This window comes from Harpia harpyja, chromosome 9 (genome assembly GCF_026419915.1).
Source record: "Harpia harpyja isolate bHarHar1 chromosome 9, bHarHar1 primary haplotype, whole genome shotgun sequence".
Classification (NCBI taxonomy): Eukaryota; Metazoa; Chordata; class Aves; order Accipitriformes; family Accipitridae; genus Harpia; species Harpia harpyja.
The window spans coordinates 8599671-8671759 of record NC_068948.1 but is presented as its reverse complement, the minus strand read 5'-3'; positions in this window follow the sequence as shown (position 1 = coordinate 8671759).

Sequence of the window (72089 nt, the reverse complement as noted above, 5' to 3'; positions counted from 1 at the left end):
ATTGGAATTTATTATTCAATATCCTTGTTGAGTCTTTTCACTTACAGTATACGGTATGCTGAACAACTTTGGCAATAATTTATAGCAAGACTTGTCTGTCATGATTGCAGCTATATTGCATGTTTTCCTTATGTGAACAATATGCAGGTTTTTTTTCTCTGTGGCGTGCAATAGATATTCAGCTTTAGCATGCTCAGACTAACACGTGGAAAAAGAAGTATTGTGGCATAAGCATACAGTCTAGTTTCTAGTCCTGGACAGGTGGGCAAAATCATAATTCCCTAGAGATTTAGCTTTGCGACTAGATCACTTGTCACAGTAAATATATTCAGTGTTCCATAACATTGGCACAGTCTAACATGAACAAGTATCAATGCAGAATAGTAATCCTACACAGAATTTTTCAAACACTTTCTTTATTGCAGTGCTATGTCAAACACATGAACAAATGTGAATTTTACATGGAATGGCAGGGGCAAAAATAAGGCTTATGAAAAAATTATGTATAAATATTGTCATAAGGTGAGAAGCACATGGAGTTCATCCTGCTCAAACCCATGTTTGGCATAGATCTACCAGATCGTCTGCCAGTGATTTTTTTTCTTTTTCTATGCTTCTCTGTTCAGTGCCAGTTGGAAAACATAAAAACTCTACTCATTTTCTCAAGAGAAAAGGAAATAATTTTGCCCATGTTTGTGTATATACATGCACCCACATATGTATGTGTGTATATATATATCTAAAAACCTGCATGCATATCTCTATGTATATTAAAAATACTTTTTCCATGTATCACATGGCAGCAATCTGAAAAAGTTATAGTAAAAATAGGAGACAAAAAAAGGTAGAAAAAGAAAATACAGACTTGGGGAACTGAGGCACAGTGTGCAAAATATGACTTTTTTATTATTTTTTACTTTCATGGTAATGTCTACATGCATAAAGTATCTTGTAAATAATAAAGCATGATGTTTATAAGATAATTCATAGATAAGTTAATTCCTGGAGTATTCAGGCAGGAGAAGAGATGAGTCATGTTGGAAATTCTTGTTGAATTTAATCCAGTATCCCTGTTTGTCTTTAAATATATGTGCTTGTAAATGCATAAAAATTGCAATGAATATTGAACTATAATGTGTACCTATGTTTTATTGCTAATAAGTTCAAATGATTCTACTGCAACAGGAACTCATTGTCCTTCATTCCCTGTTGGTTTGGGGGGTTTTGTTTCTTTTTTTCTTTTTGCTGATGTTACATTAAATCTGTGTTGGCTTTCAGTGTCTGCCTAATGACACACGAAGGAAGACGGGCAGCTCAAGCTGACTTGTCCTCATTTTTAGGGTAGCTGTGTTGGATGTTTAAGTGGAACTTGCTTTGCTATAGTGATCTTTATTTACTCTGGGATATTTTTTTACCATGGAGCAGTGAGAATGTTACAAAACCAAAACATTGTCACCAGCTCTTTAGATGCAGGAACCTTTAGTCTCTAATGAAGAATCAGAAGTTGTGAAGAGCATTACTAGCTTGCATGCAGTCACCCACTTTTGGTCACCCTCTTGCGGAGTCACTGTCCTTTTTTAAAGAGAAGTTGAGGAACTGCAAATGAAGATGAGCTTTCAGAAAGTACTAGTCATCTGATGGCCATGTGAATATACTTGCAATTATAATGCCTCTATGGCTTAAGTCTGAGAGACATATGATACAGTTTCTGATAAAGAGGACTTAATGGTGAGTGCAGGATGCATGATGCTGTGATGTAAATGGAAGAGAGTGCTACAGAATAGTGCATTTTCTGAATTAAAAAATATTTTGGGGCATCATTAACAAGCATATCCAACTAGGTTCCACTGGAGTTGCATCCAAGCAGGTTTAACAGCTGTGTCTGTGTTGATAAAAAGCAAACCTGGATTACAATGTAGAAAATGTTGAAATTGTATCTTCAATCTTCACTTTGTAGGATGGCTTCTTCTCATATTTTGGGTGTAAAAAGTGGGGGGTTACTTCAAGGTGATAATTCACTGCGCTCTATGAAGCTTTAGATTGGATCCTTATAACTAAGATGAGTGAGAGCAGTGAATCCATCTACCTAGGGACCAGTTTGACTCTCCTTCAAGCTGCATTTGTCTCAAGCTCTTGAAAATCTGAAAGGTTCTACAGGGAGGTTAGGCAAAAAGTCCTGAACAATGTATTAATCAGTCTGGCTCTGTTTACAGCAACTATTATTATATATGCACACACAAAACCGCATAATAACACTGCATTTTTTTATGTTCAGAAAATTAAAATCTTACCCCAAATATTTTTGTGCTCTCTGTTATCAGAGTACCATACATACAGATATAGTATTTATTGTTCCTATTTTACAAAAACCAGAATTGGGAACAGACATAATAAACATTAGAAACTTAAGGACAATTAGTTGTCTAACAAGTTTAGGTAGGCATGATATGTGATTTGCTGATTAGAGATCCCAGTGAATCCTATTGATTTCAGTGGAAGCTATGTGCTTCAGGTGCAGCTTTGCAATACAACTGGCTTGATTAGTGCCCTGTTTGCTGTCTAAAAGATGCTGGCTGCCTATCTCTTTGTGCCACCGTCTGTGCTCATCTGGCCTTGTGGTGAGCCACATGAAAGAGTTAAGATGATAGGGACTAAACTCAGTAGAAATATATAGTTAGGTGTTTTGCTAACTTATCTTGTGAACTGCTACACCCTGAAGTCAGAGAAGTATTGGTCCTGAGGCACAGGGTGTGATGGTAGAGTGCCGGTAGTGGTGGAGAATATATTTGCATCATTTGGAATCGAGTAATCATTGGCTTTGCTGTTACCTGAAGCTATATCCTGAGGTATGTTATCCATATGTTAAAGCATAAAAAGCCTTAAAGCAATGACAACCTAAAAAACATGGTGACAGGTTATTTCTGGAAAACTATGGAGAAAGCTTGTGCCGTGCCAGCGGAACTGAATGTAACGTTCTGAACTGTAGACTGATCAAGTGTATCTTGCAATATAGCAATTTCATCATACTTCTTAATAATGCTGTTCTTTACGTATTTTCACTGCTTTTTTGTATTAACTATCATCTGCCTGGTTTTGAGTAGGTGCTCTGCATCTTATGGCTATAAAGCTACTTGTGAATGAAAAACTTATCAGAATGCAATTTTTTCAATAAAAAAATGTGTTTTGCATGTTTTTTTTATTTGACTTTTTTTTGCAAAGGTAGCACTGTATTTAACAAGTATTTGACTACTTGTCTGTTTATTTTGTTGAAAGCTAGATGCTTTTTTCGTTTTTTAACATCTACATTTTAAACACATCTTGATATGAACATGTGAATAATACAAACCTGTATTTCACTTATCTGGTGGCACTATATCTTTTATTTGCAGAAAGATGTTTAGTTTTCCTTGAATTTCTAACCCTGTAAGAAAGGCAAATAGTGTTTGCCTTTGTTACAAGTCTGTTTAAGTTGCAAATTCCTGAATTCTGAAAATTGCTACCATTGCCTTGGTTTTGTATAGCTACAACTTTCTTTCTGGAAGTGCTTTTCTGTGAGTGAGCTGTAAAGGCGTATTTGTGAAGTGGTAAGTATATGGGGAGAACATCTACCCTTTGGTAGATGTTGTATTTCAGTCTTTTAAGGTCACTGGCTGATGACAGCCTTACACTTATTTTTTCCATACACTTAAAGATATTTTGTGTACACTTAAAACTTTCAGAACCTGGGGTTTAATTCTGGCAAATAGATGTGACCAAAATTTTCTTTTACTACAAAGGATAAGATTGCTTATAGTTCACCTCTCTCTGCTGATCCTAATGCAGCTGTGTGTAACAGGTTCCTGTCTCCTTGTGTGTTTTGAAAGAGAATTTACATTATGTGAGTCAATCATACATAAAGGACACTTAAAAAAAAAAAAAAAAAAGTGGTTACAAAGCCACAACTACTTTTTACTGGTGTTTCAGCAGCAAAATGCAAAATGTTTGAAAGAGTAAGAAGCATTTGTGTCAGCCATCTGAGGGTTTATTTATGCTCCTGAGTGCTGTCTTTGATTGTCTTAGACACAAGTGGGTGGGGTGCAGGGAAGGATCTTGTCTATAATTTCAAGATGATAGTTGCAAATCACATGCTATTCCTTAGAAGTAGATTCAGTGTCATACATCTTAATTGCCTTACAGGACAGAGAGCAACCATTGATTCTTAAGGTGAGTTCTCATCGAGCCTATGGCTCTGATGTTCTTGTGTCTGTGAATAGTAGTGCTTATTTACAGTTGAGATCAAGACTATAGACAAACTCTGTCTTATTGCTTTGCAGTGGCATCTGGGAAATCTCCAGTACTAAAGTCAGACTTTGCCTGAAGTTAATGTAACTTTGGTGGCTTGCACAGTCTGAAACCGTATGCAGTGTCCAAAGTTGCCTTTAAGTTTAGTTTAAAACCTGTTTGTTAGAATTGCTTATTGGCTTTGCCTTAAGTGTTTCACTGCTCTAAAACAGTGAACTAATTTAACTTAAAATTAAAGAAAAAAATGGATGCATTTCTATGTAAACAGGAGGTGCAAAACAAGTGATTTCACCTTCACAGAATGAGTTATAAATTTTGTAGTAGTCGACACAGAGCAATTCTGCAATAACTTATTAGTCTTCAGGCATCTCAGAAAGGTGCTCAGGATCTGATTATTCAAAAAATTGCTTGTTGCCAGAATAACATGTTGGGTTAAGTCTTTGAATTTATGTGCAGTGCCCAATAAAATACAACACTGATTTTGAAAGTATATTTGATATTCTCCTCAGAAGTTGCATTAGAATGATCTTGATTTCAATCATATGTACTAGACATGTATTTTATGGGTGTAATAGCTGATATTTGGACTTTCCTAGGGACATTATGCCTTGTTGCATTGTGGGATCCATTTGAAAAATATAATGCTCAAGATATCGTGGGGTTAGTGAAACCCATTGGGGTGAATACAAAGCATCTAATTAGTGTGTATTGCTAAATTCATATCATGAATTGATTTAGTGAAATTTCTTGTGACGTGCAAAAATAAGATTCTTCTCTGCAATAGGATTTTTGAAATATATTCTAAAATTAGTGATTAAATATTTGGTATTAAAACTCTTACGCAGATAACTTTAATGTATAGAATTCATAATGATAAAATTCTGTTCAAGTTTTAATGAAATTAAGAACCTGATCTTTAGAGGCTTTCATATACAGATTTCCCTTAAATTTCTTTGCAAGTGTGAAGATAAGTCAGTGGAATGCAGTACATAAAATGGTAATTAAGTCTATAGTGTTGAGACAGAGTCCCTCTGAATGCTGCTACTCAGTTAAGTTCACTGGAACTTGTATGTCAGGTACTAGTCAAGATACACAGTTGAATTCTTCAGACCCTGATGTACAGAGGTATAAGTTTTATTTATATCTGCACCTGAAGAGTTAAAGAAATATAAACAGCCTGAACCTCCAGGCTGCCGAATCTCAGTCCCATAATTTCCTCCTGTTTTTAATACTGAAAAGGGAGAGGTAATGGGCAAACAAACAAACACACAGTACTATATCCCTAAAGTAAAAGTTTGGCAAGTTCTGTTTTTAATAACAAAATTGAATTTAATTTGATTTTTGCACACTTAATGCAGTATGCTCTCATAATTCCAGAATTCTACCTGGATCCAATTACTACTTAAAAAATTAATTTATTTTAATATATTTACTTTAATTTTTCTCTTCATGAAAGGTGAAACTGGTTTCAGTATTTGTCTAAATGCATATCCAATACTTCTAGAATCTTTGGATAAAAAGCAGTCCCAAAGTTCCTGTTGTCAAGAATTAATAAGCATGTTATAAAATCTGTCAGCTAGCATAACAGGGCAGCTTAAAGCAATCTTTTCCATTATTTCAAACAACAGTCCTTTGTATTAAGCAATGAAGTGAATAGAGTGTTCCTGGAAATTAAGTGGTTTACATATACAAAGCCATTACACTTAATATTTCAAATGAAAAAGTGGGAAAAAAAGCAAAGAAAAAAATGAGGCAAAAAAAAGCATGTAAGAATACTGTGGCAGTAGTACCAGTCATCAGATGTGTTCCTGGTTACTCTAATTATGTAATTGTAACAGCTGTCTAGAAATACTAGTACTTAATATTGGCAAATATGTATCAAAAATTCCCTTTCTATTTTTTGGTTTTAGTAGAAGTTGGATAGAGGTTGATACTGGTTTCTGTAATATTAATAGTAATAATCAGCACTGTATCCCTTGGCTATTATAGAGCAATATTGCCTGATAGATCTTAAAGTGCTGTGATTATCCTCATTTCACAAAGAAGAGTAAGAAACAGAAGTGGAGTGATTTGTCAAAGTCATTGAGGTGATCTGTAAAGCCTGAAATTGAACTTTGGATTCCAAAGTCCTGTGTCTGTGTCTGTTAGCTTGTTCTGACATCAGTGGTATTTTAATCCTGGAAGAGTAGAAATGTTTATATTTTCAGGTTGTGGTTTCTACTGTAGCTATCAGTAGTGTCCCTTCCATGTATACAACAATTATTATCATAACTGCAGTATGTACAATGTGAAAAGCTCTCAAAATATGAAGGAATACAGACTATGGAAAGTTGGAAACATTTGTAGTATATCCAGTGTTACTACTGTTTCACTAAAGGATCACAGAAACCTCAGTCAGCTAAATCATCAGACTAAGGGATTGCAGCTTGATGGGCACAATCTTGGAATCAGATGTATTACAGGAGAAGAGGATAACATAGGACAATGCAAGTAGATTGAAATACTGAAGATTAAGATGATTAAACACGAAGATCAAGAGTGTCCAGAGTGAAGACAACATTTTGTGTGCCTGAGAAGCTAGGACCAAACTAAGCATTATCACTTACTTACATCACTAAGATAGAGTAAGCCAGAGTTTGGTCTGGAAGGAAGCTTTTGTATATTTTGTTGTTGTTGTTGTTGTTTGTGTGTTTACTTGTTTATTTTCTTTGTGATTTTTTGGTTGTGTTGTTTTGGTTTTTTTTTTTAAACTGGTTCTCAATATAGGATTATGTATTTTGGGGACACTGTGTTTATGAAGTTCTTCCAAATAAGGACAGGCTCTTCCCTGTGCTTAGAGAATGAGCATACATAACCGCTGCAATTCTCACAGCCAGCTGCTGAGCTCCTTGGAGTAGGAAAGGCTGGTGGATGTAATATCTTTGGTAGCTCTAGTTAGCTGTATGATGAGATTGGATGTTTAGTTAAATATTTTATTGTGCATTGCAAAGTGATATCTTACAAAGCCTTTTTTTTTTTTTAAAGACTTTTATTATGTTTCCATAACATGCAGTTAGTTTTTGATAGGTTGCCAGTTAGGATAAAATGATGCAGTGTAGTTAGAGGCCAATCTGTAATTACATAACAATATACAGAACTCCAGTTCTAGCTGCAGTGTGTATAGTACCTCAAAGGGTGTATGTAACAGTTTTTGTTTGTAGCACGCACTGATGATCTAGTCTCTAATTCTGAAATCAGCTCCCTGTGAATAGATTCTAGTGCTGGTGTGAAACTTGATTAAAACCAGTGGGGCTGACGCAAGGATCCTTACACATAAATCTGATTGCAGGCTATATCTGAAACAACGGTTGTGTCCAGGCTTGTCCTTTTATCATATTTCTTATTAATTTAATCCTTAAACTTTCCTCCTTTTCAAAATACATAAGCAAGGTAAAAACACTCAGCAATTTAAAAAATAATAGTTTTTTCTTTACAGAAATTGTATTAGTAGGAAAAAGAGATGTGAGGATTTATGTACGTATGACAATATAGTGTGTTAAGATAATTGAATAACACTTATGACGTACACTGGATTCAATGAGCAAATCCTTTGTTCAAAGAAAGAAGCATTATAGGAAACCCCAGAGAATACTTTTTGTTTTGCTGATTGAAAAGGTGGTGTTCCAATTTGGGAATTATGAGCCTTCAGATACCAACTTTTTTTTTTTTTTTTAATGTTGAATACCAGCATTGTAGTCACATGGTCTGTAAATTTTCTGGAACTCATTGGTGACCATTTGTTGATTAATACACTTGCATAGGAATTCTACTTCTGTGAAGACTAGATAGTGATAACATGCTGCAGTTCCTTCTAGCTACATGTTCCCAGCTGTAGTGAAAGCAACAACTGAATTTCTCAGCAAGGAATGATTAGCATTTTGATCTTGACAAGCACTTTACTGTCTGAATACCAATGTCTGAATGATTGTTTTCGCCAAGCAAGGCATAAACAGCTATTGCATATACACCTTTTAGTTAGCTTCTGCTTACTAGAAACATTTGATCAAATACTTGCCCGCTTGATTTTTTTTAAACTGTATTAGAAGTAATCATCTCCTCTGATTTATAGTTGTAGAAACAGTGTAGTTTTATGTGTCTAAGTATACTAAGTCAACTAATTCCAGTATGAAATGCTAGATATCTGAAAGAGCATTTAGTGTCAGGTGTCGTGATCTAATATGTTAGTGGTTCATGCCAGTGCTCCCAGCTACATGCAAATTAACAGTATTCAAGTGTAACCAGACAGCATTTATAGTCTACAGATTAGCATAGCCTGAGAAAAATCCAATTATCCTTTCCTTGGTTGTTTGCCTTCATTATGTTTTTGTTTCAGGGTACCTTTTTTGTTAAAATTTTAGAATTATTTATAGAACTAAAATAAGATTTATAAATAGGAAATGATAATTTGAACCACCAGGTAGAAGTATGAGAGAGTGTACTTTTTCCATCTTTTCAGTAAAGGAAACATCTCATGAATGAAGCCCAAGTACCAGGGACTAGGGGAATAGAAGTTAAGCTTTGCAATGTGTTTATGCTTTGCTGCAAAATAAGCTTAAATCAAGACTAACTTAAGCTCCTGGCCCCATTTTAGCTGTGACAGAAAAGCCTCCTGTCCTCCAGTCAGGGACAGAAGAACTATAGAAAGCTATCTTGTGGAGAGCTGAATATAATAGAGGGATGATAGCTACAGGTGCTTCTGCTTATGCCCTAATGTTCCCTCTGTATGTTCAGGAATGCTGCTGAAATGAATATGCTGCAGCACATGACTACAATGCATTATCAAAGCATGCATTATACTCAATTACACAGTTGTGAGAACTGTTCATAACAAGATCTTGTGCAAATGATCATACTTATTTATGGAATATGGGGTATAACTATATTTGTTTAGATAATACTAAAACTGCGTTCAATACGCTGACTAAAGACACAGGCAGACATAACTATGTCATGTTTAGTTAGGGTGTCCAATGTATACAGGTGGCTAACAGCTGCTGCTCAGAAACAGGTTTGGTAGAAGGCTGGAGGGAGTTTTTAGATCCAATTTATTGCAAAAATAAGAGTTTGGGCTGGTAGGCCTTCAGCTTTTGGGCAGGGGTTGCAGGTTGCCAGATGCTGATGAGCCAATCTGCCTCTCAAGCCAATTTCTGACTGGCCTGAAGGATTTGGAATGGTCCAAATACAGTAGGAACAGTGTGTTTAAGCACAGGAAATCATACTGCTTCATAGAAGTCTCTCTATATATAGCTGTAAACAAAACGTACCCTTCTGTTCAGGCACTTCGTTGTTTATGCGATTTTCATCTGTATCTGAGTCAATAGGAAATAAAAATGTTTGGAAATCACTTAACAGGGAATGATATTAATAGCAGTCATATGAAATGAATTAGTTTGCCAGTTCTTTAAGATATGACCCTGAACGGTGCCATCCAACTTTATTGGATCATCAAAGAGGTGGTTGTGACTGAGCTCCCCCATTCTCTGAGGGGGTGAAAAGGAGCCATGTCACGATAAAGAATCAGCTGAAAAAACCTCAGGTACAGATATCTATGAGGAGTTTAAAATATAGATAGGCATATCCATTAACAAAGAAGAGGTCTTAGGCTTTAGAAAACTGTGTAAAGGTTACAGAGCATGTTGATACCTGGTGGGAGAACACTGAGAGATATGGTAGCGGGAATCACAGGGGGATTATGAGAATATCTTGAAGTATGAAGAACAAAAGATGCTTTGAAGATTGCATGAAGAAATTGAAGACTGATGTGGAGTGCAGATAATGCACATTCACAGTTATCCATAGGCTGATTAATACCGTGAGGATAAAAATACAATACAAAAAATTGTATGTGTGGTTTAATAGAGAATGTGAAGCAGATCAGAAGTATAACTGAAGGGTTTTTGGGGGGGACCATCAAGAGAAGGTATGTTCCCCTTCACATTTGAACACACTTGAATTTTTTCGTGAAGTAGGAAGATCTTTACAAGGTATCAGACAGCATTAATGTTACCCTGTGGATACTCTGTAGAAATGTACTGGAGCATAAATGTTTTTGGAGTCCTTGTGAAATGGTGCATTTTCATGGGAGTGGATTCTGGTATTGTGATGAAATCTTTCACTGAAGTCAGACTAAGGTAAATGAGGGAGAAGTACTTAGCAAGAATATTCGAAATTAACAGGGTGTTAAATTGCTGTCAAAGGCCCTTGTGACATAAGTGGACAGGGAATGCATAATTTCCTTGCAGAAGAATGAAGTTCAGATGTTTTTCACTCTTTTGCAACTAGAGTTCTAAAGGTATAATATGCATGTAGCCAGGAACTCTTTGCACATCTTACATGCTTGGACTGTGCAACAGCACTGGAGCTTGTGGGCAAGCTATGTTCTCTACTTTCACATTCTTCCTCTTTGAAAAGATTATATCCATAATTTGTTTTTAGAATGGAATTTTACATGCTACCCTACAGATTATTAGATACACTTTAAAAAACAAAACAAAACCACTCTCCCCACCCTCAAACCCCCGCAAAAATACCCAAATGCAACCAAAAAACCCTGCCCCCAACCCCTTCTTTATTCCCGCCCCCCAAAGTGGTAGGCGTTTCCTTAGGTGACAATTCTGTTGTTTTACTGGACTGCTAGTAAATTGCTGCCGTATGGTGAATGAGTCAGATGCATAAAAAGAGAATCTTTCTCAGCTGGTAATTTTATGCACAAATTTAAGTCCCTTTACTACATTGAACCTTCTGTTTAGTTTCTACATGTTACTTAATAACTATACATAATACAAATGTAAGTGGTGTTAATAAAGCTGCTCTTTCTTTGAGAGGAGTATAAAACACTGGGATGATAATTGATTGTAGGACTGAATCCTTGAGTAACAGGTGAGGCAGAGGTATGAATGTGTGAAAGAGTAAACGAGCTGAGAATCCAAAATAGTTACCAAGAATGTAACTATAGGAAGTTTGAGGTAGTAGTGTAGTGGGAGTCTTAATGGTGAAATGAGTAGAGATAGACAGTTATTTTCTAGACTACTGAATTGTTCGTGAAGAACTAGAATGTGATGAAGTTCAGAAGACAGTCAGAACCCTCAGGAGTAACAAAGCACTGGGTGTTCATAATGTTCCAGTTGGGACTCAAAGAATTATCAGTCTGATTTTGTTAGTCTGGGGCAAAAAAGTCAAGGAATAGTAAGTAATGGTCATAATGAATAGAAGGTAAGATTTTGATTGTATAGAGAAGTGCTATTTATTCGCTAATACAGAAAGCAAGTGGCTGGAACTAGTATAGGCTAAGTACTATGTTCACCATCCTTGATGGAGTCACCCATGAGTAACTGCTGGCCAGGAAGTCATCAGTCAGATGGAAAGGTGTCAGCCTGTGTTGCTTGTTGGAATGTGGTGCTTCTTGATCTTTATGAGCTACTACCTTCCAACTCATTTTGTTTTCTCTCTCAAGGTGTTATGCCTCTTCATGTTTGTGTTTTTCTCTTAAGTGAATTATAAACTACTACCAACTCAAAAGTTTTTATTGTTTGTTTCTACTTACTAAAAAAATCTTTCAAATCTTTAGCTTGTATGCTTTCGTTGTGTCAATTCAGCAGTAGTCTTTCGCTTTGAAGCTGAGCCAGGGACATACAGCTGTGCTTTGCAGAATTTGGCCTTATATTAGAGACAGTTCATAGAATGGTTTGGGTTAGAAGGGACCTTAAAGATCATCTAGTTCCAGCCCCCTTACCATGGGCAGGGACACCTTCCACTAGACCAGGTTGCTCAAAGCCCCATCCAACCTGGCCTTGAACACTTCCAGGGAGGGAGCATCTACGACTTCTCTGGGCAACCTGTTCCAGTGCCTCACCACCTTTGCAGTAAAGAATTTTTTCCTAATCTCTAATCTAAATCTACCCTCTTTCAGTTTAAAACTGTTACCCCTTATCCTATCACTACAGTCCCTCCCCATCTTTCCTGTAGACCCCATTTGCATACTGGAAGGCTGCTATAAGGTCTCCCCAGAGCCTTCTCTTCTCCAGGCTAAACAAGCTCAACTCTCTCAGCCTATCCTCACAGAGGAGGTGCTCCAGCCCTCTGATCATCTTCATGGCTGTCCTGGTTTTAGCTAGGATAGAGTTAACTTTCTTCCTAGTAGCTGGTATAGTGGTATGTTTTGGGTTCAATATGAGAAGAACGTTGATAACACACTGACGTTTTCAGTTGTTGCTAAGTAGTGTTTATACCAAGTCAAGGATTTTCCAGCTTCCCATGCCCAGCCAGCAAGAAGGCTGGAGGGGCACAAGAAGTTGGGAGGGGACACAGCCAGGGCAGCTGACCCAAACTGCCCAACAGGGTATTCCATGCCATGTGACATCATGCCTAGTATATAAACTGGGGGAAGTGGGGTTGGGGAGTTTTGCTACTCAGGGACTAACTGGGTGTTGGTCGGCAGGTGGTGAACAATTACATTGTGCATCACTTCTTTTGTATATTCCAACTCTTTTATAATTATAATTGTCATTTTATTATTGTTATTATTATCATTATTAGTTTCTTCCTTTCTGTCCTATTAAACTGTCTTTATCTCAACCCACAAGTTTTACTTTTTTCCCAATTCTCTCCCCCATCCCACTCGGTGGGGGAGGAAGTGAGTGAGTGGCTACATTGTGCTGAGTTGCTGGCTGGGGTTAAACCACGACAGTGGCCCTCCTCTGGATCCACTCGAGCAGGTCTATGTCTTTCTTATGCTGGGGGCCCTAGAGCTGAACACAGTACTCCAGGTGGGATCTCACGAGAGCAGAGTAGAGGGGGAGAATCACCTCCCTCAACCTGCTAGCCACACTTCTTTTGATGCAGCCCAGAATGAGATTGGCTCTGTGGGCTGTGAGCACACATTGCTGTCTCATATTCAGTTTTTCATTCACTAATACCCCCAATTCTCCGCAGGGCTGCTCTCAATCCACTCATCACCCAGCCTGTATTTGTGCTTGGGATTGCCCTGACCCATGTGCAGGACCTTGCACTTGGCCTTGTTGAACTTCATGAGGTTCACACGGGCCCGCCCAATTCTCAAGCCTGTCAGGGTCCCTCTGGATAGTATCCCTTCCCTCCAGCATAGTGTGTTGACCACACCAAACAGCTTGATGTCACTGGCAAACTTGCTGAGGGTGCACTCAGTCCCACTGTCCATGTCGCTGACAAAGATGTTAAACAGTGCCAGTCCCAATACTGACCCCTGAGGAGCAACACTTGTCACTGGTCTCCGCTTGGACATTGAGCCATTGACCACAACTCTTTGAGTGTGACCATCCAGCCAATTCCTTGTCCACCGAGTGGTCCATCCTTCAAATCCATGTCTCTCCAATTTAGAGACAAGGATGTCATGTGGGACAGTGTCAAACGCTTTGCACAAGTCCAGGTAGATCATGTCCGTTGCTCTTCCCTTATCCACCAACGCTGTAACCCCATTGTAAAAGGCCACCAAATTTGTCAGGCATGATTTGCCCTTAGTGAAGCCATGTTGGCTGTCACCTTTCACTTCCTTATATTCCATGTGCCCTAGCATAGTTTCCAGGAGATCAGCTCCATAATCTTGCCGGGCAAAGAGATGAGACTGACTGGCCTGTAGTTCCCCAGGTCTTCCTTTTTTCCCTTTTTAAAAATGGGGGTTATGTTTCCCCTTTTCCAGTCAGTGGGAACTTCCCCAGACTGCCACAATTTCTCAAATATGATAGATGGTGGCTTAGCCACTTCATCTGCCAGTTCCCTCAGGACCCATGAATGCATCTCATCAGGTCCCATGGACTTGTGCACCTTCAGGTTCCTTAGATGGTCTCAAATCTGATCTCCTACAGTGGGCGGTTCTGCATTCTCTCAATCCCTGCCTTTGCCTTCTGCGGCTTGGGCGGTGTGGCTGGAGTACTTGCTGGTGAAGACTGAGACAAAAAAGTTGTTGAGTACCAGGTCTCCCATTGCCTTCTGGAGAGGGCCCACATTTTCCTTTTGTCACTAGTGTACCTATAGTAGCTTTTCCTGTTGCCCTTGATGACCCTGGCCAGATTTAATTTTTATCAGTTGATCCTGACCAGACTTGATCCTGGATTACAGTCCATCTACCTGCAGAACAAACACAATGATGCATTTATTATTTTGCCCTCCTCCTCCTCCCCAAAGATTTTGAGAATAGAGGAGCTTTGAGGTGTTTTGATGAAACATGATGGTTGAATTAAAAAATATGAAGGTAGGCTAAATATAATTGCTCAAGTCTATAAGAAATTCTGTACTAGTGCATCTAAGTAGCACAGAGTTAATTTAATAATTTATAGAAATTATAAAGGTTCAGTAAAACATACATCAAGTTAAGACCCTACTTGCTATTACATTTTCAGATATTATGAGTCAGCAGCTTTATACGCATAACCATCTGAATTTCAAATGTAAAATGTATCTTTAACACTGTTCTAGAATGCATAAGAAATTATAGCAGGTCACCCTTTTGAAAAATTTACCTGTGCATGTGTAATTTGATATATATAATATAATCTATTATGCACATCAGGTTTGTATTGTGCAATTTTATTATGTAAAATATAGCTAAAGCTTCATTTTTTTCACCTTTCTGCTAGCAAAGTCACTGACTGATAGTTGCATTTCAAAGGCAAAGATCTGGCTTTTCAAGAAACTTCAAACATAGAAATACAATTTTTCCTAGATGTGTACAAGGCCAGGCCTCACTTCTGACACAGCTTTAATTGGAACTGTGCATGATCTTTAACCAAAAGGCTTATTTGGTATCGGTTAAGGAGTATGATCACGAGTTTGGCCTCTCAGCCAGAAAGGCCAGTTGTTAGAAGGAAGCAGACTGCCTATAAAATCTGATTTTTATTTTATTTTGCCCAATGACCTGTCAATACTGATAGAATATATTTGTACACATTAGCATTAAGGTGTTTGCATTTACATATACAGTAATATGTCTATAAAGACTTTTGCATCCTGTTTAAGGAATAGGAAATTTAAACCAATAATCTTTTCTTAATGGAGAGGTCTGGTTTGTGTTTACTAAAGATGTTAAAACTAAAGGCAGATCATGTAATATTGTCTTTATATATGATTGTTTCAGTTTTAAAATAAAAAATAATCTTAAATTCCTTTCATATTATTTCTTTAAGCAACCATCTAACTTTTGAACTTTGTAATATTTGTGTATGATAGGTTTGGAGTTAAAATCTATTCTGAAATATTACTTCATGAAGTAACATGACCAAGTGCTATGCATGTAACTTGTATTCACATTGTATAAAAAGTTTCATAAGTGCTTCAAAACTGAACACTAATTCAGAGCTGGTGAAGTTAAAAATAATAGTGTATTGAAAAGGATGCTAGGAGGCCCATTTCTTTAGAGAGAAATTATTTGGGAATATTTATAGCGACCAAGTGAGCAGGTGAAAGGTACAGTATTAAAATGTATTCAGATATTGCACTTCTGAATGTGTGGTTTGACATAGGGCAACACAATCAATTTTCCCAGAAACAATGCAGAGGGAAGATGTCACATTTACTGTTGAAAAACATCACTGTACACTAAAAAAACTACATGACATTAAAAGCACTGCTTATATCGAGCCAGGTAAAATGCTTCTGCTGGTGATGAAGAACAGTAAGCTATGCTACCTATAATAAAAAACAAGTTAGTCTCCATAGGCAGAAAGTGACTTTATAAATCCATACAAAGTAGCATAGTGTTTCTCATGTTGTCAAACAGTATTGTCATAAGACTGGGCAGGGAAAGGCAAACAGCAAGACTCTCCAAATGAGGAAATCTTTGTGACCAACGGTAAATGGTAACACTGGGTTACAGCCAGCTGTTAAAAAGACATGCTCTCAAACACTAAACTGCATTATTTATGTTGACACTAACTACCAATGACAGCTTCAGAAATTGTGAAGATACTAAGGCAAAACTACAGAGCTGATTTTCTGTTCAGAGGGCTTCAATGAATAGTAAAGAGTGATGCAGTGTAGAAGATAATTAGGAGAGCTAAGTAGTCTTGCAACAGGAAAGAGACAACTCAGTTTTTTTCAAGTGCTGAGGTGATTTGGGGAGTACTAGAAGTGAAAAATTCAGGCAAAAATTGTAACTAAAAAAACTGGGAAATCCTATAAAGACAATGTGCAGTAAAAGCTGTGAAATTCAAAGATCTTATTGTACAGAGCATATACTTAGGTTGGTAGACCAGCTAAGTATCTCCTGGGAGGCCACTCGACCTCTTTGTTGATCTGAAAAAGATGAAGGGATAAGAGGCACCAAGACTTAAAGACTTTTACTGGGAATTGCTAGCAGCAGGGAAAAAATGTCTTTATCAGGAAGGAATTGGGGAAATTTGGAGTGGTAGGGTGTAAAAGAGTTTATAAGGATAGTAAGAGTATTACGCACAGCACAAAGCCATGAAGTATGGCTTAAGTCAGTTAATAAATACCTATGTACTTTCCAGTTGTCACTAGAATATTCTGTTGTATGAATTAGAAAACTGGGAGAATCCACATAAATTTTAATTGTAATCACAATCTGAGAAGTTATTAATTAATGTGGGGGGGAGGGATCCCCCTTCCCCATTATGGTTGCACGTCTGACTTCTGAAAAGAATCTCAACAACTTTTTCAGTAATTCAAGCATACCTCAGGTGCCTGTGAGTACCTCACTGTAACTAAATATTCACTGCGGATAGTGTTGACCTATGGTATTTGCCTGTCATTTTTCAGTCTGGTGGATGCTTAGGGGTTGATTTATGATTTCATTTGTAATCAATGCAAATATTAGGTAAAAAATTATAGAATGGAAGGTTTTCTTTAAACCTTGTGTATGCACTGTGGTGATTCTCTTCACAAGGTGTACACATAAACCGTTATTTTGTTGGAAAACTATGGCATTTACAGGCTTGTGATCAGTGTTTAGAACTGGGGATCAGCTACTTGGGAACAGAGCTAAGGGCCTCTTTATAAGCAGGTGAAAGTGATGTGGAGTTTACTTAACTTCAGAGCATTTCGAAGCTTTGATAATTTTTAGTTTTCTAATATTACTGTTGCTGTTTTTAGATGTGGGGGTTTTGTTTAGTTGCTGTAGTTACATAAATTACTGAGCTCAAGGGATGGTGATACTGCTTTTAATAAGTACAAAAAGCAATATTTAGGTAGCAGGTTAATATTATAACAATCATTGCTGATTCTATTGCTATTATTGCTGATTCACTATGGAAAATAAATTACTGTATCAGGATGGGTGAGGAGCGTTACTCTCCTCCTAGTTGTACTTTTTTTCTTGTCTAAGATGAAGAAAGTGTTCAAACTGGAACCCCCTCTACAATCTATAATGGAAAACTGACCCTAGCCACTAATTATGAAAAATAAAACTAGTTTATGCATCTTGAAATATTTTGTGTGCAGAGACTCCAACTGGTTCCACTTAAACTGGCAGATTGTGCATTGGCCCTATTTTCTTACATAGTTAGTGCTTAAAACCATATACCATGGTTATTTGGATTGCTTATCAAAGCAAACACATCTGGAGCAGAATAGTTACATAAGGATGAACTAAATGCCTTGGTGTTCCAAATTTTACTTTATTCTGTTTGGTGAAAGGAAGCATGTGAAAAAAACAGGAAGGGCCCAATTTAGACCAGAGGTGTCACTCGACTTTTAAAAATAAGTGATCATTATTCTGTTGAAGAGGTTGCCTACTTAAAAATATAGTAGTGCTAGTACTTCTCAGCAGCGAGTCCTAGCTTCTTGAGGTTTTTTAATGGGAATTCCCTCAAATACGTCCCAGAAAATCTTTGTGAAACTGTTCCTGTAAAATACTACAACAGTTTCTCCAAGGAAAATGTCATTCAGCTGGGTTGATTCTAAACTAAGATACCAGGCAACTGTTAGCAGACGATCTTTGTTCACACTCACGTGAAGCAACTCATTTGTGATGATGAGTAGTTTGCATGTGCAAAATAATTTTGTTTATACAGATGGAAACTCATCTTCTCATAAAAAATTTACAGATCCTACAAACCCAATAAATTCACATACTTTTGAAAATTTCCAGTAGCCAATGGTAACAAAACCATGATAATCATAATATGGTAAATAGTAAATATAGTAAGATGGTAATAAAGCTCACTGTTCAGAGAGTACAAAGTGAGAGGTTAGAACAGCAAAGGAAATACTCATGTAAATATTCACTCTGTGCCTGAGTGCTAACTGTCATTGCAAAGTGCTGAAGTTCTTTTCCTCTTATTGATATCAAATAATTATACAATGAAAGAAGGGATTAAGATCAGAGAAGATTAATCTCAAAAAAAACCCCTGGAGACACTTTTTAGTCTTGGGGGGAGGGGAAGAGAGAAAGAAAGAAGCCTTCCATTGGGCTCGTAAAAGGTATTTTCTGGACAAGGCAGGTGCTGTCTTATATTGTCTTCATCTCGATGGTGTTTGAGTGAAATTTCTGCTGTTCTCAGGTCTGATGTTAAAATGATCAGCTTATCTTACATTGGTCTGAATGGATAGCTCTACTCATTCATTTTGCCTGTCTTGCATCAGTGTCCATGATGAAGCTAGAGGCAAGGCTTACCTGGATCACAACACTGAGACTGCCTGATGCCAAAGATATTTTTAATATTTCATTGAATAGGTGGGACAAGGGCATATAAGGAAATGTATTCAGTTTAAATATGGCTACAGCTGACAGAGGTAGTTCAAAACTATGTCATACTTGTAGCACTCCTTAAGCATATAAAAGGTTCTGTAAGTGCTACCTATTAACTACTCATTTTGCCTGTTCTGTTTTTAGACTGCAGGATAGCCTTCCAAAGGAAATAGTACAAGATTTGTCACTTGAGATGGTTAAAAACAGAGTCTTACAATGCTAGAAAAATATAGCTTTGAGTTTTTTAAAGTCTTGGAAAGCCTTTCTGAAGGATGAAATCCAAAACTGACAGCCAGGAGGCTGCTTCTGTCTATTACTTCTATAGTGGCTGGCTGAGGAACATGCCCAGAAAGCTGTAGATGTTTTCATGTTTTCATTCTCTTACGATTATTTCCTTCACCTGTGTATTGGGTTTGCATTGGCAAGGTTTTCATAATGGGGGAAGCTACAGAGGTGGCTTCTGTGAGAAGCTGCCAGAAGCTTCCCCTGTGTCCGACAGAGTCAATGTCAGCTGGCTCCAAGATGGACCCGCTGCTGGCCAAGGCCGAGCCCATCAGTGACGGTGGTAGCACCTCTGGGATAAGATTTAAGAAGGGGAAAAAGTTGCTGTGCAACAGAAACTGCAGCCAGAAAGAGGAGTGAGAATATGTGAGAGAAACAACCCTGCAGACCCTCAGGTCAGTGAGGAAGGAGGGGAGGAGATGCTCCAGGTGCCGGAGCAGAGATTCCCCTGCAGCCCGTGGTGAAGACCATGGTGAGGCAGGCTGTCCCCCTGCAGCCCGTGGAGGTCCACGGTGGAGCAGATCTCCACCTGCAGCCCATGGAGGACCCCACGCCAGGGCAGGGGGATGCCCAAAGAAGGCTGTGACCCTGTGGGAAGCCCATGCTGGAGCAGGCTCCTGGCAGGACCTGTGGACCCATGGAGAGAGACAGGACCCCACGCTGGAGCAGGTTTTCTGGCAAGACTTGTGACCCTGTGGGGGACCCACACTGGAGCAGTGTGCTCCTGAAGGACTGCAGCCCGTGGGAGGGACCCACGCTGGAGCAGTTCGAAGAACTGCAGCCTGTGGGAAGGACCCACATTGGAGAAGTTCATGGAGAACTGTCTCCCATGGGAGGGACCCCACGCTGGAGCAGGGGAAGAGTAAGGAGTCCTCCCCCTGAGAAGAAAGGAGCAGCAGAGACAAGGTGTGATGAACTGACCGCAACCCCCATTCCCTGTCCCCCTGCACTACTCAGGGGGAGGAGGTAGAGAAAATTAGGAGTAAAGTTAAGCCCAGGAAGAAGGGAGGGGTGGAGGGAAGGTGGTTTCTTAAGATTTGGTTTTATTCTCATCATCCTACTCTGATTTGTTTGGTAATAAATTAAATTAAATTAACTTTCCCCAAGTCGAGTCTGTTTTGCTTGAGACGGTAACTGGTGAATGATCTCTCCCTGTCCTTATCTTGACCCATGAACTTTTCGTTATATTTCCTCTCCTGTGTCCAGCTGAGGAGGGGAGCGATAGAGTAGCTTTGGTGGGCACCCGGTGTCCAGCCAAGGTCAGTGCACCACAACCTGTTCACTTTAAAATATTTTAGCTATAGATTGACTTAGCAAATGCAGGGAGTTCAGAGTTGGAAGTATTGTGTTAATTTTAGCACTGATTCATTTTGTTCAGCATTTAGCTGTATATAAAAGTAGGCTGGACATGGCAATATCTAAGTAATGATTTTAGATATTATAGAGGCTTCTATACTTTTTAGTCACCTTTACAGGAAAATAATGTGTTGATAGTCTGTCTTGCTTTTTTTGTTAAGAGTTTCGAGAGAGACTCTAGAGGCATAAGGAGATTTAAGGGACTTCTTGATCTGATTGTTGTGACCCTTCAGATCACACTACTCCATGAAAATATCTTACTGATATCCAAATACATTTTAACCGGCTTTGTGATGTAGAATATATATTCACTATTTTTACTGTGCAAGTTGTGATGGAGAGAAGCAGAAGTTATTCAGAAACACACATGTGTGTGTCCCCAACCACCAGCTAGATGCTAATTTACAGAAATATATTTAAAAAATTGACAATTGGTTGCAAGAGAAACAGTCTTACAATACACAGATAAACATGTTAGTGAAAGCACATTTAAGTAGACTGTATCTTCCCTGAGCAATCAAACACAATACATTGAATTGATGTCCAGCTGCTTAAAACTTGTTGTGTGCCTATTAAAACATACACATTACTTACAAGTTGAACAGAATATGTAGAATGCTATTATTGCTAAGACGATGATGGATTAATCACATAGGAACTCAATTATCTCCTATATTTCATAGATTTCTGCCTTGTATCATCAGTTCATGAATATTTGATATGCTGAGCATGCTTCATTGAAATAACTAATTACAAATGCTGTGATTTATTGAACATACTTTACTGGAGATTTAATAGAAATATCTATTCCAAAGTAATTCGAACACAGATTGTGTGTTTGCTTTTTAAAAATTCCATCCAGCATAATAAATTTTCTGCTTTAATTGCATGTTAACCTTTGAGAAATTATACCTCTGGGAAAGCCTCCCATTGGAATATATAGTTTCTGAATTTGGTGATGATACAGTTGCAGGTAACTGTTAAAGCAAAAAAAGCATAATTAGCATTTATGATCATGCTGGATCTAGTGACTTTTTGGTCTGTAGGCATTTGCATAAGGCCTCAACTCATAATAAAGGTCCTTCTAGACTAAGTTCTAGACGAAGTTATATGACAACATGTATCATCCATTTATAAGCAGGGGGGAGAAGTCCTTAACCTATGCCTGGGGCTTAAAGAAGCCTGTAAATTTTCTTTGCCAGGAAGCTCTCTTTTCTTCAGAATTCTTGGCTAAGACTTTTAGATACAGCCTCTGTTTCAAATGGGGAAAAAAAATAAAGATCACGTTCTAAATCAAAAGCACATTAACATTCCTGAGCCTTGCATATAGTCTAGCAAGGAAAACTGTAAAATCTTGTGACCAATATGTAGGACTCTGCTGCTGTCTGGTAGCTGATTTTCCTAATAAGATAAAAGATATGATCCAGCAGCAAGAAATCTAAGAGAGTATATGTTTAGAGACCAGTGGGTCTAGCTCTGACTTTGAACTGCAGAGAGAGTTCATATCTTTTTGGCCTATATAAAAAGTAGTGTCAGTTTAAATTTGATGCTTCTTTTATCCTGTACTTGCCCTTGAAGGTCTAAAAGGTCTCTGATTCTGTAATCCTGTTCAATTCAGGATTTAAGTCGCTGGAAGATCATTCCTTTAAGTCTGGACTTTGTGTTTGAGGAAATTCCTCTTTTTTCCAGCTGGATATGGAGATGCTCAAATACTGCTTTTTATTAAATTTAATGGTGAAACTGCTGTTAATTGCAAGAAGATACAGATTACGCTTATTATGAAACCTATCACTGTCAACAGACTTAAGTATTTTAATTCTTCTTCCTCCATGTAATTGAATTGTGATACTGCTAGCATGTACCTGCACAGCACTCTGATTCTGGAGGGCAAATAGTGACTCTCCCAGAAGCAGATTTTCTCTGTTATAGTAAAAAGAGAGAGAAAGTATGTTCAATTCATAAGGGGTTTTTTGGGGAAAATTTTTATTGTAATTCTTAATAACGTAAAATAATTTTTCAGTCCTCCAGATAAGCTGGCATACTTGCTTCTGGTTGCAGGTGGTAATGTGTGCACAGGTTAATTTTGTAAGTTTTAAAATACTTGTTTAGCCTGCCACTGAATGTTTCTGTGTTTTCTCTCTGCTATACTCATCTTCCATTTTTTTGACTGTCATGACAAAACTGACAATGAATTTACTGGTGAACTTATCAGCCAAGGGGATGTGAGAAAGTGATGTTAATGTTAATGTGTTTTGTCCCTTTAGTCTTTCTTTCTGATCAGTGAAAGGCACTTGCTTGGGCCTGCAGGTAAGACATGCAAGATCCAACTATAAACATTGATATTAGAAGGGCATGTAGGTGTGAATACTTGATTCTTTACATTTTCTGGAAGCAAATTAAAAAAAAAAAAAAAGGAACAAAAGACATTACTCAAAGCCAAATGAAAAATTATTTTAAAATATTATAAGAAAGGGGACAGCCATTCAAAATGTCAACAATCTATATTTAGTGATACTGGTTATCCTGTGAGGACACGAAGTGAGAGATCAGCCTTGTATAATTACTAGGAAAGGTACATAGATATATTTAGACATAGCAGCTATGGACCTATGTCAAGAGTTACAGATCCTGAAGTTCTGGGATAAGATCAGACTATTCAGTCTTACTAAGTCTGAGTTCTAAACCTTGTGCCTGCAAAGAGAAGTTTAAAAATGTGTGGAGAATCAGTGATGTTTGTCCCAAGTTTGGTGACAGGTAAAAGTGAGATGAGCTGTTGCCATTTGTCTTCCCCATGAAACGAATTGCAATTTAAGAAGGCTGATAGGTGGATGGGGCTCAGCTGAAATGGGGTTGCTAAAAGAGGGTGGGGCGCTTCGTTCTCCTGGTTAGTGGATTTTCTGAAATATATGCTTAAGCATCAGTATTTTTTGTATACGGAAGTTAAATCTTTTGAGTAATATTTTAGTGCTAATCTGAATCCCTTCTCAATGTAAAAACTAGATTAAAATGTCAGAAGCAAAAGTAAGACACTGACTAAAGAACCTGCAAGCATGTAGTTCTACTGTTACTAAATATATTTAATTAAGAGTAATTATAAAGACATTCCATTTGATTGTTGGTGGAAAGTGCACTTATTGAGGTAGAGTATATAAAGATAAATCTACTTGCCATGTAATTAATTCAAATTAGCAGAGCCAGTAGGTATGTGGCCATATTTCTATTGTTATATTAGACTTCTGAGGAAAGTTTCATAATTTAATTAGCATTTAACCACATAACTAAAAAAAATGAGATATTAAACATGCTATCTTATTAATTTGCTACTAATTATTTGTTAAATAAGGATTGCATAACTAAACACTTTGTATCAGTTTTAAGTTCAAGTGTTGTGCAGGTTTAGTGTTACGTAATGTGAGATACTTCTGAATAATTTAAATGCAATGAAAGAATTCTATTTGCTATTAAAATTTAGATGATCAGAGGTCTGAAAATTTGTTTTATGTGCTTTGAAAGTTTTCTGAAAATTGAGTGCCTACTTGTTGAGTAAAACCAGTCTGAAATAGCATTTTGTTCAGTAGTTCCTACCAGTGCATACCTAGAAGTCTACTGCTACAAACTCTGTAACCCCCTAGCAGTGGAATCACAAGATTTTGTTGTTAATTTAACATTAGGTACCTTGAACTTTCAGATTTTTCAAAGATACTCCCTAAGAATTTTGCACATGAGGAGAATGTCTTTGAGATGGTGCTATCTTCTTAAATGTTTCAAAACTTCTCTTTTCTCATCTCCGGGCAAAATTCATCTCTACAGTCTTCACTACACGTTATCACCTGTAAAAGTCCAAGTGTTTCTTCTGTGGGACAAGTTCATACGAGGTATCTGATATGCTTTGCCATGTGAATTAGAAGGAAAAACGTGATAGGTTAGGAGTAGGTGAGTTGTTCAATATGCTTTCAGAGCTGGAAATAATTTCCTTGCTTTTTTTTTTTTAAAGCAGCTATTACTTTGTTACCTAAACATGAGATGCATTGCTTTCAGAAACATTTTAAATTGGTACTGTAAACAACTTGATACAGTTTTGAACTGTCCTTTGTCCCACAAAGTCATTGTACTTCTAGTTCTTTAGAAAATGTTTTTGGTAGCAGTGTTTTGGCTCATAAAGAATTCCCCTTGAGAAAAATTTAATATCAAGGATTTTAGAGGTAGATCTATTTGGAGAGGACTTTAAATTACAATTCCTGGCTGTAAATAAAGGAGCAACTTCAAGGAATGTTTGCTATAATTCAGATAATCATTGTGTTCTGAGACTTTCAGTGGCATTTCAATATATGAATTTACTACTTAATACTGTAATACCTGAATTATTTTTTATTTAAATGTTCAGTCTGTACTTTTAACAGCTTAATTTGGAGGTAGTTGTGGCAAAAGTCTGCTCAATATTTATTATCTGTGTGTAATAATTTTGTCCCATATTTAAGCTGTGATATTTATAATATTTTTTGCTACTTGTTACGATCCTGGATATTATTGCTCAGAAGTACTGTGAGTTATATTTCTCTGCATCAGTTCAATAGCCTGTGACCATCTGAAGTAACTGGCATTGAGAAACAGAACGCTTCAATGATAATAAAAAAATCATAGCTGGACTTGGTCTTTTTAGGGGAAAAAAAAAAGATAAAAATAAATCCAGTAAATGTAACCAAATAGAATGACAGCATTAAAAGCCATGTTCGTTAAAGTGCAGTGACTGATTAATACATGTGGATATGAGATTAAATGGTGGTTTGAACACTTTACAGTTAATAAAATAACCTAAAAATAAACCAAATGGTCTTGAAAAAATATTGAATGCATTTTAAAGTACAGGTTTAAATAGGTTGAATGATGTAGGCCCTGAGCAGAATAAGTTATAAGGCATAGTTGTATGAGCAAGTTACTGTTAGATAATGAATAATTGTCTGCCTGCTGACCTGTAGTAACTGTTCAGGTATTTATTGTTTCTCCATAGCAAATACAAGATAACTTATCTGTATAGCAGATTCTCAACATTTGATTATAATGAGGTGACTTGAATTTGAGAGATAGGAATGGGAAAGGTAAGGAGAAGACGCAAACTTTTGTTCAAGTTAAGGATTAGAGATACTAGTATAAAATAAAATACAGACTTGGGATTGGAACCAAGATTCTTCATCTTTCATACTGGACCATAAATAAAAGTCATACTTTATTTTGCTCAGTAGCTATTGGTACATTTTTGTGAGAGTGTAATCATGAATGTTGTAATGATTGTGACATGTTGCTAGTGGGATATTAAACTGGTTATGTATATTGTTGGACTGTGGTCCATTTAAGTTCTCACACCAGTTGTGGATTTACTGTAGAACAAACCTTGAAGAGGCCCAATTGGCCTTCCCCTACCCTTTTCTTTGAAGTAATGAATTTTTAAATGACCCATTAAAAAAAGTGGAAAAGCCTATATAGTGAGAGGTGGTGTACTTTTCTTCTCATTGTAGTCTAGAGTAACCTATATCTTGACAGTTAAAGCATGCTCTTAGGAACTAAGAAACATGGGATTTTTTTTTTTTTTTCATTTTGAAGGAAACTTTCATGAATGTCACACATCCAAAGCTATCAAAGACATAAGAGAGTTACCATTTTTGCCACTGTGATTGAATAAGATCTGCAAGAACAGAGCATTCCAAATATGAAGGTGCTTCTGGGTTGGAGAGTTTGGATTTGGCAAAATGAATCAGTTCATCATGCCTATTATGGCATGGTCATTGCTGACTGCAGGAAACCTCTAATGATGCCAGTTTACCATCTCTAAAATGAAATCTGTTTATGTACTGAAATGGGGAGTACATCAAGAATGTTTGTCAATAGCGAAGTAATTGGAGTATTTTGTAGAGCATGTAACACAAAGCTGAAACTGATGTGGGCTAAAGGGGAAGGCAGGAGGTAGGAGGAGAAGGTTGAACCATGGTTTTTACAATAAAAGAGAAGGGGTATCTCTCTGGATCATTTTATTGTCCTAGGAGAGTCAAAGTAAGTTGTTCATAAATATTTGCAGATCAAAAACCAAGGTTAGATTATTTCTATCAGAAGGAGATTAGCTGTGTGCCCTGTCCCCTGGGAAAAGGTAGTTTCTATTGGCCTGAAATGCTTTGTACCTTCACCAGAAAGTCTTGTCAGGAAAAGATGAGTGTTGTAGCCTGGTGAGGTTTGTAAAATAACCTTGTCACACAGATGCTGGAACTACATGTTCTGTTCTGTGTTGGTCCTCTGGGGGAGGATGAAAGAAAGATTTCACATGTCTAATCACCATGCTTTAGGCTCACCTGGAAAGTGAGGTGAACAGATCTTAGACTTTGTTTTCATGACTGTTCCATCAGTTTTATTCTAAGTGGAATTGCTTGAGCAACAGAGATCAATGGATGCCAGAATGTAATACAGCCTAACTGGCACCTTGCCCAAGACTTGGAAACCTAAGTTGAAGACTTAGCTCTGAATTTGGCAGGGAGAAGGCTTAAAATTGAAATGTTTTTGTTCAAAGCTGAACTAAAACCACTCATCCTTCCTCATAACTTGTTGCAAACATTATATCCCATGACATTCATTATATCCTACCCAGCAAGATATTCAATTTATAGATCCTATATTGACTTCTGCAGAAGTCAAGAGGTTCAATTATTTAGCTAATTGAAACATCTCTGTTTTGCCATTCTGCGGTAGTGTCAGAACAATAAAGTTCATTAAAGCAGCAAAGAGAGTGTTTTGAAAAGGGAACATAAGAATAAATGAAAAAGATCTGGCAGACTGTGCATGATTGGGTTTAAAGGCCAGTTTCTTTTTATAATAAGGGTTTTTTAAAACATTGGATTGTGTTTTCCCTCTTTGCCCTTTCCCACTTTTTTACTTGATAGTTGATGATAGCACCTCCTTTACATGCTTTTGCAGCTTCATGGGTATTAACTTCCTGGTCTTGAGATCTACAAATCTTTTTGTTTGCAGTTATCTCAAAAATAGAGTGCATGATTCCAGTTTGAGTTGCCTCTGTGAAGATTTTTTTAGCTTATTGTCAGCTGCCTGAGTAAATGCTGGACAAGTTTAAAGTGAAAACAGTAATGTTATTTATACTGAGGCAAAATTAATTTTTAATTAGAAAATTGCACAAAACAACCAGCAGAGCACCAGAGTGCAGATGTAGAGTATCTGTCATTAGTCCTGTGTTAGAGTTGTTGCTTACAGGTTTTTCTGAGATACTTCTGTTCTACAGGTCACTAGAGATCCTGGTCAGGAGAACTCCATCACTGTCTTACAGAGCAGGATTCTGTTCCAGAACTATTTTCTTCTTTTAATGCCTGGAGTTTATCTAGTTGCAATTCAATGTTAGCAGAAAATCAAGGCATAACGTCACAAGAAATTCCTTGTTTTTCTAATGTGTTGGACAGCTTTCTGTTTTGGCTTTGGTTTTTGCAGACTTTTTAAAAATGAGACTGGTAATGAAACACTCCTAAAATCTAAGAAGAAATTCCTTTGCATAGAGAAGGATGTTGATATGTGAAAGGCCTTTATCAGTGCTATTCTTATTTACTGCCTCAGGCAGTAAGTAGAATTGCAGTTATACATTTATTTCTCTAATGGTTTGCATGCCACATACTGGAAAAGCTCTCTTAATAGAGAGAAGTGGGAAGAGGGAGCTGGCATCCTAGAGCAATTTCTTTCCTGTTACTGGTATCCAAAGAAACTTCTCGTTGCACAGTAGTATATGCTGGGCCCCGGTGTCACAATAACACTTTTGTAATGTTACATATTTGTTCTGTGCTTTGTTTTTTACCCTGTGTATATGGTTGTTGGTTTATCCTTGGGTGTACCCAATGAATGGACTCCCCCCTCCTCCTTAAGATACATATTGTTGGAGCGAGAAGCAGACAGTTTTGCATTGCTAGTGGCTTGTTGCACTATGTGTAATTTTATTTCTGGTGGTAGAAGAAATCAGTGCATTGACACCTTATTATTAAGAGCTTTTTTGTGTGTGTACAATAACTTTTGTTTTCTTTTCTTCATTTTAGAGAAATAGGTCCTGAAAATGAAAATCTTCTTAACTTCAAAGAAAAGACTGAGAGTGTGTTATAATTAAATACCAGTGCTTCATTCCTTTATTTGCTGGATCCCGGGTTGTTGCAAAATTACTGTTCTCATTTTGGGGGGGGTGTTTTAAAATGGCAATACTGTCTACTCACTATACAAAGACAATGCCTTTGGGTCAAGTGGGTGGTAGAAATTAGATCATATCACTGAAATAGTTTAATCTTCCGTTGTTTTCTTGGTACCAATTTTTTTTTTTTCTTGCCCCTTCATATTTCCTCAACCAAAAAAAGGCTGACAGGACAGAAAGCAAACCTCTGACAAATCATGAAAGGATGCTTCATTAAAAAAAGAAAAAAAAATTTGTGAAAAAAATTAGAATGGATCAAAAGCATCATTGAAATTCTTTGACAATTGTTTTGAAAATAGCCCATTGTAGTAATATTTTTTTTCCTTTCCATTTCTGTTGTCTCTTTGGAGTTGTTAGATGCGGTAGTAGTAGAAAGGAAGAAATACAATCTTATTTATAATAAAATGAATTTATGCTTAACTTTGTAGAGTGCAAAGAAAGAGGAACTTTTTTTGTGAATTAGGAGTACACTGAGGATTTTTACATGGAAACTAAATTCTCAGTAGCAAAAATCACTACTGTGTTCTATAGGCTTCAGTAGAGAGCTAATTTACGTTCCCACCCATGCATATTTTAAACCACTGAGAATACAGTTTTTCTGTCATAATTTTCTTTTACCTCACTTTTTCCATTTCTCAAAGGTTGCCATTTTTTTACCCTTTCTCCTCCTATTTCTCGTGTCGTGCCTTTCCCAGTTTTCTTTTGCCCTGTTTTCAGCCTAGCTTTACATACTTCATCTTTTCTGTTAGCTGTATTTCTCTTTGCCTACCTTCCAAACTACTGTGTTGCTTCTGTTTTCTTAATATCATGTAAACTCTTAAATACGCTGTTACATAGTGGTCTGAAGCAATATAGAGGTCATGATGGAATAAAAAACATTAGTAATATTTAGTGTTTCCCAGATAAGGGCTGATGAAATTGCAACAATGAAAGTTGCAAAAATGGAGAATAGTTCCTGTTTGAATTGGCATGATGTCACTTATTGTTAATGGTAAAATAAGTACTGGTGTAAAGGCTTACTCTCAGTCAGAGAAGACTTTTAACTAGTTGTGTTAAGGCTATGTTGTACTGCTTTTACTGGCTCTAGTAGGTGGTATTGTAAACAGTTCTTGTGAAATCTGTAGAGCAGAAGGAGGTGGTACTCATTGTAAGTAATAGACAAAAACTTGATGCTCTTTGTGGTATAAATCAGAGTATACCTTTATATATATGTATTTGTCAATTCTTACATATAAGGCTGTAACCTAATCCCGCACTCCAAAAATAGTAAGCTTTTGTCCAATGTAAAAGTACTGTACTTTATAATTAGTTCTGCATATTGGGCTGTGATTATGTAGGAATATTAGTAAGCTCTGAAAGGAATTTGGCTATCTTCTGGGGTTTTTGCCTCTAAAGCACACAGGAGTCAGGATCATCGGTAAGTCTAATGCCATGCACATAATATATGCATTCATACCTTGGATATGTGATCCTAACATCAACTCCAGAGTTTTCCTGAGCATAGCTGATTCTTTTTTCTTATTTCAGTTTCTATATATCATTGACAATTCATTTCTTCTTTGTTTGTTTTAGTGAGCCTTAAAAATGCAGAGGTTAACATCATCTTTCTAGATGGAACTGATAAGGATTCTGACTAAAAAATCAATTCTTTTTTGTTCTTAATTCAGTGGCATGTAAATTGAAGGTAACCAGGGAAACCAAGAGCTTGCTATCCTTATATACTTTGCAGAGTGCTTTCTGGAAATAGAGTATTCTCCAATCTGTCATGATCAGTATTCATTGAGAACACAATATATGAAAATAACCTTAACAGAAGAAGCAGGAAGACAGGGTCCTCTTAATGTGAAAGTAATCGTACAGTCCTCAAAACTTATGATTTTGTTACGAATTTACTGGGGGCACTAGGAAATTACTGGATTGCAAAAAAAAAAAAAAATGTTAAATGCATTGTAAACTACTGTGTGTCACAAATTCAGCCTTTTTGAGCAGTATCACAGGTGCCTGCACAGGGAGACACAATTAAGAATGCTTTTCATTAGGAATCAGTTGTATCTCTAGATTTAGATGCACAAAGGAACATGCACTGTGTGTTTCCTCACCCATGTGTAGTCATAGACTTCACACACGTGATCCAAGTTGTGTGGATACTTTACTTTTTTCCTGGTACATGGAGCTGTAGAGCAGAATCTCCTTCCATTCTCTCCTGAATTTAGCCAGGCAGAAACTAGGGACAAGTATGACCATTTGGGATCTTGATATGGAAGGCATGATAGATATGCAAAATAGTAACCCTTCTAGTTTCCTGTAAAAAATGGTGCTGCTGACTTTACACCCCTGGGATATTTTGTGACTGCAGTGGGCATCAGATCCTCCTGGAGGAAGTATCAGTGTGTTCTCAATGGAGGCAGGTGTTGACAAAGGATTAATTGTAATAAAATGTAGCAGTTCTTCAATATAATAAGTTTAAATATTTACTATATAAGAATCATAGACATAAAGGAAGTGTACTCATACTTAGATATTGCTCTCTGATATTTTAGTTCTAAATTTAGTTTCTGACAAATCCACAGATCGGTAATGCCAAACCGGTAGTAAATGATTTTTTGGGGGGGGGGGGGAGGAGTGGGGAGTGGGGGGTGCTGTGTGGTTTACAAGTAGAAGACTAAATCTTTAACTAGTTTTAGAAATAAGCTGTTTCTTTTATATATTATTCCTGAAGGGCCAGAGGGCTTTCTTCACGGTGGACTTCAGAAACATGCTTCATTGCCACTGTACTGAAAGCAATACTACCTATACAAGCTAACTTTTAGGATTTGACATTTAGAATAACTTTTCCATCACTGTGCTACTCACAGATAAGTGCTATACAGTCTCTAAAATTAATTATGAATTTTATGAAGATATTTGGAAAATGTTTCAAAACAAATTAAAAATTAATGACAAACAAAGTCAGATTTCTTTTGTGGCTTGTAGTCTTTCACCTGCTGATGACTAAAAACCATCAAAGAAAGCAAGCATTAGATTCTAATTTGGAGTGACTTATTGAAGGAAAATAATCACTAAACCTCTAATGGTATTTTTTGACAACTCCTTAATTCTTACAAGTTGTTGGTAAGAGCTGCATCAAGTTTTCTGAGAGCCCTGGCTCTCACCCGACTAATTCAAAGAAATGTGTGGCCTGTGATTAATTTAGAAGAAATTATAACTTTAAGAACACATCTAGAGATGTATGTTTTTTTCTTTTTTTTCTTGCAGCATGTGGTAGAATCACAGCTGCTGGTTCTGCCATTCATATTCTGTTGCATCTGTTGCCCAACAGCCATAAAGAATAAGCAGGCAAAAATAGCAATGAGTCTTACACATATTGTATTTGAAAAAAACAGACCAAATACAACCCAGTGATTCAGTTCATTGTTTATGTGTCTGTATGTGGTAATCGATGTCATAAATACACCAAACATGAGGGTTTTAATCTTTCACTTCAAAATGCCTTTGCTTGATTTAAAAATAAAAAATAAGATGTTGAAAAGGCTTTATGAAGTTAATTTCCCATGTGGAATTGCTATAATTATGACAGCAGTCAGTAGGAAACACTTTTTTTCATTTATCTAATTTTATTGAAACACCACCTTCTCTCACCTTCCAGAGTCTTTGCTAGCTTTGTTCATGTTTAATAGATATGTTTGCACTGTTTGAAGTCTTCCTTTGCATCTGAAGATGCAAAGGGGGAGCGCCCTTCAATAGTATGTAATGATCATTTTTTTGACCAACAAACCAAGGACCAAAGAAAGAATTTGAGAACTAAAATCACAACTATCTGGTCGGAGAGAGACAACTTGCTTAACTAACTACTCAAAGGACTCCTGTTGTCTGCGGTTCATGCAGAGATCCAGTCAGAACCAGTCAGTTTCACTGAGCTAAATTGGGTAGGACAGTGTAGCCCATGACATACTGCGTAACCACACAGGACTTAAAAGTGAACTTAAGACTGTATTCAGAGTGGAAAGTGTGTGGGACGTGGCTGCACATTTGAATCTATTTGATTACCTACAAGGGAGGTACAGTGCTATATATGGAATAGGCAAAACAACAGTTTTATTTACTAGATAGTGAAAGGGTAGACTAGTCAACTCATTAGCACTGTTCCATAGAAGCACCTATTACCTTTTTTCCCTGTACATATCTGAAGCAATTACAAAGCAGGTCTGAGATCTACACTGATACTTCTAAAGCACAGGAAATGAAAAAAGATGGTTTCTTGAAATACATTCCCATCCAGTTTTTGCGATTCTGTTATTGCAGTTGATACCCACACAGTATTCTGTTGCAGTTAGGATAACTATGGTTTATTAGTGCTGCAGCATTATCTAAAGCCCGATTAATATCTCATTAGCATATGTAGGGTAGTTTAGATGTCAGCAGTTTTTCTTAATGTTCTTTTTAACAATTTGGTTATGCTCTATTTCTGCACATGTTCTAAATGACCTGTTGGTAAGAAGTGGATACATTTATGTATTGTGGTTTTAGACTTGTCACATGAAGCTTTGAACATGAGGCATAGAAATGTGACAGAACATACCCCATTGGATACTGAAGTTAGAGTAATAGATTACTGCTCATATTGGGAAGGCAGTCCACATTTATTTCAAAACTAGAGGCAGGAATTCTGCTTTTTTCTTTGTGGAGTAACTCATCCCATCATAAGCAGTGTCTTCATTCTTAAGCTGTTGATAGAAGATAAAATCTTGACCTTTTCAACTGGTCTGCTTAGTCAGCTTAGTAAATTTATTTTCACATGTTAGTGTATCGGAAATAATTGTTGGCAATATTCTTTGAAATACAAATCTACAATTATGGAACTCTTTCCCATATATACATTTTCCAAGGTATATTGGCTTGACACAAACCAGCCCCCACACATACTTGTCTTATAGGAAAATGCCACATCCTTACTGCATATTTACTCCCTGAGATGTACTTCCCATTTTATTATGTGTACTGTTCCAGAATTTCAACCTGAATTTAAAAAAAAATTAAAAATTAAATACATATGTCTAAGTAATGAGTATTTCTTCTGCAAGTTTCTATTACAGTATGAATTGTTAGGTTTGGGACCTCCTGCACCTGTTTGCCATCGGATTTTGTCGATTAAGAGTGCTAATTTTGGGATAACGTGCTGTATTATGTAAGAAATATTATCTAAATTATAACATACTTCAACAGAAATGTAATGTTAAACACAAGCCTATTGGTTGATTAATAAATCACATTTGTAGCAATATTACTCGAAATCATCACTTATGTAGAGAACCCATCAGGTATGTACATTTTAGATGGCACGTTAAAATGTGTCTACCCTCTTAGCCAAAATGCTGCTTTTTTTGCAAACCCTTGGATTACTATTTGGAGAAAAAAAAAGATAGATATTTTATCAGGAATGCAGTAAAAATTTCAAAAATTTATGTGCACATACTTTCAGCAAGTAGCACTGTGTTTCTCAAATAGTAGCACTACATTCATGGAAGCCAGTTGTGGATTGACTGGCTATTCAGAACAAGAAAATAACATCTAGGGATCATTAAGTGTATAAGGCAAACACTACAGTGTTTACTCTGTGTGCATTACTAACAGGGTAGTCTACTTTCAAAGTAAACTTGTCCCTAGGTGGGCTTGATACGGAACCAAGTGGAGATAGGAAAACTGTCTAACCTTTACTTAGTTTAGTGATTTTTAGTCCAAGCCACACTTTTAAAAAGAAAAAAACTTCCCTTTCAAATTCATATCTCGGCACTGCTGAATCTGTGTTGCACTCGTTTGAATTAGCTGAATTGTTTTGCTTGTGATCCACATACATTTTGTCCTTCATTCCTCAGATGCTGTTGATTGACTTAAAAAATAGTATAAGGGAAAAGAAAATTTAAAATTATTATCAGCAAATAAATATTAGTTTGTTTTGCATAGAGAAATGTGAATTTTAGGCTATAAAATTTGATTTTATAGTTAAGCTTATCCATTCATAGAATGAATATGATCTGATGATACGATTGGCAGTGAACAGAGACATAGTACTGTGTGTCTTCATTGTATTTGTTAATGTATTTCAATATAGGCATGCAAGATTTCATAATTTCTTAACAAAGTTTGTAAGGTGGGCTTTAAAAATAGGAGAGCATGATTATATAAGCATGGGAGCATGCATTAAATTCAGTACAACCTCAGCTACTAATTCTACTTCTAACAGATTATAAAAAGATGATTTGCTTGTAAGAGGATATTGATTCAGATGTTCCATGTGTTCTCTTTTTACCAGTGAAACCAGGAGTGTTACATTTCTCTGAAGTTCCAGAACTATATCAAAGTTCTATGTATGGAGTTGTATTTTCACATGAATACTGTGCTGCTGCTAAGACTCTAAAGAGGGAATACCTCTTGAAGCAAACATGTTCATTAGCTCTCAAACTGACAAAACTTTAGTTTAACTTTATGCAGTATGGGTAGTCTGAATTCAGATTTCTCTGAATAACTCTTGCATATAACTTGTTTGGTTGGGTTTGGGTTTTTTAGTTTGCTTCTCATCTTGTAAGATTCAGATTACAGGATATTCTTAAGTGGCTGGCTTGTTTGTTTGTTTAGGAAGATGGCTAGGAAATGAATTAGTTTTACCAAGTTCTCCTAAGGACAAAGGTCAGAAAACCAGAATGATAATACCATACTGAACAGAAGCATTTAATGAAATTTTTGTATTTATAAATATGGCAGTTGTGGAAAACTGGTATAACTCCATATACAGCTCCCAAAAGCTAAAAATACTTTATAGTATAGTATTTTTTTTTTTGTACTACAATGTATTAACTTTTAAAGGGCACTTTGTATATTGTCCTGTATAGTTGAGGCTTCATATTAAAACTTCCATTGAAGATTTTAATGACTTTAAAATTTATTGACTTGTATTCTATCAAGATATTTATGGTTTCCTTGTAGCTTTTTTATCTGATTTCAAGCATACAAACCTTCGAAATTTGTTATACCAGTGTGACAGAGAATTTGACAACTGATTTGCTACGAAGAATTTGAGATTAAATTATAGATCACATGCTATTATTTTTTTAATTCAAAATTGGACACAAAAATATTTGATAGTGTATGACCTGATAGGCAGTTTGAGTAGACTACATAACACCTCAGATTTTGTAATGTAAATAGTTTATTATGGTAAAATGCAAAGGACATAATTTCATGGTTAATAAACAGTAGTTTCAAATACTAAGTGTATTTAACATCTGTACGGTAGAAGAAGTGAAAGAAAAAAAGAGAAAGTTGTTGTTGGATATCAGTGTTACAGGTCATATTCTCAATTTGTCTCTTTGTGTAAGAGAAATTTGTACTTACTGGGAATCTTTCTCCCCTTGGTTCACATACATACTTCTTTGTACTATTCATGGAAATCTTATGAATATGTTATTAGAACTGCATATGAATAGTGGACAAAGAAACTGATTATATCAGCAGTATCTAAACTTAAGCATCCTAATTGCTCAATATTTTGAGCATTTTGAGCGATATTCCGAATATTTGACCCCTTAATTACAAAACAATTGACATTTGAGTATCAGTCAGATGATCTTTGTTATTTCTTATTTGGTCTTGTCTTATATGTGACCTGGGCTTGCTTAGATATATCTGGACAAAATTCTGGAGTGTTTATGGATAATGCTTAGGAAATAATAGTCATCAGCGTTACCTGGGTTCGTGGCTTTTATTTCAGAAGTACAAGGGACCTCCTGGATTCTGCTGATACTGGTGACTCAAAAACTAATACAAATAACCTGCCAGTGCTCTACATAATACCAGACTAATTGTACGTAGCTTAGCCCTGTTCAAAGAAGGAGCAGAAAAATTCATAGCATGTTAAAGTTTTGCTAAAGACAAACAACAGTTGCATTTTACTTTGTTTTGTGTCACCTGTCTCTCAAATGGTGAGGAAGATGCCTCACCTCTCTAGTATTCAAGTGCCTCTAGTTTTAAATTCCCAACATATTAGAAAAAAGGCTGCTGAATGTTCAAGGAAAATTTCAGTATGGGCAGGGATCTACAGCCCTAGAGAATGCCACTATGTTAAAAGTATTGTATTTTATGTGTTGGTCATTCAACCTTTCAAATATTACAACAATTTTAAATTCTCATGCAGGAGAGTTGTACTAAACAAAACCACTATCAGTAATAAAGCTCCTGCCATTTTTTGTTTTGTTTCTTTTCTCCTGCTGGAGAAGCCGCAACACAAAATTGGCACTAAGCATCATTTTTATCATGTTAAGGAACTTAATCATGATTATGTGAAGCATCGTTCTCTACCTGTAGCAAATCAGAATAGGTTCAGGTACCATAAACCACCTGTAAAATCACCCCATCACCATACTAGCATCTGGAGGATGCCCCTGAGATAATTAATAATGGTCAATGTCATATGAAGAACATGAAAATTCTTTCCATCACTTTGATGGATCTGAGGCTTGGAAGTTAAGAATAGCTGTATTACAGCTTGCCTATATGCACTGTCTTCACCACATACTGTTTTATTTTGCAGTATATTAATTATGGATGATCAGTACTTTTAATGAACATGAATTTTTACTGTATATATGCCTCAAAGAAAGTGTTATTTTATCATCATAGAAAACTTGTAAGCAATAACTTTTACACTACCATTTATTAAAGGAACTCCGACTCTGATGTAGACTGAAAATTTCTACTTTTTCACAAATACTAAATTATTTATGTAGGTGGTTTGTATATCTAGAAGATACTAGTGCTTAAAAAAAAAAAAAAAGAATGTGGAACAACCAGAAACCTGTAGGAAAAAATAGCAAGTACTGGTTATAAGCTGGTTTGGTTTTTTTCATTTACTGTTGGTGGGTTCATTGTATCACCAAGAGCATAGCTCGTACTGGAAAGTTCAGTTTCTTGCACAGGTTAGATATCAACAGGTCTAGTTTCATTTGAATAATTCAGATGGGCTTTGCTGATTTGTAAATAAGATACTGTTTTCACACATCTTGAATGGTTATTTCTGAGTGGGTGTCTACAGAACTAACAGAATTCACTGAATGAATTATTGTATGCAAGGAGCGCTGAACATACCTTTGATATATAATCACTTACAGTATTCACTATAAGAACACCTCTCCACGCAGCAGTCTTTTCTTTTTGTTGAACATTTTTCATTAGTGATTCTCAATGTATATTGCTATTTTACAGGAGAGAAAATAGGTGATGAAGTTGTTTGCCAAAGATTTTTCAGCATCCAAATCAGGTTACAGATCTCCTCTTTCTCAGGACAGTAATCTGTCGTCTAGATTGTCCTAATATAAATTCAGAAAATGTGGAAAGTTGTAAATCTGCTTGCATGCTCAGTTGTTGGGGTTTTGTTTGTTTGTTTGTTTTAATTACAGTAACTTTGAAAAAATCTTTATATTTTCTGAGCTGTGTGGCATACAGAAATCTGCCCACCCCCATTGTCCGTTGTTGTTTGCCTTTTCAAAATATGTCCAATCTGCCTCCTGAGCACACAGTATGAATATGGTGTTGTCAATCAGCTGTTTTTGTAGAAAAGCATCAGTGGAATAATTTGAGCAATGTTAAGAGGCACTTCTAACTAAAAAACCATGAAACTTTCAGCCAAGACTGGACATCTAAAACATAAGTTAGATGTACATAGGCATCAGTGTAAAGGTGTTGTGATTTACATATAGGAATTCTGCATGTTATATGAAAACATCTACCCCCTAATCCAGAATTTCTTAAAATATATTGAGAATATAGGTTATTGATAACTAATTTATAACAAACAAATAAAAAAACCATATTAGATCCCACCACTCCAGATTCATATTCTGGGGCAAGCTGAAGTATAAAGAACAGCATTTTACAGGCTTGATGGAGAAAAAGTGATGCAGTGCCATAAAGCAGAGTTTCCTGACAGTTGGCCTAGCTTTTCCTTTTGTTGAAAGAGTTTTAACCCTTATGCCTGTATTATCCTGAGCTTTGGTGGCATATGGTATGGTTAGAAATGGTGTTCCAAATAAATGGCTCTTTCAAAGAAACAAGTTTATACTTTCAACATAAGAGTGGCGGCACCAATGCTTTGTAGTTGGTAGAGATCTCAGCAAAGGTTTTGTAGGAGCATTGTGTGTGTGTCCACATGCATGTATATGATGCAGTGGAGATATAAGAAAAATATTGTACAAAACAACAACAGCATAGATTATTAAAATAATGCTGGTAAAATGAAATTATTTAGCTACATGTCAGAAAAACACAGAACATGGACAACTACCTTATGAAGGATCTTGTAGCTATTTCCTGTGTAACTTCTTTTGCATTCAGCTTGAGTTGCCAGATGCCTGTCTCTGCAAGCATGGGGGTAGTCAGTAAAATTCCCTTCTTGAGCATGACAGATCTGATTCTTTTATTGGATTTGTTTTTTAACATAAAATTTTATGTTGCTTGCTTCATCATAAAAAGGAGAGTTGAAGCACACGGGTATACAATAAATCCTTGTGCTCCCTTGTGAATGGAATTACAGGTCTCAACATCCCAGACATTCTAACATTCATTCTTATGTTCTGCTTTTTGTGTCCAGCCTGAATTTTTGCGTGCTTACCTCCATGAGCTGACAGTAGCCAAGGAAAATCCCAATGATGACTACTGCACAGCTGCAATGTACTTTCTATTCTAACATTTTGCTGCCATGCTTGGTGCTTGCATGTGTACTTTCTATGCTTAGGACAGGAAGGTAAAAGGCTGAGAAAGAATTTTACCATGTACTAAAAAGTTCAAGCAAGACCCACCCATCCCAAAGATAAGAGATGCCTCATATGAGTGGGGAAAAAAAGAAAAAAAAGTTCTAAAGCATGTAAAGGAAAAACAACTTTAAGTTGAAAACTGTTTTCAGTGATTAGAAAGGTGGGTTGTGGTTGCTATGTATTGAGAAATAAAGGCAAGTGTAGAGGTAGTTAGAGAGGAGGTGCTGCATTGTGCACTGGGACTTACATGTAAAGACACACTGGAAGCCATAATGATGTACTAGATCTCCGGTAACGGGATAAACTGCAAAGTAGAATATTAACTTCTAGGGATTTGGATAGAAACAGACTGAGGGCATAGTGAGGCATTGAAGTAACAAGTGAATGGTTCATGTTCAAGCCAAGCCCTGTGAGTTTATATTCAATAAAATGTCTGGTTAAATTTGATCTTTCCCTATTTAAAAAAGGGGGGTAAGGAAAAAAACCAAAACCCACCAAGCGCTAGAGAAGGAAAACAGCAAAAGTTCTTTCTGTACGTGTGAGGGAAAATAACCATTTTTATAGGTTTCTGTATCTGTAACATCCTACTTAGGAAAGGATAAAATTTGCAGCTGCATCTCATGTTTTTTATGCAGCAGCTAAACATACTCATATTCATTTGATGATTTAAAAAAAAAAAAAAAAAAGCTTTCTTTAGCTGTGCATTCCATGAAGTTATCCTTAGGTTAACTCTTTTTAGATGGTTAATTTGCACTGGGTTAAACTCTCCTGTGGATTTTCTTGGGCTGTGGTTTGTCACAGTAGACCACAGGGCTTCCTTTGGAGCCACTTCACCATCTTAATTAAATCTGTGGTTAGGCTTATTTAGCTATTATTCGCTTCACAGAATAAAACATTTGAGAGTTTGGTGTCTGCTCCTGAGGGTACTAAAAGTAACTGCTTTAATTAAACAAAGAATGAAGTCAGTTCTGTGTTTTGAAGTGCTAACATTATTACCAACTTCACCAGTAACTATTTTTTTTAAAGAGAAAGCTATGACTGCTACAGTAAATGCTTAGCTCTAAATTGTAAAGTTTTATAAAGGAGACCTATTCAGTGGGCATTCTTTATATTTTAGGGTAAAGGTTGCTAAGTTTTTAAGAAATGTAAAAGTCAAGTAAATTTTGTGATTTTTTTTTTAAATTGAAGTTGATTTTTGCATTTAAAGAAAACAGGTGTCATCTGTTTTCTTACATGTTTTTCTTTTTTTTTTTTTTTACCCCTTGGAGTTTCATTTCAGCAAAGTAAGTTTTTTACTATACTAGCATTGTATGCTGTTTTCATCTCTATCTAAAATTTTCTGAAGAAATATTTAAAAAAACCTTCTTGTCTTAAAACTTTTAAAAATTGATTATTTGAGAGACATTTCACAGATATGCCTAGGGGCTCAACTGTATGCACACTAGGTGATACTCTGCACTGTGAACAGCTTGCAGTTGGAATGTTGGGGGTTTTTTATGAAAACAATGAGGAAGTCCATATTCTTAAAGAGGAGAAAAGCATACTAATGTTCATTTGGTGTAAGGGACAGAAAGAAACATGTTATGCAGTTACTGAAAATAACTGCTTATTCATAAAGTTACGATCCTAGAAGATCACTGAAAGATTATATAGTATTTGTGCATCACTAGTGTGTGATTTATCTATTTCTTGTACTTCTCTTAATTTTTAAGTGATAATATGCTTTGGTGTTTGTGTAGAGAACTGGAATTTGAATTTATGGTGAACACAGTCCTTAACTAGAATTATAAACCGAAGCAAAGCTGTGAAAACCTGAAAGAATGACTCTAACGATGATAAATGCAATAAAGGCAGGCGGATAAAATGATTGACAAAATGTTAGATGGCAAACTTAAGAGCAAGATGCCTATAATGTATCAAAGACTAATAAGGTCTACAATAGCCACTTCAAGAGATACAGCAGAACATGCAGATTAAGAAATGTTTAAACACAACATTTAAAGTCACATGCTGAACATAAGCTACTGTTGCTACCTCTCTGTATGCTTGTTTAGCTTAAAAACACATGATAGACTATGATTAACTAGTGGGTCCAAGGGTAGAGTAATACACTGTATTGCTGGAAGACGAGGGTTTGTTTACCAGTGTGTTCTTGGATGTGCCTGCCATGGGTCAGGGTCCCTGGAAGTATACTGATAAGGGCCTGTAGCTAACAGGGGAGGCAGGCCTTGAACAAGGGTACTACTGGTTTTCATTTCTCAAGGAGTTTAGCAAAATACGAGAGGTTTGAATCCCTGCTCCACTTCACACACACCCCACCACCCCCGCAGTGCTAAACTGTTGGCCTGTAGGTTGTTTTGCAGTCCTTCTTACTGTCTGTTTTTTATCACAAATCTCACATTCAATAGGAGATATTTTAGCAGTAGAAATAAATCATGGTAACTGTTTAATTTTCATAAATTGACATTTTCTGAAGAATAATTCTGTTGCCAAAATTCTACTGGTACCCTAAGTACATGCACTAGGTAGAAGACCTCTACATCACTTGAATCTCCTTGAAGATTTCCCTGAAGAGGGGACTTTCTCCCCTTCTCATGAAAACAGCACTTTGGGAGGACTTAAGGGGGTGCTTGGTCCTCAAAAAGGGCTTTCTACAAAGGACTGCCTTTCACTTTGCAGTGCATTGAGACTTGATTTGCATAAACAAGAGTAAATAAGTTCTAGAAATTGAAGCAGCACTGCAGGTAAATATTTTTAGCCAATAAGAGTAAGATACAGAAATAAAACTAAATACTTCTTTGTACACTTGTTTATAAATCCAGAGTTTTCCAAGAGTTGCCAGCTGTTTAATTTATCATGTTAGCTCTTGACATTTTTCTGATAAGTATGAAAGATAAATCTATCACATTTTTGCTTTCTACCTGCAATTGCATTTTCAGCATAGGATGCACTGAAATAATAGATTGCTTAGCAAAGTAAATATATGAAAATGGTGTTTAGGATTTCAGTGTAAGCAGTAATTAGAGTACTGCTTGTCAGTTTTAGAGCATTATGAAATATTATGGCATATTGTGACTTTATTTTTACAGAATCTGTTACATACCTGTCACATTAATTCAACTAGAAAGCATTCTTTATGACAATTCATATAATATCATAAAGGCAACCAGTCATGTTTGTTACTGAATCATTGTATGTCTCAATGTTGAAATTAAATTGGAAAAGAAAAAGACAGTGCAGGAAGATTAAGCTCAGTATAAAATGCATTTTAAAGGAAGCAGATCTTATTTTGCCATTCCTCTTGCAATCATAAAATTCTTAAGATGTGAACTTGTTTAAATTAGATATATCTGCAGGAATTAATATTTTGTCTAGGGTTGACAGAAGTGATCACATGAACTGCAACAAAATACCCAAGGCTGATGAATAAAATGTAAAACTTTTATTATTGTTCAGCTCTTACGGGGCAAGATGGATTTTTACTTTTATTCAGTGACTATGACATTCTAATATTTTTTTCTTTATTGGTCCACATTTACCATTGACCAAAGTGGACCTTTAGGTGTTGTCTTATAACCAATCCTAAGCTTTTTACGTAACTAGTTTTAACCTTTTTCCTAAGCAAATGGATGGACCCTTGCAACTTCTGTGTTACTGAAAATGATCAAACACTGTTTTAAACATTTACTTTACTTACTGTCCTTGTGAACTGCAGGGTACATGTATGAGAAGGAATGATTCTTTATTTCTTGGTTTGGTCAAACTTGGCATCTTGAAAGTGTGGATTTTGGTCATTAGTTGGTGGGGTGTTCGGGGTTTTTTTGACGATAGCTTTCTTAGGCACTGCTTGGAAGGAACCCAATTTGTGTGTGATTGGTGTCTCAAGTCTATCTCTTGATACTAAATATGATAGGGTCTTTTCTGTGGATCTTATTTGTTTTCTGTTTTCATAATTTACTCTACAGTTGTTATTAGCAGTCTTGAACATTTCTCAAATAGCACCAGATGTCAGCTCAAGCATTTTCACTTGGGCATTCTATGTAGTCTTATCTCCTAGGGCAGGTAAAATAAAAGGTTTTACAACATTTCTGTGGACTGAATGTTTTTAAAAGTGGGTTTGCAATCTCTTATGCTGCTTTAAATAAGTTTGAATTATATTTGACTTTGTGGCTTCCTAACAACATACTGTAGTTGAATTACCTGGAGTTACATACAGCTAGTGCTGCTGGGCAAGCTTATCACAGTTACTAGATGGTTATTTCACTGTAAATATATAGTAGATATAATTAATACTGTTTAGTGAAGCATCCCTCTACTGATTAGTTTTTATTAACATGGCATAGAACAGTGAGAGTCAATATCATTAAATATTTTTATCCTTCTTGGATAAAAGTAACAGAGTAGTTATTAATTGAACAAATAAATAGGTTTTATGAAACATTGTTATATAGATATCTATATACTTGTCTAGCTTTATTCGTCTGTGAAATGGTGAAGATTTTTTCCAATAATGTTTACTAGCAGCTGAAGTGTTTTATATGCCAGTTCAAAACAGAAGTTGTTAATAACCACGATAGGATCTACTAAAAGGAGCTACAGGTCACCTAAAAGTAGTTTAGTATTCAAGATTGCTTTCTTCTTTGATTTCCATCCCAGAAAGGGTTGAGCGTGTTGGTGATTCTCGGTTTTACTTCAAACTTTTGTACGTCACTCTTGAAAAGTCATGCCAGACTTCTAGTCCTTATTCTGTGCCCACTATCAAGGGACATGAGCTTATTTAAATGATGTTTTAAGTAACAAGAGAAGCATTTGGGAAATGTGGGTGAGTTTGGAGGTTTTTTTATTCCTTTCTAAATTAAAAAAATGTATGTACTTTTATTTGAATGTACTTGTTAATGTGCTTTGTGATGGTAAGCATATGCAAAGGACTGAAAAACTGGTAGCTGTATTTTTGGGTTCCAGTATTTGTTTTATTCTGACTTTTCTGTCTGATTTATGTATTTAAGAGGCATTTTTTTTGTTGGCCAGTGTGAAATTGCATGAGATGGTGATTACTGACTTGGAATATCTGAATTCTGTAACAACTGATTTTGATGGCTCCTCAATACTAATCACTACTTGAGCATTTGCTCTCATTAATGATTAAATAAGAAGAGATGATTAAAAGTAGTGTGGAACTAAATGCAAGTAATATATTTTTCAGTTTTACCTGAATATACTCTCACATTTGGGTTAGTTGCATGGAGATATTTTTTTGTTTTGTTCTGGTACTGAGGTAATGAACGTTAAATATGCATTAATCATACAAAATATGATGCTATTGCTACCATTTATTGACAGCAATTGTTAAAGCTTTTGATATCTTAATCTTCAGCTATGTGTCCACCAGTAAATTGGCATGTTAACTGTATAAAGTGATATTGTCTTCTCACAAATCTATACAACTTTATTTCCCTTTTGCTATGTAGTCTTTGCCACTAAACCATATATATATATACACACACATATATATGTGTATGTATGTATGTGATAGTTGTCAGAGGACCAGTGCATTTGGTGAGTTTTGGTTAATCTTAACAAAGATGAAATTTAAAGTCCACTCCTAGGGCTGAAAGATCAGTTATTCTAATTTAGGATATTTTTAAAATGTAAAAAGAATGTTGGAAATTCTCTCTTTTTCTGTATGAATGGGGAAAAAACAAACAAACAGACAAACACTGACACCCACAACTGAAAAGATTAATGTCAAATGCTTAGCAAAAAATATGAACCTTTAAACTTAATCCTTTCTGATTACTGGAAGAGCATTGATCTTTTCCATGAACTCCGTCTGATTTAATATAAAATGAGAAGCTGAAGTTAATGAGCTCTTGCTCTGACAAAATGAAAAAAGTTACTGTCTTAACCTGTTGCAGATCTCTCTCAAAGTTTGGGCTGAAGTGCATTGTAGTATGGTGTGAATAAAATGAAAATTTCATTTATTAGGACATTTTTGCAGGGAGCCTGATAGCACTTATGTTCTGAGGATTCAGCTTCTTGGCTTTTCATACACTAAATTCTGAATTCAGGAAATGCAGATTCATACCTGAATGTATACAAACAAACATGCATGTAATCATTCAGCCGCTTATGAGAAGTTTGTCATTTAATGGATTCCCATTTTTATAGACTATTTTGAATAGTATTCCACTAGCAATAAAACCAGATAAATTTTAAATAATGTATTAATAGTATGTTAATATGAGAGCTTATATTTTGAGGTTTCATGATTAAAACATGTCAGTGGAATGCCTGTAACATCAATGAACTGGTTTACTTCTCTAAGAACTGGATTCAATGGCTGCTGAAGATCAGATAGATACACAAATACTGGAGAGGCCAAACATAAGCAAAGTTGTAGAGAAAGCCAGTGATATTATTGCATAGAACTAAAATAGTATTTTAGTATACTTAATATTAATCTTGAATCTTCTGATGCTTGTTTTGCAAGTGTGATTTAATGTTTTTGTGAGATTGGGGGGCTGGGCATTGTTTTAGATTCATATTTACAGAGAAATGTTATAGTAGCATTTTGAAGCATTTCATAGAATAAATAGAACAACTAACAAATCACAGTAGGAAGGGAAAATGGTTTAATTTGAAACAAAGGGCATGTAGTTTATTGTGGGTGGGAGGAAAAGCATGTAAAATTTTTTTCTTTAACCCTTTTCTCATTGCTGGGGAGATTATCAGAATAATTTCTCTACCACTAGAGGTTTTAAAGACTAAAGCTTGTGTGAGGACTTTTGTCTTAACCCAGCAGGACAGGCAAGATGACTTCTCAGACATTCACCCTTATTTTTTACCATCTTTACCTAAATGGGTATTGATAACAGCTATATATCAAAGAATTTCCTCAACAAATTAGAAAGATGTTGGAACTCTATGGATTTCATTAAATTAATTTCTTGGTCAGGGGTGTGACCTGAGGTTTACTTCCTGCCAAGTCTGTGAAAATAATGAGCTCACGATAATTTAAGACACTTGAGAAACTCACTTTACAGAAATCTTGTGACATCATTGTCCAATGATATTTGTCATTGCCATAGACTAGGGGAATGATTGGAGATTGCAAATGTCTGGTTGAAATTAATAGAGTCCAGACTGTGAATTCTTTTCAAAATTTCCATTTTCTCTTTTGATAGTTGTTGAAGAAAAGACATTTTAATGAGGTGAAACACTGGCCTTCTGGCAACATAGAAATTATTGCTGAAGTCTTCTGTCTTTTCAGTTGCATCTTTTGAGGAGGATGCTTTGGGCTAAGTTCATATGTATCTCTTGGCACTCCTTTTCAGTCTGTGATAGGGAAAAGAAATACTGGGAGGGAGCTCTTTGATGGTGTCTATTAATGAGAAAGAGGAAGAAACTGGATGGCACAGATTTTGCTTGGTCTTTATTCATATGATACTGTTTATCTGAATTTTACTTTCATGGTTATGTTAAAATGTTACAATACCTTTTTGTAATAAAGAGCCAAAAGAGCTACACTAAGTATACAAGGATGGGGTCTTGTAAGCAGAGTGGGCTAAAAAGGATTAGCATGCATGTCCTGGTTTCATTGTCTATATATCTCAAAAGGAAGGAGAAGGTAATGATGGTTGACCAGGATGTAACTGAAGGTATGGGAACTGAGCATGACGTCAATGGTATAGAATAAGGGGTGGATACTGTCCTGGTTGCAGCTGGGATAGAGTTAATTGTCTTCCTAGTAGCTGGTATAGTGCTATGTTTTTGAGTTAAGTATGAGAAGAATGTTGGTAACACTGATGTTTTCAGTTGTTGCTCAGTAGTGTTTAGTCTAAAGTCAAGGATTTTTCAGCTTCCCATGCCCAGCCAGCAAGAAGGCTGGAGGGGCACAAGAAGTTGGGAGGGGAGACAGCCAGGACAGCTGACCCAAACTGGCCAACGGGGTATTCCATACCATGTGACGCCACATCTAGTGAATAAACTGGGAGGAGTGGGGGGGGGGGGGGGGTCACCACTTGGAGACTAACTGGGCGTCGATCAGCGGGTGGTGAGCAATTGCACTGTGCATCATTTGTATATTCCAATCCTTTTATTATTACTGTTGTCATTTTATTATTGTTATCTTTATCATTATTAGCTTCTTCTTTTCTGTTCTATTAGACCGTTCTTATCTCAACCCACGAGTTTTACTTCTTTTCCCAATTTTCTCCCCAATCCCACTAGGTGCGGGGGGGCAGAAAGTGAGTGAGCGGCTGCATGGTGCTTAGTTGCTGGCTGGGGTTAAACCACGACAATGCATTTTTGATAGTTTGAGTGTCTTTTGTACCACTAAACTCCCTCTCTAAAGTGGCAGTGCAGACTAAGCTTTCTTAGAGAAGAAATGCCCCCACTGTGGTGGTGTAGAAATAAGTGCAGTTTTTTGTATGCTTGCCTATTTTTTTTTTTTCCCCTCCCCCCCCTTTTAGTATTAGAACTTCTAGAGGTTGTTTACTATGACTGCTAATTGACGGAGAGGAACATAGCTAGTGATGTGACTTGACATACTATATGACTAGAAATAATAACATTGTAAGTCATTCTTTCGAGGGAAAAAAAACCCAAAACAACTCTGCATTATAGGTGATACTTCTTCCCCAGTTCTGAAATACAGGATTTAATCTTGATGGAAAAAAATTGCATTGCAATACTCACTATTTTCAGTACTTGACAGTTCTCATTGTTACCAGGGGTCCCATTTCATGTATTTTATAAATATTTCAAATCAAGGTTCTTTAGATGAAGATATTAAGATGCCATCATTTCACAGCTGAATGTCATTGGTGACAGGTAATTTTCCAATGTTCCGAGCAGGTTTTCTTTTTCTTTGTAACTTTTCTTATTTTTCAGTATTCCTAAATCCTCTCTGATTCCTTTCACGCTTCTGTCTTCCCAGTCAGGTTTCATAAAGAATGTGGTAATGGAAAGGTGTATTAAAAAGCTCCTGAAGTTTGAGTATAAAATGAAATAAAGTGCTTGAATACTTTACTGTGACTTTACTGTGATTTTTTGCATGTAATCTACTACTTTTCTGTAGTTTATTATGGTTTTTTTTTTTCATTTGAGGATAAATTCTTAGTGTATTAGGTGAAGAAAATAAATTCCCTGGTCATAAGAATATTAAGGCAAAGTATCGTAAGTTAAGGTAAGGTCTCACTGGGTGGAGGTCTTGTAGTGAAATGTAAACAGGTTCAAAGTAAGATGCTTTAATTTATCTTTTCATTTTCTAGGAGATTTGAACTGGGATGAATGAAGTAGTCTCATTTTTCATAAGTTAAGTATGTAATTAGAACAATTTCACGCATCTTTATTTTTGGTTTTCAAGAAGCTCTGATTTTATTGTGTAACTAATGGCAGAATGTAGAAGGATTATGGTGGATTAATTTGCAACAGCTGTTGTAACAACTTCCTAATAGTTTCCTAAGTATAAAGGTAGGACCTGTTTATCTCTTTTTAATTGTGTAAGGTACATATCAACTGCTAATAAATCTAAGATGTCTAGCTATGCATGCAAGATCATTTAGATATAAATTACCTTTTATAATTGACTAGCTGTGGGCTGCAGATAATTTTGACCCACCTTCTACAAGAAATATAATGGTTGTATGTTTGATGCTTTGTTCTTCTTTCACATTAGAATACAAATTTTGGTAAAAGTTTGACACTATGATTTTCCAGTGTGCTTCCTGAATAGGTTTTTTTAGTTATGAGAATGAAGAACGACGTGTTGAAGTTCTGTATTAATGTATGTAAGCAAAGAGTTATTGGAGTTGAGAGGTGGTATTATCGGACTTGAAGCAATCATCTGAAAAGATCATTGGGTCTAGTCCCATCAGTCACTTACCACATGAAATATTCCTTTCTTAAATTTACAAAGATGCATTTTAAAATGTTCAATTATTTTGTCCCTACTATTTCTCATCTGAAACTGTTCCAAAAGGTGTTGCAGACTTTGATAGCTCTAATGGCAGAAAACTTTGCTAATTTCCAACTTAAATCTGTGAAGTGGCTGTGAACCCTAATTTGCATTGGTCTTTAAGGTAAACAGTTATTTTAATCTTTTCATTTGCTCCTTCCCTTTCTTTCTCTTCTCCCCTACAACACGTCAGGGTTATGCTTGTATCCGTTCCATACCAGAGCTTTAACAGCATTCTCTGCAGATCCACCCACAGAGCCTTGGGGACCAGACATCTTTACCTGGTATTCTAGTCAGGCAGGATCTCTTTGAGCTAGTTGTCAGGGCTAGCCCAAGGCAAGAGACAAGAACAGGAGATGTGAGGGCTTTAACAGGCAATAGCTCAAATAAGCCGAGCTCTGCCTGCTAGCCGGCTTTATTAGCTGTCCTGGCAACAACAATCACAACAACAGGGGCTACCAAAGACATAATATTTACAGAACGTAGTCTCCTTTGAATGGCATAATGTTGACACAATGTGTATATACGTATCAGTCATTAATTTCCATTTAACATCTGCGTTGATGCAGAAACAAATCAAGGTCATATTCTATTTGCCATATTCTATTTGAAATGATGTTTTTCCCATACAGTTTTACATGGGATTAATACTAATACCTCTAGTGAATACACATTGCTTTTTGCATTATGACATTGTGTTTGACTTCTGCAAATAGTCTGTAGCAATAAGGTGTATTGCAGTGGTGGCTTCTAACGCATCCATGTCCCTATTCTCCGCAGTCATTTCTGATTGATGAGGTCTTTGGTGTAGCACTGGGTTTTTCTTCTTTGTTACTAGCTGAATCATCTTGACTTTTATACTTATGGCATTCATTCCCTTTCTGTAACTCCAGTCATTGAGATAATCCAGTTCATTTGGTATGATATCTCCTTTCTATTCCTTATTGACAGTGGTCCTAACTTTTTTTTTAGCAGTGCTTGTCTGTTTCTTGTGCCAGGATAATACAAAGAAAATACTAAAAAGATCGTTTCCAAGAATAATCTTTGTCATTGCTAACCTCCTTCCAGCTGATGCTTTCTTTTCAGAGGATGGTTAAGACTTAATATGACATTTTTCATCCCAAATAACATTAAAAACTCTGATTTTTCTCATGATGTCTGAGTATTTTTAGCTAAGTGTAAAATAATGCAATATGTTAGACATGCAACTTTCAAGTCAAGTCAGAAAGTCAGAATAACAGAAACATTATTCTCCTGTGTTACTACCATATACTGTGTGAATGTAGTTGTTCACATTTAGAAAAGTTTCTCCTCCTTCCTTTCTGGTTGAGATGTCTCTTGAAAGATATTAACAGTCCAATTCAAATAAGAATGCAGAAAAACTCGATCAGCTACTTAAACAACATAATACCCTGAAAGCACTAAAAGTGAAGTTTAAAGAACATTGCAACCAGTTTGTTCACACTGGTTTTGGGCATCCTGAATATGCATTTTTCTTATTTAATTGTCACTGTGGTAAAGATATTATTCGCTGTGATATTAACAGTGTCAGAATTACGTATTCAGACAGCGGTGATGAAAAAGAGAAGACCAAGGGAAAATTGGAAATAATGAAAAAAGATTACTGGCTACAGGGCTGTCTTTCATGACAGCTTTATTTGTCTTCTCAGCCTTTCCTCTGTTTGAAAGGGTATAATAGAGACTTTTGTTTCTGATAGTAATCAATGCAATTGTTGTCAGCATGTATGAAAACCTCATGGTGGTAACTATATGATCTCATTTCCTGCATGAGGCAAAGAGTTACTGTGTTACTCATGTGGGTTTGGGTCTTCTGGGAAATACTTACTGTGCAGGGTGGTGGTTGTTGCCTGGGTTTTTTGGGGGTGGGTGTTATTTTTTGTTCCTTTGTTTGTTTCTTTGTTTTAAAGCTCTCTATTGGGTTTGTCATTATCTCATCTCCCCAAAACAAATTTATTGTGTCTTTCAAAAAATGCAACTTTGGCATTTACACAAGCTTAATTCTTTTAACATAATATATATTGTAATGTTGAGATCTGCAATTCTGGAAAACTTTCAGAATGGCTGTTTAAATGCATAAACATTGTGCAAACTTCCCATTGCTGAAAACGATTGTCTAGTACCTAGCAAAGCTATGAGCTATGTTTGTCTGCCTGTTCTCTGTAATTCATTGAAGTGTAGGTTATAGAGTAAATGTTAGCAAGTGGCCCAGTTGATACAGTGTGATTGCAAATTTGGTAGCAATAGCAAGTAGCTTTTCCTCATCTTGAGTAGACTATTTGGTAACCTCGACTTGTAGCTTTTGATTTGAATTCTAGGAGAACACTCTTAAAACACTCTTGATGCAGCAAAGAGGCAAGAGGTTCTGCAAGCAGTTTTTCTTCAGTCGTGTATTCTGAGGGTTAGGTTTCTAAATCAACTAACTCTATAGAATTGACAACTGATCAATCAATTTGTTTATTCGCTTCTAAAAACATTGTTTGATTGCTTGATAACTCCAGTGGTTTAGGATGTAAAAATAATTAGCTTTTTACTAAATGAACAAAGGTCATAGCATTGACCTTTGATACAACATTGTAATTTCAGATTGTATTTTCAAGTTCATGGCAACCTCTATTCATCACCATTGCAACCCACAACTAAACTGTTTCCGCTCTAGTCATATTATTAATGTGGCTTTCTACTTAAATGTCCCACAGTAACCTTCTACTAAGTAATAGATGCACATAAAATTTTATTCTGAGTTTTCAGTACTTGGACCTCTTGCTGTCTCTCAGATATCTTTATGCAAAACCCTTAAAGTTAGTAGAGGATGTGGGTGTGGTGGGTGTGTTTGGGGGTTGTTTTGTTTTGTTTAATTTTATCCTGACAGTACCTAAACTTCAGCATATACTTCTAGCTTTGCAATATGGATCATTATATAAATATGAAGCTGTTTAAATATATATGCTCAGTGCTGATCCTCTCCCTGAAAATTTTCAGTTATTTCAGGATTAAAGATAGTAGATTTGCTCACTGTAGTCCAGTTAATTTTGTCAATACTGAAGTGGCTAATGTAACTGCTTATTTTCTGTGTGCACTCTCACAAGATGTAAAAAGAGATCTATGCTTAAGCACTAAAATAACTAAGATGTAACAATGAAGAATCACCTTATTTAAAGCTTCAAAAAGTGATGTGGTGCCTATGTCATGGGGGTTATGAGAGTATGATGAATGGGCTATCAAAGACTGAATTGTTTCCTCATGTCATCAAGTACAGAACCCACACCAAGCAGTCCTGATGTGAGATGGAAAAATCTATAGCTTGACATCTTCTTAGTAATTCTGCTCTGTAATGAATAAGAAACTTGCTTCAAAAGGTGAGTTGGATCTTGATAAACAAAATGAAAAATTTTTAAATGGAGTTTAAATCAGACAAAATCCAGCCAGTTTTCCCTTCTCCATGCCTGAGAAAAAAAAAAAAAACAACAGGTATCTTTCTTGAGAGACTTTATCATTTTATAAGTGTTTGATGATGAATGTAGGTAATATATTGATAGTTACTCCTGTCTGCTCATGAGGAACATTGTCACTGGCTTTGGAGAAATTTAGAAAATTAATGGGAGGAAGAAGGAAAATCATTCAAACCAATGACTAAATGAAGACCCACCTTTCAAAAAATGTCTGTGATTTTTTTGTCTTGAGGACTGGATCTTCAGGCCTTAACTCACTCACAATTTCTAAGAGTTTCTGAGGATCTGTGACTTTCATTGACTTCGTATGGTGATGTGGATCTTAAAATGTCTGAATTTGGGAGATTTATGCATGTAATAAGCTCATAAGGTGTGGTAGGATTTCTTTTCCAGGAGATTTGATTGTGTAGTTATACAACCAGATCTAACTTAAATTAAAAAAAAAAAAAAAATAGTGGGGACATTTACAGACTAAAAATTCACTCCTGGATATAAATCTTTTGAAAGGTTTTAAAATCAAGGAAGTTACTCAGATGCATTGTGTATTGCTAGTTATGGGGAGAGTCTGCTGGCTCAGTGTTTCACATTTCACTGCAGAAATGTGCTATTTCTTGATTTGAGGAAATGATGCAGAATCACATCAGTTGTTATAAAACTACTGTGTTCATGCAGTTTATAAAACATTTAACAGACTTTTTTTTCCAAAGCAAAGATTTGAAATTTCTGCCTCTGATAGCAGAGAGAGTTGCTTTGTTTAGATAGACTTTTACATCAGTCTAGAGAAAAAGCACCAAACATAACTGTATCCAGTGTACGTGTTGTTCCTCACCCCCACCCCTGCCCCCATCACGTATAGCATTTCAGAAACAAACACAGACTGATAAATGGGAAGTTCTAAAAGTGCTGATGTCTAGCAAGTCTTCATAGATGATTCAAAATATGAAAAAGCAGTAATGAAGAAGCTAAATCACCCAATAATCCTGGGATGAGTGCTACAAAATTAATACTAGATTTCTGAAGGAATCTTATTAACTTTGAAAGAAAGCTTCTTTTGCTAGATTTCAATCTTACAGAAGTCTGTCACTCTAAAAGCCCAAGATTTTGTGTCTGATTGTCCTTGAGACATTATTTTTCAGGCAGAAGAACCTTTTCCTTGGAAGTCTCCAAAGCACCTGACTGTTTATCAAAGGTCATTTTATGTGACCAGGCTGAGAAGAATTGTACTTGCAAAGAGCTTCTTTGGAAACTGAGCATCTGGAAGCTTCTGATAGCTTATCTATTGGGAAAATAGGATTGTCCTCATTAGCTATATATGTATACTAACCAAAACATTTAATTATTTTGAATCTTTAACAGTTTTTATCAGCACACATTTGGTAGACATCAGAATGGAGAATAATGCTGTGGAAGAGGGGGAAGAACCAAAAAAAGGGGGGGGAGGGGAATAAGCAGTTAAGAAAATTATAATAAATTATAGGAATTTCTAGAGCCATGTAGTTTCTTTCAACAAGAACAACTTTATGGTCTTTTCTTTTTTTTTTTTTTTTTTTTTTTTTGCATTTCTGCTTCAATTAATATAATAAGGCCTTACAGTTTAATTTACAACAGCTAGCTAAACTCCCTGGGAGGTACTCTAGTGGTAATCAGTCATCTGAGAAAGTGCAGCAAAGTCCAAATAACTAGCAGATTCATAAACACATCACACATACTATTATTTTTTTTTCTTAGAGAAATATGTACATTATGTAGTGTGAAATGATGCACGTGAAGACATACCTAAGATTGGGGGGGGAAGAGTTTAGCCCACATGTTTTCTCTTAATACCCTTCTTTACTAAGGAATGATATTTTACCTATGAGCGAAAGTGTTGGATGTTATCTCATCACTCATTTGTAAAACATTACCTGAAACTTTGGGCAGAAAAAATAAGTTTCACTTCTTCCCCTGTTTTTAAAAAACAATGAACCTGAAACTCTGTGGCTGAGCTGACATGTAGCCAGGCAGAGCTTGGTTTCTGTTTTGCGGTGTGTCCTGGTTTTGGCTGGGATAGAGTTAATTTTCTTTCTAGTAGCTGGTATAGTGTTATGTTTTGGATTTAGCACCAGAAGAATGTTCATAACACACTGATGTTTTCAGTTGTCGCTAAGTAGTGTTTATACTAAGTCAAGGGCTTTTCAGCTTCTCATGCCCAGCCAGCAAGAAGGCTGGAGGGGCACAAGAAGTTGGGAGGGGACACAGCCAGGGCAGCTGACCCAGACTGGCCAAAGGGGTATTCCATACCATGTGGTATCATGTCCAGTATATAAACTGGGGGAGTTGGCTGGGGGGGGGTGGTGCAGATCACTGCTCAGGAGCTAACTGGGCATCAGTCAGTGAGTGGTGAGCAATTGCATTGTGCATCACTTGTTTTGTATATTCCAATTCTTGTATAATTATTATTGTCGTTATTATTGTCATTATTATTTTTTTCCTTTCTTTCCTATTAAACTGTCTTTATCTCAATCCATGAGTTTTACTTTTTTTCCCCATTTCTCTCCCCCATCCCACTGGGTGTGGGGGGGAGTGAGCGAGCGGCTGCATGGTACCTAGCTGCTGGCTGGGGTTAAACCACGACACAGTGCTACATGTGAATAGGGGAATCCATCCTGCATTTGGATTGTCAAACCAGGAATGGGGCCTTGCTGTGAGCTATGAGGAAGAAGAGATGTTTAATTAAAAAGTGCCAGGGCTAGGGGAGAGTGGCGAAATTAATCCATTTTCCAAAATTTAATAAATTATTATAGGCTTATATTTTAAGAAGTATAGCCTTTAGACGTTTGGTCTTTGAATGTCAGCCTTTTCACCACATAAACATTGTATATTTAAGCTGTTTTTCCTGCCTTACAATATAGTTCATTGCAATATACTATAACTGCATATTATTCTTATTATGCAAAGTCGTATTAAACTCAATGGTGCATGTATCTTTCACTTCAATGTGACTTTGTGTAGTAAAATTGTATATAGTGAGAGGAATTCTTAATGAAGTAGCTGCCAAGACTTCTCAACGAACAACCAAGCGACTGAGAAAATGATGTTATCACATAATTTACGATATAGTCACAGCTATATAATTTTTTTATGAAGCATCCACAATTATACAACATACCTCTTATCTTTTTTTTTTTTTTTTTAAATAAAGTCTCATTATTTTAATAAAGAGTTTAGGCCTGGGTTTGATGTTAGTGGCAAACTCTACAAAGGAGAGAATTGAGACAGGAACAGATGCTTTTCTTGTAGGATGAAGTTAAGAAAGGAACAGGGCTTGTAGATAAATAAGTCCAAAAAGAAAGCAAGGAAATGCGCTTGCAATGGTAATACTTAATAAAGGTTATCTTTAAAAAGAAAAATAGATAAACTTGAATTAAATTCAGTACTCTAAATCATCTCCATAAGCTTGCATTGGCTGCATATGAATTCTTGGGTGAAGTTTTAAGATGTTGTTATTCACATTTCAAAGCTCTAAACATAAAAGAACTTACCATAAAGAAAGAGGATCTCTTTCACTCTTCTTTATTTGGTGAATAGTTGAGACCATGAGGTGTCTTACTGATGTATGCAGCAGTAGGTGCTGGACCTCTGTCTCTATAGAATGTTTCCAAGTTTCATTTGCCTTGTTTTGAAAAGGCCTAAATCTGATTATTTGTTTCAGGCCACATTACATTGCTCTACATTGAGAAATCATAATTAAATACTAAGTTTGAAGGAAGACACCAGCTGTTTAAAATTACTGTAGTTGGGGTGTGTTTTTAAGATGAACTGTAACTCTTGAATTTTCTATGAATTCAAAATAAGTAGACTAATCCCATGAAATTAATGTGTTATTTTCAATGTCTGGCCTTCAGAATCATATTCTGAACAAACCACAATAAGGATTATAGTTTGTATCTCTCACTTGAACTTGAAACTTGAGACCTGAAGCTATAAATACTGTTTTACAGAAGCTAGATCCTCAGTTACATCCATTTCCTCAGTCCCCTTTTTTGTGGAATTTCTTTTCTATCCAAAGAGCCTGCATAGTGAATGAGATTCAATGGACTCATTTTCAAACTTTAATATGAGACTTTTATGGAGAAAAATATAAGGAACTTCTTGTGCCTGTTCTGCAGTGATAGATCTATGAAGTTAAGAGAAGGGATATGATTCTAGCCTAATGTAAAAATGGAAAAAAACAGTTTGGTTTTTGATCATACCATAGAATATATGAACAGCTTTACATTCATGGGTTATGAGTTTTTTTGATACTGAGGTAAGGTACTAGATTTTTAGCACACTAGGTTAAGGATTCATGTCATTTAATAGACAAAGACAACTGATCACAGTCGGTTGAGGCACAATTCTGACATTTTAACATTTATGCATTCGAGGAAGGTTACAATGAATTCAGATATCAATTATATTCAAGAGCAAAAGAAACATCCTGAACATGCTTTTTTCAAATTTTTGAGGAAAAAATGCAACTACATACTGTTCCTCCCATTTTGACTGCTGTGTTTTAAAATAAAATGTTTTATTTTAAAACATTAAGTGAGAAGTTTTAAACACATGAAATGAAATGTCATTAATTTTGGAGTATGAAAGTTTATGATGCCTTATTAAAAAGAAAGGACAAAGGAATTGCTTAAGCATTTAAAAAGGTTGAGTAACTCAGTTAAGTTCACTGTCTCAATGGAAAGAGTCGTATCACAAATCCTTGATGTGATACATGTTAAAGTTTTCTGGATAGAGAGAATGTAGAGATATGCAAGTAAGTTTAGAGACTGGAAACTTTCAAACCAAGATAATCTCTCATTCAGTATGATATAGTAAATAGATTTCTACACATTTATTTGGCTCTGGTTTTGGATATGAGAAAGAGGAGTACAAAGGTGACAAAAGTTTATAAAACTAAGCCTTTAAAGGTGAATTAGAAATATCATGTGTCACTTTTCTGGGGAAATTTGTGGTATTTACAATACATTAAATTTTACATACAAATCTATGTGGGCTCTTAGAAAATGACACGGATCAGAAAGTGGAGAGAACAAGAGGACAAGAAGTATAAAGACTCCTTTACACAGTGTTTATTAAATCCTTATATTATCTGCACGGTGGGCTGAGTGCTCTATCTTTGCAGGCAGGTTCTTTTGATTAGAGTTTTTTCTAGGCCAACAGTTCAATGGCTTTCCAAGACCTATGAATTACTCTTTTTCAAAGACATCCATGTGCTCATTCTAACTTTATGTTTTCAGTCGCATCATGTAAGCCTGGAAGATACTGGAAAGGCAAGTATTTATTCCTTTGAAAAATCAGGAATTAACATGTGCTGGAATGAGACTTACAGGAGTGTGAAGAAGGTGCAAGATTATGCTGGGGTTTTAAGGATGTGGGAAGAACTACAAGGGAAAATCAGTCCAGTACTATCTTTATTTGATCCCAGTGTTTATTGTTTTAACGGCTTTGGGAGTGAAAACAGCATTGGAAAAGAGTGGTCTCACCTGGCTGGTGTAAAAGTGAATAGCCCACTACACACAGCCTAGACAAACTGGTCATCAGTTTGTCTCCACCAGCATTTTGTTGGTTTGGGTGTTTTTGATCAGTAGCACCCAAGTGATATGGAAATCTCGCATGGTATGCCATCCATTGCAAAAAGGCGTAACATCACCTTTTCTGATTGTGGCTACTGCGTGAGAGAAGGCATGCTTGATGGCCTTCTTTTTTGTAAGGCCAAATGACTGTGTGTCTGACCTTCAGTTTCCTCTCTCCTACAGTGTGGTAAATATAAGATGTGCTAAAACATGTGCTGTGTTATTCATAGTCATGTTAAATTCTGCAAACCCATATAAAGCCAATGAGAAAGGTTTTCAGGATCAAAGCTTCTAGAAATTATGGGATACTGGAGTGACCACGCAAATGGTGTTACTAAGTAAACAACAACAAAAAATCAGTAAGAAATGAATCTGTACCATGATTGAGTGCACCCTCTCATTTTCCACCATTATTTTCCAATACCTAATTTGGTTCAGTTATTCCACTGGAAACTTGAAATAACATAACTAGTGTTAATAGTGGTATTCACATATAACTAGAGAAGGATTTGGATTAGGATTTTGAAGAGCAAATCTTAATGGTACCCATATAGTATATTAACTGCTAATAAAAGTAGGTCTTGCTAAAAGGCCTTTGTAAGGTAAATTTCATCCCAGCGCTTTTTCAATATCATAAGTAATGAAATTACTTCTATCAATTCAGTGTGCTAAATGGAATTGATTACCACACTACTCATGTTAGCACACACAGAGCATAATATGGATCAGATCTTGAAAGCTAAGTGAATGCAACATTAAAAATGAGAATTTTTCTTTCCACTGAAATCAGAACATTCAAGCTCAGAATAAAACCTTAATTTTTGGCATTCTAGTTCAAATTATTTAATAGAGTAGAATTGCACTTTGAAAAATGAGTAGTCCAAAGCTATTTCACACTTAATTGTATTGTTCTATCTCTCACAAATCATATGTGTGAAGTTTCCTCAGGTATTCCTTGTTCTGAATGCAGTTTGGTAAGATTAATGGAAATAAATATGTACTTTAATATCACCATTCAGTTGTCATCTTCCCATGCAATTTCATAGCATGCAAACCTTTTCAAAATTACATCAACAGCACTGGCATTCAGTTCTAGTATGTAACCGGATGCAGTTTGTGCCCTATTACTCACAGTATTGGTTAGATAACTATTATGAAGGTGAGAAAACCTTTGAAATGCAATAAGAGAAAAATCACTCTTGTCCTAACTACAGGGAAAATAATTTTAGACAATCTTTTCTGCCCATGCTTGACCAGCCGTACTTCAGGTAGTCTTACCAGTTTGCAATGAAGAAGTTTAAAGAACTCCTAGGCATGAGAGAAGCTTTCTTATAGGTAGCTGCATCCCATTCTTTTTTCTGCTTTCAGGGCAAATATAACTGTCAGTGTTCTTTGTAGCTTCTCTGGATGGTTTCATCTCCCCTCCCAAATCCTGTCCTAGTTTGCTTTGTTGCCATTTTTCTTTTATATGTATGTATGTATGCACATAGTTATCCTAATACACTAGGTTGTACAGTTGAGTACCTTCCATCTCTTTGAAGAGTGTTTTCCCAGTTCTCTTCCCATATATGCTATTGTCCAGACCTTATTGTCTTGCTTGTTGACTGAATGCACTCTGTTCAGATGTTACCAGTACCGTAGCTACATAACCTGACGAAACTGTTTCACTGCTCCTGATACCACCAATACATGCGTTGCCCTCTTTCTTTTCTGCATCTCTAATTTGTTGTATTTTTCTTTCCCTCTGCTTATTGAACTCTTACAGTCCATACTACCAGTTTCAATCTGCTTGGCTTCCTGGGCTCTTTCAGAACTATTTTGCTGGTTTTGGGAACCATATGGATATTAAACTTTCAGTTCTGTTTGGAAGTCTTGATTATGTTCACAGTAGGCCGAGCCAATAGCTTTCCCCTCCTCTTCACCTTCATTGCTAACCTTTTAAGATGATAAACAGAGCAGGAATATTCCTTAGTTTTTAAATGCTGTTATAATTATATGTAAAACAAAATTGAGGCAGAAAATAATGATCATAATTTTATAAAACAAACTATACTACACATGAATTAAACATGACATTACCATGCTACTGTTTGACTTCAGTGAGTTGAACTTACCCTTTTTATATAGGAATAAGTGCTCTGTGTTCTGACATAGGAAGTTGATTGTAAAATCTACAGTACAATCTTGGTAGGAAATTCTAAATAACTTACTGAATTCAAACTACAGGAGAGACTGAGGCAGGTAGGATGTGATTATCTACATTGAAATTTTGCCAGGCCACTTGCTCTAACATTGGAGAGTCACAAAACTTGGGTATGAACTTGCTGAATATTCCTACAGTTTGGGATTTTCTTTGGAAGTCGAACACCCAAAATTGAGCAAGCCTTATAGGACAGACACATTGTGAGAACCCAGCATGAAGAGTGTCTGTAGTAGAAAGTTCCTATATGAAATATTGCATATTGTGATGCTTAAAGGATATTGATATAGAACATTATTAGACAGAAGCTGGTAAAAGTAGTCAGAACACAATCAGAAAGAATTTGGTAGGAGGCCCGGGTTTAGTGCATGTGTGACAGAACAACGTAACACAGTGATCTGTCAAGCCTTTACATTCAGTATTTTTTTGTCTGTGACCAAACTGGTGTCTAGTTTGACCCTTGATGTCCCTGTGAATTAATAAATACCTTGATATTCTGAATCTGTTTACAATCACATACAAACTTTGGTAATCTGTATTTATATGGAACTGTCATTTCCTGACTGATAAACTGTTATTTATGTATCTACTGTTCTTTAAATTTTAAGTATTTACATAAGCTATATCAAGGAAATTGCTATCTGAAATATCTATATGGAGCACCTGGCATGAGTGCGTAAATTGCTTAATGTAACTTAACATCTGACTTTAAATAGTCTCCTCTAGCAATCTGCACATCACAAACTTAATCCACGCAGAAAGTGCAAAACTGACAAGATAATGCACTTGCCATAAGTTTAGCAAAACTGTGCTAGGCAATCTGTGTAAAACACTCTGAAATGTTGATATGCCTGTTTTTGGAAGGGCAATAGATGACCAAATCTCACTAATCTCAAGCAATAGCATTCACCATAGTATCTTATTTGTATGATGACCAGTGTACTGTGAGATTTTTTTGACCATCAGTAGATTTTCCAGGTGCTAGTACTGCAGTGTTACTAATATCAGTAGTAACTAATGTATTGACTACTTGGTTAAGTAGCACTGTCTTTGAGAAAATTGATTCTTTACGAATTATTCACGTAAATAATTGATGATATTTAGAATACCATCTATATTCAGTATAATTTAAAAAATCTGACTCAATTTTATTTATTACAATGTAGGAAAATTACAGCAATATTTCCTATATAGAAATATAATAATATTTTATGAATATTTATTTTTGAGTAGTTTGGAATATGAGAATGAGGGCTAGAACAAAAATTGAACCAAATGCTTTAAGTTTAAAGAAAAAAAATCACCTACAAATACGGGACACACGTAGTTTATTATTCTCTTTTAATTGCATACTCAGCCAATATACATGTTTAGCTTTTGACTTAAGAATCATTCTTTTTAGTAAGATCAGCAGCTGTAGCACACCACCACTCCCAACCCCAAGCCAGTGCTGTCATTTCTAGAGATATAAGAAGTCATCTCGTTTTCAGAATGGGGGGATATTACATGAATTAGTATAATTGCATGCAATATATGCAAATTATTTTTAAAATAAAATGACACCTCATATACATATAATCATGATACATATATTTATATGTGAGATAGATATATATACATATATATATATATAAAGTGAAGTATTCCATCTATTTCATTTAGATGATGTCTGATTCACATTACACTTAGGCAATTAAAGTTATCCAGTGATTCCTTGGAAACAAAATTTATGCACAGTTTATTATCTTCTGCAACTTGAAATTCATTATAGGGATAAATAATTTACGCCAGTTCTCCCATGTAATGCATCCACGTTATATCAGAAACAGATGATTTGTTCTCTTACTTTTCCATGCTCACTGCCCAGGAAGGCCCTTCTGCTTGGTTGCTAAGTCAACACAAATCAAACATAATCATACAAGTTTGTCCTTTATGTTTCACTGCACATGCTTCAGCCTATTACCCAATGTCCTTTTGTTGGTGCTGGGAGCTCTTTATCTTGGCAACTAAGGTATTTTTTCGTTTTGTACTTGATAGTAAAGTCCAAACTAATCACAATGATGCACAGATTTAAGGTCATTCTAGCTTTTAAATGCTAATTGTTCTGCCAGCAGTTCTCATTTACAAGGATTTTTAAAGGCCACACGCACATTCTATAGCATTCAACAGTCAGACATTTTCTGAAACCAATTAAGAAACATAACTGGTCTTAAGAAAGAAGCCATATGCATATTGTCCTAGGCTGCTTCTTTCACTGTAAGCAGATTTATTTAAAACCATTTTAATGAAGTTGTGAAGGTTTGGAATCTATTTAAGCTTATAGTTTTTTTACCTAAATGGATAGTTTTATTTAGCAGAAGAAACCACAGAAACTGTGATTTCCTTTTTTTCTTCCCCTCCCCACCTTTTCCTCTTACTGAAGGAATGTATGAAAAATAATAAATCTATCTTAAGTGATTTATTTCTTCATTTTTGTTTTTATTTAGACTGTTTATTAGACATATACAATTGGATTTTATAAAGTATATTTTAAAAAACCAAAGATGTAGATTTTGAAGTACCTTCGAGCTTTCAGAAACAGAGTATATCCATGAAGGTTTTTCTGGCTGCGAACATGCAGGATATGAATATATGTCCTTGGAGATAAAGTGTGGTACCTGTTTGGCTGATGTTCAGTCAAGAGTTTTGTGGAAATACACAAATGGCCATCAAGACCACAATCTTCAGTTGAGATTTTCTATATGTGCTTTTTTTTTGTTGTTCTGAAGGACATAAACAGAACTTTCAAATAGCATATTAAGGATATACTCATAAAAATACTAACATAAAAACTGGGACTAGAAAAGGAGCACCTTAGTGAGTCCATTCCTGCAGCAAAAAGCAATTGGATTACCACTAAATTATTTATAGATATATTTTCATTTATTGAATGTCAACAGCATATTCCCTTTGTCAATGCTAAGCAGAACTGTAATACAGCAGTGGTATTTTCATAGGAAAACTATTAATGCAAAGAACAAATCTGGAGTCAGAAACGAAAGGACAGAGGACAGTCTTCTCAACTTGTGAGAGTAGATTTTATACTTATGCTTCCATACATTTGCAAGAAGTGGATAAAAGGTTGACCAGCTGGACACTATGACTAAGACTGTGCAGTGATGCTTTAGTTGAGTTTATCTGAACTGCATGCTAAAATTATGCTTGTTCTTGAACTGGTAATAATTGCCTCTAGGGTACTTTACTTCCCATTCTACTTAAGTCATAAACCTTGAGGTCAGACCCAGCATCAAATATGGATGCATCTTGCAGGTGTAGGGAATAGAGAGAAACAGAAACTACCTGTGCCTGGGTGCTGTAGCAATGGTGGGTATTATAAAACAGAAAAGGAAGATCCTGATCCTCTGAGTAAATTGTCCTCTGAGATTTCATGGTTATAGAGAAGCTTAATTCAGTTCCCAGCATGGAGGGAGGGAGTGGGAGCATACAGCAGTGGTTAGAGGAAGCTATGAATGTTTTTTTCTCCTACTGCATGTTACTCATTTATCTTTTGCTGTATACATACATATTTGAATGTTGGGCCCAGCTGCCGTTCTTCCTAAGGGCATCTGTGAAGTGGATTAATATTTGTTTAGCAACACAGTCTGAATTGTGAACCCTTTTCATTAAGGTATGTTTCGTAGTGAAAGCTCCATCATGCTGCTGTGCATTGTGTTAAAGCTCCTTGCTCCACATCGGTGTACACCCAGCTCAGAAGAGAAATACAGCAAGCTGAACAGCAAATGTAGTGTGTGAGAAAGATGAGTACATCACAGGCAGAAGTTCAAGAACAGTTTGGAGAAAAGTGCAAAAATGAGCTGGGCAACAACATGTTGCTTGCCAGCTGGAATGCAACCAAAGAGACTTGTGAAAGAGGAGAGAAATACATCGAAATGAGCAAGGATTGAATGACCAGTGGAGTAATATGAGTAGTAATTGCTTTTTGCTGTTGAATATGTTAGCTTTTAGTTTGTTTTTTTCAAATTTTCATAAATTAAATGTAAATTACAATTTCCTAGAGTCTGTCGGTTTACTAAAATATCTTTAACAAATACACAGAATTCTTCATCAAAATCTTAGGAAGTTTATTGCAAATGTAGTTCTTCCTTTTCCTTCTTCTCCTCTTACAAAACTGTACAGAGTGTCCTTAGGTGCTTGCAAGATGAACGCAAGTACATTCTGATACTCAGTAGTGATACTTTCTTCTGTTACATTGTCATGCTGAATATGATTCTGTACTGCACTATGCTATTGCTATATAGATACTACTCTTCTGTGATCAGCATGTTATGATAGCGCTTTTTGGTGTAATACAGTTAGAGGCTCAAACTGTGTAAGTATTAAGTAGAACTTGTGAGAAAATGAAGTTCTTCACTATAACAAAATGCTGAGTTTTAAAGGTGGTAAAGCAGTGATCCTTTCAATGCTGTGGTTTAAAACCAAATGACAGTGTGGAGACTGAATGGATTTGGATACCAAAACATTTTAATCACAGATATGTGCAATTTTACTAATGACATGACTTTACTTTCCCATAGAAGAGATAGCATAGTCCACCTAGAAGTTGGGCAGGTTAGCACAGTGGTGCCTTATGTGATTTCCCTGTTCTGTGGGAGAGATGATACAGTCCAGAAGAGAAGTTGGGTGGTTTAGTGTGGTGGATCCACCTGTGTGATGTGTAGTCCTGGCTCAGTCATGGGCTCCTCTGGGTAGTTCTCTACTTCCAGAGTACCCAAAATGTTGAAGAGGTGGTCCCAGATCCTGGTGCAGGGTCATGGGGTTCCCCCACCAGAGTTGTTCGGGTATCCGGGGTATTGAAGAGATGGTCCCAGCTCCTAGTAGTAGTTCCACCCATGTGATGTGTAGTCATGGTGCAGGATCATGGGTTGTGAACGACACCTCCCTTCTCCCCCCACCCCACCCTCCACGTCACTTTACTATTCTTGCTGCTTTAAGTGTCCCTAGTTCATAGAATAGGGTAGGGAATACCTCATTGGTCATTAGTCTGTTCAAACTCTGGTGTCATTTTCTGAATTGCTGTAGCTGCTGCTGGCCGCTCTCAGTGTTCTTGTTCTGGATACCTCTGGTCATGTTTGCACTTCATTACAAGCAACACATAGCTTGTGCAGTTTATCTATTTTCTTGAGCACACCAAAACTATTCTGTAGTGTGGGGCAGGTGATGGATCATATTTTGTCCACTTCTGCAGCAAAAATTCATATAAAGTTCTCAGGCTTATCCTAACTTTTATACTGCAAGCTCAGAATTGGTTGAGTTCCAGATTTGAACATGTTCCTGGGTCTCATGAGCACACATGGCTGGCCGTTGTCTGCATGGGGTCTTTGCTTTTCTTCCCCTCCTTTGTTATCGCTCTGTCCTCCCCCATGTTACCTGCATTATGCACTGATCCATGAGAGTTAGTTACAACTGAATATAAGTTGGAACTGACATGGGACTTTTACAAATCCTGTCATGATTTCTTTCCATTTTCTGTCTGCAGTGTAATGGCACATACTTCTGATGTGACCTACTGCATTCCTGGCCATCCTAAAATCTCTTCATAAATGCTGGCTAAAGTGTTTGCACTGGCTTTGTTTCATCCTGTTCCAAATCTGGTTAGAATGTATTAATGGAAACTGCAGCTTAGATTGACGTGAGTGCTATACAGTACAGAAACTGTTATTGGTTCTGCTGTGTCATAGCTGAAATCCATTTTGCAGATCCAATAGTTGTTAGGGCCTTACTCTTCACGGTTTTACTGTACATTATCATTTTATAGCTGTGCAAGTGAGTACAGTGCTGACAAGTCAAGAATAACAGTGTTATTCTTCCCAGGTGCAAATGACTCCAAAATATTGGAAGTCACTGGAGAGTAAGACCCTCTATGAATAGCAAGAGTTGTATTTTATGCTAACTTTGACTCATGACTTAGAAGTTAATGAAACCATTCAAGTTGAGTACTTTAATCTCACAAATTGGTTATCACAGCCTTGTGGCCACTTCTTGTTTTATAACAAAACATAACACAAAATATCTGTGAAGGCTTACAAAATTAAACTAAGGGAAATATGTGCAATTTTGAGCTCATTAGGAGCAATTCATATTTTCATCTGTCTCATTAGAGATGTTTTCATGAACTAGGAAAGTACTTTTGAATCTGTGATTTTTAATTTCCCTGCCAACTGGCGTGAGCTTTTTGGGATTGTTATTTTCTTTTCATTTATTTCAAAATGTTAAAAGGAGGAGGGAAAAAAAAAAAAACACCACAGGAGAAATGAGAAGAAAAGCAAGGCACTAAGGAAGAAATGAACTGCGTGAACGTGATAAGAAATACTATTTTATAGTAGGATTGTTCAAAATATAGATCCTTTTTGGGTACTTTGATGATAGTGTATGGAAATAGAGCATACTGGTAATGGACTCAGAAGATGCAGTTCAGGATTGAAGATGCACAGGTGAAGCACATCATCTTGAAGAATGGCACTTGACTTGATGCTGTTACATATATTTTTTTGAAAAAGTGATGGATTTTCTTAATCCAGATATAACTTCAGTCTAACTGTACTTTTACTGTACAAAATAGAACTGTTTGACCTTTGGTAGTGTTGACTGTAAACCACTTACAAGCTTTTTGTTTGAAGAATGTAGAGGAAACATAAGTACTCATTTCATAGGACTGTAATGACTAACCACAACATACTTCAGGTACTGCTATACACATAATACTAGAGGTTAACTAGTCTTTAGGTGTTAGGATTTCAAGGGTTTTTTGTGGTTTTTTTTTTTAATGTATATATTCAGAAATCTATAGTTATATTTATTACTTTTGAATTCTAATGTAATGTCTGAGAGAACCCTGGAGAAGAAAAGTCTGGTCTTTCATTTCTCTGCATGACACTGCTGTCCATACAGTAAAATGAGTTTCTCTGTTGTGTCATTAATCCTAGCTTTAAGCTTTATGTTGAGGTGATTTCCCTGCCAAATCAGCCCTTTATTTTGGTGTTGGCTTTGATCATATGATTGCTGATTGCAGACAGTGACGGTGATTTTTGTGATGAGATGGTCTGCAGCTTAAAGAACTACCACACTATGCATTGTAGTACCATTTTGCCTAAACAAATCTTGGCAATTTCTTGAGTCTTAATCTGTGTGACTTGAAAAGTTTAGTGTTTCTTGTCCAATATTGTCCATTAATTTTCCTCATTTGTGGCATTTGTTACTGAGAAAACACTTCCCTTATTAATTAGAAGTCAGTTTTAAAAATCTGAACTAGCCCCCTTCACCTTTCAAAATGATTGAACATAAAAATTACTTTTATACAGCCTTCTCACTTGGCAACCAGATTTTCAGGAGATTCTTTGCCTTGAACATGCCCCATGCCTGCAGCATAATACCACCTTACAGTTCAGGCCTGCAGAAGCTGAACAGGATTTTGCTCAGAAATAACCATCCTGGTAGATGCCAATGATGTGCATGTACCTGTTTCAAGCATGTAGTTGTTCCTACATATTTCCTACATGATCACAGTAACACTCTGTGAAATAATTGAAGCACAGAAACTTTTGGTGGAATAAAAAATAAAAAGAAAAGAGGAAAGAAATAATTTACGTGATTTAAAACTGATGTCAGAATGAAGCAACAAGGGCAAGCTTAAGTCTGGAATTTTCTGTCTCAAATATTGACTGAACACTATCTGGATGTGAAGATTGGTTCGCTTTCTTTAATCATAGAATCAGAATGGTTTGGGTTGGAAGGGACCTTTAAAGATTATCTAGTCCAACCTCCCTGCCATGGACAGGGACATCTTTCACCAGACCAGGTTGCTCAAAGCCCTGTCCAACCTGACCTTGAATACTTCCAATGATGCAAATGTATTGCTCTTGGTGCTGCCAACAGACGCTACAAAACAGTGGTGCTGCCTCACACTCTGATCAGCAGAAAATCTCCTTGAGAGACTACTTTATATATCTTCTATTCAGCCTTCAGGTTTTCTGCTTAGATTACCAGCAAGGTTGTCTTTTAGTGCTAGTCATGATGATGGCTTCTGTGATGCAGATATCTTCCTGTTTATGAGCTGAACAGAGGCTGCCAATTTATATCATGGAAATCACCAAACAACCATTATGTGTGTCATTGATTTTTACATGTGCAGCTGCATGCCCATACTACACATTACATAGCAATATACTACTTCTTTTTTTTTCTTTTTAATTTCTTTCTTTATAATTTGCCATCCTACATGGTAACCATAGGCTGGAAAACACTGAAATCCCATGTGGTAATTCCTTTGTAAATGTCAGCTTTTTCGTAGTAACAAACTATCAATTTCTGTTGTCACAAGTGTCCTCACAGTAGATCTGCCTGTTTTGCTTTAATTTGCCTATGAGCTACAGTTAGGCCTTGCATAGGAGGTATTTGCTTTTCAGAAGAAAATGCAGTGGACTGTGCACTGTATCTTAAAACACGTTGCTGGAAATATGCATATGGTGGCTAGACAAGGCTTAAAAGAAGTTGAACCTTCCTCTCCATTGTAATACGTTGAGTTTCTTAAACTATTTTTGTGGTCTTGCCATAAAATGCCTGCTATTTCCTGTTTTTTCAAAACATATAGACATAAATCTGTCATATACTGCAACTCAGTTTGGTATTATATACTGAGAAAATGAACTCAGTAGCAATATAATCTTACTTTGCAGTATAACTGAACTACAAAAAACATTTCTGGAAGTACGTAGATTTAGGGATCAAATAAAATTTAAGTGTCCTGATACATAGGAGTTTATGAAGGCACAACTTCTTTGTTGAGAGGCATTTTTTCCTTTATTAATTCATGTAAAATTCGTCTTTCATGTTAACTATAGTTTATTTCAGCTTTCATTCTCCATAGGAGTTTGATTTTTAATTTTTTTCCCTCATATCCTTTGTTAGGATTATTGTTTCATTGAAAATATCACTATAATTAATAGACATTTAATTGACTTTCTATAAATCTCATTGTGATTTTTTTTTTCCTACTGGAAAAATGTTTGTTTTATCTCAAAATGTGACAGTCTGGTTCAGTATTAGAACTTGTGATATTTTAAAAACTCAAATTACAGTAGTATCCTCCTTGCATTTGTTCAGCAAGGCCTAAATACATGTGTGTATTCTACTGCCTTAAAGGGCAAGTGGGAGAGACATAAGGTTGGTGACTTTCTTAGCTTTCTACAGGATAGATTTATTTTTATTTAGACATATGTTTCTAATAGTTTTTAATATTTTTATTAGCACAGTTGTTGAGTTTGGTTGCAAACTTTTATGTCTATAGGTACAAACGTCTTGTACTTGCAGTGACTAATCATGTGCAGAAATAAACTTTCATCTTTGAAGCTTGTCCTAGTACACAGAACCAGCATAAAATACGTCTTTCAGGTAAGCCAAAGAGTTCTGATGTTCTGGTCCAAGATCAAAGATTACGTAGTACTATCGAAGCTGTAATATTCTTTTTACAATAAAAATGTTAAATAGAAATCTTATTTACAAAAATGTTCCTATTGCCAGGCTCTAGTCATAGAATTTGGGCTAACCTGAAAAGTCATTATCTTACTTTTTGTGTAATGAATGTGCACTACGTACAGTGATTAGGGTGCTGTTCCAGGTCTGGAAAGGGCTATGAGTATGATCATCTATTTAAACTTCATAAAACAGTACCAGTCTAACTGCATGACTTTCTGCTAATGTGTCATCTTTTATCTGAAATAGATTGAGTTACAATGTAATAACAACTAACCATTTGAGCTGATCCCTTTGTGAATACTTTAGAAAATAAAATATTTTAATTCCTTCACGGGATACAGCTTCAAGGAATGGAGAATACCTACAGCTGCTTGTCCTGGTTTCAGACTGAGACCCAAGCACTGGGTAATAAAAGATCTGAAATAATCTTTGCTGTCTTTTCTCTTTTCTTATTGTAACTTAGCATCGTTGTCAACTTAGTTTTTCTTGACTAAATGTAAACATTGGTGTATAAAATCTATATATTTCTGTTAATGGAAGAGATAATGGATGATTGGTCCCTAATCAGCTTCTCTGTTCTGCCTAGGATTTTCTATCTATTGTACTGTTGTATCATCTTTTTTTCAGGCTGAAGAGAACTAGACAGTTGAATCATTTCTGTACAAAACCAGTTTGTCTGCTGCTGATTGTTCTTCATAGTGACTTTTCAATTCCTATGTTACCTTTTTGAGGGTGGGACCAGAACTACACCTAGAACATGAGTGCACCATGGGTTTATACTGACATAAGGTTTTGTGTTTATTCTATTCTATTCCTTTTCTCCAGTAATTTCAAATATTGGATGTGTTGTTTTGACTGCTACTGAACATTAACTGACATTTCCATAGGCTTACCTACCCCATATCTTGCTCCTATAAATCAGCTCATGAGTCCATTAGTGCATATAGGTAAAATTTGTCATTGGGATTCTTTTATCCCAGTGTGAGTTGCCTTCTCTCTTCTTTTGGTGTGGTGGGGTGTTTTTGTTTGGTTGTTTTTTTATTTTACACTGCATTGAATAGGTAAGTCAGAATTGTTTGAGGCATTCATTAGGCTCATCAAAACTTCCATTGCAACAACTTTATTTTCTGGTAGTATGAATCAGCATTAGCAGTCGGCATCATTAAAGTCTCTGTGAATATTTAGCAAGTATTTCAGTCATACCTCCAGTTGTCCACTCTTTCAAGTCTTTTTTGCAGATATGGTATAAGGTGTAACCTTGAATTTTGCACTATGGAAACCCTTATGAAATGTGACTCTGTAGCATGTACATGTGCTTTGCAGACCTGAAACAACACAAGGTGCAGGAATGACTTTATGAAAATAATACAGCTCACAGTAGAAACAATATGGGTAGAAACTTTAAAGTTGCTTTTATTGTAGTATAGAGGGGTCTCTGACTTTAGTGCACACATTGCTTACTTTCCTGTTTTTTAATATGTTGTGATTTTTTTTCTTCTTTTTCTTCCCTTTTTTATCATTTTATTCACATAGTTTAATACAGTAAACAATGGTATAGTTGTACTGAAGAACAATGAGGGAGCAACCAGATATGATGTCCTAAAAAAAAAAAAAAAAAAAGGAAGATAGTGAACAAAGTAGTTATTGGTAACTTTATCATGTTTATGCT